The sequence below is a fragment of the Paroedura picta genome, chromosome 2, assembly GCF_049243985.1.
Source record: "Paroedura picta isolate Pp20150507F chromosome 2, Ppicta_v3.0, whole genome shotgun sequence".
NCBI lineage: Eukaryota > Metazoa > Chordata > Lepidosauria > Squamata > Gekkonidae > Paroedura > Paroedura picta.
The window spans coordinates 55,782,284-55,854,372 of NC_135370.1; the positions used below are offsets into that span (position 1 = coordinate 55,782,284).

The window sequence follows — 72,089 nt, forward strand, 5'->3', positions numbered from 1 at the left end:
CCTTTCCTCCACAAGAGTCGATCTCTGCATTCTGGAGAGAAGCTTTACTTCTGGGGGTTCTCCATCTGGAGGCTCACATCCTGGGACATGGACACAGTGTCATAGAGACCCTGCAAAAGCCCTTTCCTCCAGGGAACTGATCTCTGCAGTCAGGAGAGGAGGTATCATTCTGAGTGTTCTCCAAGTTTCACCTGGAGGGTGGCACCTCTGAACAGTGGCAGGTATGCCAGCCTTTAGCTGGGACCTGGAGATCCCACTTCTGGGGTTTCTTGAAACCTCCAATTCAGTGGTTCTCAACCTTCCTAATGCTGCGACTCTATAATACAGTTCCTCATGTTGTTGTGACCCCCAACCATAAAATTATGCAAGGGTTCTTTCACAGAAATTAAATTGAAACTGACCAGTGGCGTGAAGATCCATTGTTCATGATTGTATATAAATTGTTTCCCACTGGGGTTTATCAGTTCAGTTCTGTCTCTTGTCCCACCATGCCAATCTCGTTCTTTTCTGCTGCTCCAGACGACGCTGCTCTATCTATCCTGCAAGGCTGTTGTGTGACGTACCCCTGGCCAAGCTGCTTGCCCTTCTGCGACCCCTGTGAAAGGGTCATTCAGCCCCCAAAGGGGTCCTGACTAGGGTTGTTTCTGGCAGCGTCCGAATTGGCCATTCCAGGACGACGCAGCTCCACGCCTGTGTGTGGGCACTGAGTTACGCACCGGCACCTGTGCCTACCTCCCCCCCTCGTGGCACGGCACTGGCTGCGTCAGTGGAATGGCCGATTCGGACGCCGCTGCGCACAACCCTAGTTCTGACCCCCAGGTTGAGAACCACTCCTCTAGTATAACATCAGGGGTGGGGGAGATTTATTGGTGGTAACACAGAGTTGAGGCCCACTTACCATAGTGAAACCGTTGCTGTTGGTTGGTAAACATGGGATGATTGGGAGGGGAAAACAGCCCTGGAAAAGGGCCCATTCCCCAAAAGAGGGAGGAAAAGGAAGACTTCTCACCCGTCTGACCAGGCATTGTCTCCTTCACCTAAAAAAGGCTTGGGTAGGCTGGGCACGACTTCCCTTGCTCTGTACAGTCCAGATGTCATCTCTCCCATACCACACAAAGCCCTTCTATCACTGGTCTGTCCTATATGTATGTGTGTGGAGGGGGAGAGGACTATCAAAGCCAGTAGAGGACACCACAGTGCCCATAATAGCTAATCTACCCATTGGAAGAAAGCTATCTTATTAATTCGTATTTGACAGATGTATTTTATATTCCTTGTGGCTTCCGTTTGAACTCCTTTAGTATAGAAACAATTGACTCAATGGTTGTGAAAATAATTTACATGTTACCTTACCCCCATCTAAATTCTCTCCTCATTCTCACTTCTTTTCTCTACTTTATTTCTTCTTTCTTTTTTCCTGGACATTGGCAGTAATTCTCCAATTCATTGGCACTAGTCTGAGGACAAACTAAAATAAAGTAACTCTCCAAACAGTATATAAGCAAAGTGTCATTTGCTGCTATAGAGAGAGGAGATAGCCATTGGCCACTAGCATATATGGTTTTCATAAAAGATTAAGACAGGTCTAATAGTAAATAGTCACAATAATGTAATGGCATCTTCTTGTTTAGAACAGTACATTTGTAATTCATAAAATGGTAGAAACAAATGTAAGCGTTCTGTATACTTAGGACAGACTCATCTTATTCTTTGACAATAATTTGTCAAAAGGGGCCCCTGCTCCCCGCCCCCCTCAGAACACCACCTATACACTCTGGACTTCTGTGTATGTTGCAACGTTGTATTGTTTATTGGTTACACAATTATAATGTTACTAGTAAAAAAGCCCACTGCAGTCAAAATGCAGTGGGCGCTAGGAGGGCAGGCCATGAGGGCGGCGGGGCTCAGTGGGCTGGGTTGGCAAGGTCAGGTTTGTGCTGTGGGGCTGGGGGCTCGTGGCCTACCTGGAGTGTGGTAGGCTGGCAGGCCGTGGTGGAGGGCAGCGGCACCGGCGCTGGGGGCTCCTGAAGTATGTCGGTGGTGGCGGAGCTCTCAAGGTGTTCTCCGGAGGGCGGCAGTGACTGGGTGGGGCGAGGGGGCGATGTCCCGTTGCGGCGGCGCATCCGGCGGCGACTGAAGAGGCGATGGGGCTCTGACGCTCCCGACACAGGCAGGCCGAGTTCCAAAATGGCGGCCGCCGCAGCACCGGCGACGGCAGCGCGGAGCAGCGACGGGTGAGCGCGGACACACGGGCCCCACACGGCGACCGCGTCCCCGGCCCCGCCGCGGCTTGGCGGCGGCTCGGCCGGTCTCCTTTTGGCCGGGAAGAGGTCGACGCCGCTAGTCTTGCAGATGGAGCCAAGCCATCCTCCGTTGGGCGGTGGTGGCTGGCCGGGCTCGACTCAGACGCCTCCGGCCTCGACTCAGGCGGCGGGTAGGGAGTCCCCGGCAGCCGCGCTCCGCGCGACTGCCGGGGGTTCCCTCGGGCAGCGGCCTGACGCGGCGAGAGGCGCAAAGCGCCTCTCACTGCATCCGGCCGCCGCCCGAGGGAACCCCCGGCAATCGCGTGGAGCGCGGCTGCCGGGGACTCCCAAACCGCCGCCTGAGTCGAGGCCGGAGGCGCCTGAGTCGAGAGTCGGCGAGAGGCGCTTCGCTGCGTCAGGCCGCCGGGCAGGGAGCTCCCGGCAGCCGCGCGGAGCGCAGCTGCCGGGGGCTCCCCCAGGCGGTGGCCTGACGCGGCGAGAGGCACTTCGCACCTCTCGCCACGTCAGGCCGCCGGGCAGAGAGCCCCTGGCAGCCGCGCTCCGCGCGACTGCCGGGGGCTGCGTCAGGCCAGGACCAACTGCGAGCCGCGCTGTGCGCAGCTCGCAGTTCCTGGGGCTGGGAATCGGAGGGACCAATCGGCAGGCGCCGATTGTCTGTCATGAGGAAGGGTCCAATCTGGACCCTTCCTCATCCCGGACTCATCCCGCCCCAGGACCTCTTACTGTTTTATTTAACACTGCGTCAGGCCGCCTAACACCACGGGCGGTGTTAAGATATGTTTACAATTATGTTATTATTGCACCGTTACCCAAATGTTTTATAAGACTTTTCCATGTATTGTTCTTGTGTTATTATGTAAACCGCCCTGAGCCCCCGGGGAGGGCAGTATATAAATATAATAAATAAATAAATTTAATGTATCTGATGTCTGTACTACACAATGCAATGTTTACAGATTATTTTTCCTTCTACAATGTGGTTTTAAATAACATATTTTTATTAAAGGCAATTTCTTAAGATATAACTAAGTCTCTTATTAATTCATATCTAGTAATAATAATGTTACATGAAGAAGCTATCAGTTTCCCCCTTTTCCTTTGATCCATGTTAAATACTTGGAAGCTCTTCTACTGCTTTGTAGCAACACGTATGAACTTTATGGATGAGCACTTCTTAACCCAGTTCTATATGCTTGACTTAAACTTAAAAGAACAGTACAAGCGCATGATGAGATACTGTCCAATTTTCCTGTACAGCTATACTTTGAAAGATTCCTCTGGAGGAACAGATGAGGAAAAGGTTACCTTCTAATTGAAAACCCACACGGATACCAAGGTAAAACAGGAGCTAGCAAGTATCTAGTATGCTCCTCATAAACCTTTCTTTAAATAATAAAAAAACACCCATAAATGGATTCTGACATTAGCCTTCTCTGGGGGGAATAACTTGAAAAGCATTAACTGCAAGGGTTTTCAGAGCTTCCTTATCAAAATCCTGCTGCCCTTTTATTTCAAAAGGCTGTCCCTTATTTCAAACTCCAGCTCTGCAGAAAGGAATGCATTATAATACATGTTTATTCTCAAGTGTTCCCAACATACAGTATACCACAGCCACTGCAGTAACCTTTATCATATCTTTCAAGAAATGGAAAGAGGCAAATTCAGCCTGGGATAAAGAATGGTATAGCATAGGAAGTTAAGCGGACATCTTACTTGGATGGGAAAGCACTGAGGAGAGCAGTGGTAAACCACTTTTAGTTAATCACTTGCCTCGAAAACCCTATGAAGTGGCCATAGATTGGCTGCAACTTGATGGCACTCTGTACACACATACACAGGTAAACCCAAGTCCCCATTCTAGTGTCCAGAGAGAACTTCCCCCACCCTTTCTCCCCTTAACAGCTGCTGTGCTGTCAACCCATCCACTTTAAATCTGCACCTCAGCAGTCTCACAGCCGGTAAAAGTACAGCGTCCTCAATATGTTTATTTCAGAAGTGATCCTCAAGAGTTTCCCAAGCCTTTTGAGTTCAATCTAAAAATTAAACTGGGTGGATACAATGGCACTGTTGATGCAGTGCCTCAATTACGCCAGGCCCTCAGTCGCCATGCTTTCCCACCTTAAGGTGCCACAAAGCTAGAGATTCCCCAGTGTGCTAACTCATGCCCAAGTAGGCAACCCTAGTGTCAACACTGACAGCGGGCACGTGGTTCAATTGTGATGGCAAGTCAAGGGGGAATTAGCCGTTACTGCCTACACTCCCCCCAAACCAGGCAATTAACTCCAACCTAACCCGCGCCTCCCAGAGCTCCCTCAGGGCATTTTCCCGCCAAGAGCGAGCCAAGCGCCCGCCCCCCTCTCTGCCGGCGACGCTGTGAGTGGCTTGACGCTCGCTGCTGGGAGAAGTGATGCGCTTGTGCTCCTCGGTCTCTTCGGGAGGGTGTTTCGGCTGTCTCCTCCCCGGGATCTCCCCGGCCCAAGGAAACGGCGCCGCGGGGGGCGATTCAGCCCGCTCTCGCACGGCTGCGAGCCGCCTTCTTGCCTCCCTTCCAGCCACGAGCGGCGCGGAAGTCGCAGCCAGCCAGGCAGCCGCGGAGGGAGCGCCGGAGGACCGGCTTCGGGGGCAGCGGCTCGCCTGCCTCGTCGCCCCCTCGACCCCCGCCTCCCGCCTCCCCCGTGCGCCCGCGTGGCAGGGGCGCGAGTCGGCGTTCCTGGAGCCCAGCAGCAGACGGCCGAGCGCCGCATGTCCCTCCGCGCCGTCCTGCTGCCGCCGCCGCCGCCGCCCGACGTGGCGATGAGCAAGACCCAAGGCAGGGGCAGCCGCTCTTAGACGCCGCGCCAGGATGGTGCACCTGCAGCAGTCCCTGCCTCTCGTGGCCGTGCACAGCTTCCTCCAGCTTGTAAGTCCGCGGGGACGTCCTTTGTGTGGCTCGCACAAGCTCTTCGTTGGGCACCACACTGGAGCCAGTGTGTGTGTGTGTGGGGGGGGGGGGTTCTTACGTGTGCGTAGTTGTGTGTGTGTCTGTGTGGGGAGGCTTAGAAAGACCTTGTGAGTTCGCAGGGATTGAGCCCGAGTTTGGCGCGCGGCGAGATGCTGCCGCTGCCGCTGCCGCTGCCGCCGCCTTGAGCAGTCCGTCGAGGCAAAGGCATGCGTGCCCTCTTCGCCAGGCAGCCCCTTGGTGTCTTTTTGTGTGGCGCGGGAGGGTGTGCTGCTCGGCTCGGCGGGCTTTTCGCTGCCCGTGGGGGGAAAAACTTTTGCCCAGCGCAGGAGAGCGGCCAGTTCCTTGCCCTCCCGGAGCATCTCGGCTTCACGAAAGCCGCGGCCCGTTTTACTGGGAGACCGTGGGGGCGACGATGGGCTCGCTTGCTTCGAGGGACATCTGTCGGGAGACTCGGATTCCTTCCGAGCAAGCGACGAAGTTTAGCAGCCTAATACGTTAAAATAGGTTCAACCTCTCCCCCCCCCCCCCCCCACAGACACACACAGACACCTGTTTTACAAAGGCCTTTGACCAACATGTTGAATGCTCTGAACAGGGGACTGAATTCTTTGGGAAACTTAAGATCCAAAGATTGTAAGTCTCTCCCTAGGGAAAAGTTAATTGTGCTACTGCTTGCCAAATTCTCAAAACATTCTAACTGTTGAAAAAATAGTATATCTGCCTATGTTTGTGTAGCTTGAAGCATCTAGGGAGGTTCTCTTGCAGAAAATATGGTATGGTGGGGGAGGCTGCTAACAGCAACAATGTTACCTGATTTAACTTCATTTTACCATTAAGCACTTTAGATGTGCTTTTTGGTCATTTTTTTTTAAATGTATGGATTGGATGTATGTCCAGTATTGTGTCCCCCTTGGCCCAGTCCTGCAGCAAACTTACTGATCTAATCCATTGGTGCAGTGCAGTCTTGATTGGTTCATGTTTCTTAAGTAAATTTCACGATCTTCAGTGAGACTTCTTTCAAAGTACTTGTGTGTATAAGTGTACCTATATTTAGTTTTTCTTCCTCAAGTTTTGTCACTCCGTATATGATACATATTTAGTTCTGGATACCTTTATGTCTTTACGAGTACCCAGCTTGCTGGGGGGTAAACGGTCATGACTGGGGAAGGCACTGGCAAACCACCCCGTATTGAGTCTGCCATGAAAACGCCGGAGGGCGTCACCCCAAGGGTCAGATATGACTTGGTGCTTGCACAGGGGATACCTTTACCTTTATGTCTAGCTTTAGGTAGTTCTACAAAACATATTTAAAACGCAAGTGTAGCCATAAATCCTGCTGGATCGGATAAGGCCAGCTCATCTTGCAGGAATACTGCAGCCTCCAGAAAACAACAGACTCTGGTTCAAGGGGAATATGTAGAACTTCAGTTGAGACACTGCCATGACAGGGGTGTACACAATGCATTGTATAATTTTCAGTAAATAAGGAAACATCTTGCCCCTGGGGCTTGTTTGATGAAACATATTGGCATTATGACAAGGAGGAAAGAAAAAAGTAATAATTATTTTCCAATGTTGTAAAATAAAAAAGCAAACTCTTAAAATAATATTGCAGTGGTATTTCAGCATTCTCCTTTTCAAGCAAATGTAGCTAGTTTTGTGTTCATATTGGCCTTCCTTCTAGCTGAAAGTTTTTTTCTTGTATGTGTGTGAGAGAGAGATTGCAGTCATTAAGGGAATGTGTAATAAACCTTTAAGGGATTAGATAACCTCCTTAAGAGCAGGATTCTAATATTACAGCATGAGTTGATTGATTAGTTTTTGAGGAAGCTTATGTCAAATTCTAATCCATTTTTGGATTGTGTTTGTCTTGCAATGTTGGGGGAGGGGGGATAGCGCTAGCACTTTATCATAGCAATGAAGTGCCATGCTGCATCCCTGCGATAAGGCACACATTTTCTTTCACACTGCTTTCATTTTGGACAGTAAAAGACTGTTTACATTTTTAGAGTGGAATTTATAACTGAACACTACACAGGGGTTAAGGAAGTGAATGGAAAGCTGTAAATAGATTGCAGAATTGCTGAGCAGGAAAGAGCTAAATTGAAATACCTCCTTTCCCCCCTTAATTTCAACCAGATATCAAAGGGACTGATTAAACCTTCTGGCAGAGGTTGGTTTTGTTCCACATTTTATTGGTTGATGTTGTGAACCTCTTAGCTGTGGTTTTACAACAATTGTTTAACATGAGTACTCTGGATGAAACTATTTCCTCTGGGGGAAACACAAGGCAGTACCTGTTCCCAGGTGATGCAGTATATAACAATTAATCGGGGAATCTTTGCATTTTTTGTACTTTGATATGTTTAAACTCACACGGTTGCAGTCTGATACATGTCCTTTAATACTTAAAATATAGAAGGGAATGTAGGGTGTTTTATTTTTCTTTAAAAGTCGGTTTCTTAAGTGAATGTCATGCAACATAACAAAATGTGCTTAAAATTGTGCTGCTGCACTTTGTATATTAGCTAAACTATAGTTACTATAAAGAAGGCAGGGGACAATTAATGTGTGAATAAATGTAGATAGTGATCAGAGGCCATTACACTTACTATCAACTTCTGTGCCCAGGTATTCCAATAACTAGTGCAAAGTATACAATTTGTAGATAAATATTGGCCAATACTGGCAGTATTCCAGAGTCTCATGTAAACAATTAAGTATGAACATGAGGAATATTTTTACTTCTACATCATGCAGCATATTGACTAATTGGGGTGGTCTTTAATTGAATAGGAATATTTTTTGCTTAATGAATGTTGCTCAAGTGTCTAAAATTAAATATACACAAACTGAGGCTTTTGGTTTTATAACTGGTATAATAAAGTGATGTTGCATTCAAAATTGTTTGTTTTTGTTTTTAATTCAACGGAACCATATTTGTACTCCCTTTATGAGTGCTGGTTTCAACAGAAGGAAGTTTTTCAAAATTGTCATTCTGTTAGTGATATAAGGAGATTTTTAAAAATTGTAAATAAGTTTTATCTCACTCTTAAAAAAAAAACCCTGTAATGTAACAGAAAGTGCCTTTGCAACTCTGGAGTGCCTTTGCAACTCTTATTCTGGAGATTATGCACTATTCTTTCTTTATTGATCCATTTTTGTCCAATTTACTTCTTAAATAAATGTACAGGTTGTGTCTATATACGTACTTAAATGTGTAGGTGGTGAAAGGTACCCATTGTGTTATAAATAAAACTGCACACCAGGCATTCATGACAGAAGACCAAAGAGAAATAAATCCACTATAATTCACTGCTTGATCAATATTTTTGAGTCAATATATCTAAAAATAATGATGTTATACCTGTCAATAAGCATCTGGGTAGATATTGGCTTAAAAGCAAAAAGAAAAAACGCTTTGTCCAGCATCATGACTGTTATTGCTTTAAATTTAATATTAGTGGTCATTCTGTAGTTGCACATAATTCAGTGCCTTGTTAATGATTAGGGTAGAACAGCAATGGACCCAAAAACATTGGCAATGAGTATGTGCTTCATAAAATGGGTTCTCTGCCCAATGACTTAACATATCATATCAAAACTACATTTAAAGTTTTCTTGTAAACAAATCCTGATATAGTATTTACCAGATATTCTAAAACTTACTTAACAGCTTCTGAAATGTACAAATGAAATTCAAAATGTCAGGAAAGGAAATGTGAATTGCTTGATATCACAGTTAAAATCCAGGTTCAATGCCTTTTATTTTTTATATGACATTTTTTCTCCATATAAGAAAAGACCGCTACTCTTACAGTGCTAGGGAAGCTATCACACTATGATCTTGTTTTATAAATTTTGCTTTTAAGTTTTGTTTCTCAAAGATTTGCATAAATTCTCAAGAGAACTTGATGGTGTCTATGGTTAAGTACAGTATTCTTGATGCGTCTTTAAGGCATACTTTAAATTTAACCAGATGAATTATCTATATTAGAGGGGAAAGGTTTTTTTTCTATAATTAAAATAACATGGTCCATATTAATGAGATCCATTTTACTTCAAATAGTTTTTGAATTGTAAATAGAAAGTTTGCTGCTTTAGCAATGCGGTATATCACAACCTGTATTAATTTACATTCAGTGTGATATTCTCAGGTAAAACCATCACAGCTTCAGTAGTGTATTCTGCTAAGGTACATATCTCAGTTTTTAAAAGAACAGTCTTTTTTCCCGATGGAAGTGAAAGATACATTCCTAATAAGCACTTCACATCCCAATGTGAATGTAATACAAATCAGTTATTTTTAAAGAAACTTCAATGTTTTATGTACATAGGATTATCTATAAATAAGCTATTCTTGTCATAGATTTGATTAAAGAAGATTTTCTTTAAGAGATGTTCTGTTACATATATGTAAATATTATATTAGAATGCTAAGCACTTAAGATATTGAAAGATTTGGGGAATTTTTTGGAGACATGGGCTGTATTTAAAATGAGGTTTAGTCAGATTTATACACAGCATTTCAGAGTGTGGCTGTCTGTCCCCATTGTACTCATATGGGCCCTTCTCCATCTCTTTCCATCTGTGTTCTATCATTACACACAGCTCCTCCTCCATGCTGCTCTCGAATTCCACTATCTCCTCAACCTTGCTTCTCTAGATGATAGGAAGGACAAGAGAAAGCCACCCTCTGAATGTCAATGTACTGTTTACAGGTAGTAGTGGGCATGATTACCTTGTACCCAACCTCCACAATCTTTAAACAGTGTTAAACACACTGCATTCTGGGTACCATGTACAAAAATTTCTTATATCTGGAAGAAGGGAAAAAATGCCGTATATACTATGCAATCTCATGTTGAACAGAATTGTTTTCTGGCACCTACTTGTCTGTGTTTTCATTTCACTGTCTCACGCATAGGAGTCATTACTCGCTATTGAGGGCTAGAAGGACAAGGACTAAAGGATTTGAACTGAAAATATTGTCCAGTAATAGTCTTGACATGTGAATAGTTAATTTATTAGAACTAGAACAAGGGGAAAGTCTCCTGATTTAGAAACAATGAATTTATGAAGTAATTAAATTATTAAAAGTTGTAGTGTATTATTATTATTGATTACAATGAAGTATGCGTGAGGATAGGGGACAACAGGGAGTTTCACAGAAGTGAGTAGCATTCTTCACTTGTTTTTCACATAAGACTCTGTCATGGTGGTTTCTAATATTATTATTTATTAGATTTCTAAACTGCCCTCCCGCGACATAACGTTCAAACATTACATGCTGTTTCCACAACTTGTGAATAACAATGTCATTAATAGATATGTGTTGCATTCAGTCATGGAGGTTTCCAATACAACAGGGATAAATATCCTCTGTGAACATCAGTAAATCTACTCTCTGAGGACATCTTATACTTTAACAAATTCACAATTTATGACAAGCATTTCACAAGTTAACCATGCATTATGTGTCAACACTACTTCTATGTCTTTATTCTGATTATTCTAATAATCAATTCCACTAATTCCAGGGTTTTAATAAAGACAATTCTAGGTGGGTGGTCCAGTTGATCTGTAATAGAAGAGTAAGATTTGAGTCCACTAACATCTTAAAAGGCCAATAATATTTCCAAGGTAGAAGCCTTCAAGACTCTTGGAAATCCTGTTGCTTGTTAAGGTGTTACTGGATTTGAATTGTGCCCCTGATAGACAGACATGCATTTATTTGTTCACACTCTCATAATTTACAATCACAAGTTGTTTTCTTTCCCCCTTTTAAAAGACCCTTCTCTTTAGCATTTCTTTGTAAACAGGAGAAGCACTAACTCCCTGCTGTAACTTCTTATACTCTAGGATACCTTTCTTGAGCTGAAATAGCCCAAAGTGCACACTGTATTCCTAACCAGCAGGGCACTACAGTAACTTTGAGACTGGACTACTTAAGACACTGTATGTGGAGCTGCCCTTAATGATAACAGGGAAGCTAAAATTGGTGGAGAATGCAGCAGCCAGATGGAAAGGAGTTAAGTATTTTGTACTCATCACCCCAGTATTAAGATCAGTACACTAGTTATCAGTACACTAGTTATCAGTATGCTGCCATTTTCAGCTCAAGCTGCTACTATTAACACTGTTAGTCCTTCAGCACTTGGGACCCCCTTATCTCTGAGACTACCTCTAACTATAGGTGTCCACAAGGCAACTCCTCTCATAAAACCAGGGAGTATTGATAGTTCCACATCCCTTAAGCCTGTGAGAACTGCTGCTGCACAGGCTTGTGCCTGGTTTGTGGTTGTACCTATACCTGGTCCTGTGCAGATTGTTGAAGTTCTGTAAGGCAGATTTCTTTCACTGTGCCCTGGATAAAGCCCCTTTGAGTCCTGCCAGTAGTGGGAAAAGCAGGATATAAATATTGTAAAAAATATCAACAATCATTAGATTTATATGGTGGTTCCTTAATATTTGCCATTTTACCTACAGTCCTTTTTAAATCTTAAAATTGAACCACCTCTTTGATTACTACAACACTAATGATGTCAGTTGGGTTTTCACTGTATCTCCCAGTTCTCTTTCATCAGCATGCATACAAAATTAGAATTTTTGTTGCAATGTGCTTAACTTATTCATCTTGTATCAGTTCCCAAATGGTCTAGTTTGGCAACTGCAATGATTTTAAAATATCTTTGCATAGGCCTATATGCAGACTAGTTTACCATGTACATATATTTACCCATGGAACAATAAATACCAGTCATTGTGTTAAAATCATACAGCATTTGAGGAATGTGGCTATTATAAAAGACAAGCTTGTGTGATTGCCCTATTGCTGTTGCGACCATCAAGTACAGTGCAGCAACAACAGGGCTTCCAATTGACAAGTTTCCCTGACTCTGTCTCTGAGCAATGACCAAACCCCTACCTGGAAAGACCAGGGATTTTTCAGGGTGCTGTGTTTTCTTTTTTAGACTCAGCAATTGAATACAGTTACATACCATATGTAAATACAAATATACCAATATACCAGATCAGTACCCAGGCATTTTTTTGATGAAGGGTACTAAAAGAACTTGCAGATGTAATTTCTGAACCTCTGTCCATTACTTTTGACAATTTTGGAGAACAGGTAAAGTGCCAGAAGATTGGAGGCGGGTAAATGTTGTCCCCATCTTCAAGGAAGAGAAAAAGGAAGATCTGAGTACCTACTGCCTTGTCATCTTGTCGTCTATAGCTGACACAGTGACGGGTATATGTTGTCCCCATCTTCAAGGAAGAGAAAAAGGAAGATCTGAGTACCTACTGCCCTGTCATCTTGTCGTCTATAGCTGACACAGTTTTAGAACAAAACATCAAACATTTGGTCCTTGAGCAACTAGAGCAGATTACTATGATTACTAAGAGTCAGCATGGCTTTCTCAAGGATAAGTCATGTCAGACTAACCGTATCTCCTTTTTTGTGAAAGGTACTACCTCGCTGGATCAGAGGAATGCTGTAGACAGTTTATCTTGATTTCAGTGAAGCTTTTGATAAGGTTCCATATAATATTCTTGCTGACAAGTTGGTTAAATGTGGTGTGGATAGATAACAGGTGGACAGATTGCACCCAAAGGCTTTGTCGTCATCTTGGAGAGGAGTGACGAGTGCCTCAGGGATATGTCCTGGGCCTTGTGTTGTTCAACATATTTATAAATGATTTGGATGAAGGAATAGAGGGTGTGTTTATTAGATTTGTAGATGATTCTAAACAGGGAAGGGTAGCAAACATTGCTGAAGACAGAATCAGTACAGAAGATGAGCTTGACAGGCTGGAAAACCAGGGTAAAATGATTTTCAATAGTGATAAACGTAAAATTCTGCATTTAGGTCGGAAAAATCAGCTGCATCATTATAAGATGGGTGAGATCTGTCTTGGGAGTAGTATGTGTGAAATGCATCTAGGGGTCTTAGTAGACCAAACATTGAACATTAGTCAGCAATGTGACATGGGATTTTGGGCTGAAGCAAAAGAAATATAGTGTCCAGTTCACACAAGGCGATGGTATCATTTTATTCAGCTCTGGTTAAACCTCACTTAGGAGTACTGTGTTCAGTTTTGGGCAATTGAAGAAATTTTTAGTCAACCTAGAGCGTGTCCAGAGGAGAGCAATGAAGATGGAGAAGGGGATTGGATGCCCTTCTTTCATGAGGAAAGGTTGAGGGAGTTTGGTGTGTCTAGCCTGGAGAGAAGATGACTAAGAAGTGATATGATAAACCATGTTCAAGTAATTGAAAGGATGTCATATAGAGTGTGTCATATAGGGCAGGGGTCATCAACCCCCGGTCCGCGGCCGCAAAGGCCACAGTACTGGGCTGCCGGCAGCCGCGCCTGCCTCCCCCCGCCCGCAGCGAGAAGGAAGGGAAGAGGCAGGCGTAGCCACCGGCACACCGATGATGCAAACGCGAATGCGCGCAGTTGCTGCACACCCCTGGTGGCGAAAACTTGCGTGCGTGGCAACTGCGTGCATGTGCGTTAGCGCCACCTGGTGGCAAAAACGTGCATGTGCGGCAACTGCGCATGCACGTTTTCGCAGCACCCGGGCCATCGACTCTCCCTTCACCCCGGAGGCGGTCTCTGACCTGAGAAAGGTTGGGGACAACTAATATAGGGTGTCATATAGAGGATGGAGAAGAATTGTTTTCTGTTGCCTCAGAGGTTTGGTCCAGAACCAGTGAGTTGAAAGTAATTCAAATTTTTTTTGACTAAGCATCCAAAAGAAGTTCCTGACAATGAGAGTGTTTCCTCAATGGATCTGGTTTCCTTGGGAGGTGGTGGGTTCTTCTTCAGAAGTTTTTAAACGGAGGCTAGATAGCTATCTGACAGAAATGCTGATTCTATGAACTTAGATTGTGAGTAAATGAGCAGGAAGGATTTTGTCAGTAGTTGGGTCTTATGGCCCTTTCTTGCATACCCAGGGAAATGCTGATTACCACTTTGGGGATGAGAGTTAAATTTCCTCCAGGCCAGACTGGCCAGAGATTCCTGTTTGGGAGGGCATAATCTGGACATGAAATTTGGGTCACTATGGGTGGGCAGGTAGTTGTGAATTTCCTGCATTGTGGAGGGGGTTGTACTAGATGACCCTGGAGGTCCCTTCCAACTCTATGAGTCTGTGATTCATCCTGATGCTGTGTGCTCAGGGGCTGGCTACTGGCCCTCACTTTGCCCACTGTACCCCTTGCCCCTCCCCTGTGGTATAAGGCCTCTCTCTCACCCTCCCTCAAAAAGAGTGCATAAGCCCTGGCACAATTCACACCCAGTGCCAGCAAAGGAGCTCCTTTGAAGGTGGCAGTTGTGCAAGGTGTGAGCTGGACTGGGGCATGAAGGCTCAGATGATGACCATGGACTTCAGGCAGCAACAGCCACCACCGACCCAGTCGTTACCACATTCTCCTGTGATGGCAGCTCTGTAGCAGTCAGTGATAATATCCATTAGCAGCAGAGCTCACCAGCAGCAACCATGACAGGTGCTTACTATTTGCTGGCTGACAGCATTTGGTGGTGCCTATCTTACATGTGCACCAACATGCCACAATACCCGCCAGACCCTGCCACAAACTCCTACAGCCACTGTTCTCTCACCACCATAACAACTGAGGTTAGTGGGCAGGTGCTAAGAGGGCAGGGTAAATTTGAGAATGGCACCACCCCTGCCAGCTATGGGTCAGTTGTGAGTCACATTATTTGAAGACTGAGTTGTCATTGAAACAAAACAGCCAAGTCTTTAGCATCTTGCATTGTGGGGATAACACTGCAAAGAAAAAGGCTAGAGACTGCCTTTTAAAAATGAAAGCTGGGAATTCAGAAAAACAGATATGCACATTTCTATAGCAGTATCTAAATATATTTAATTGAAAACTTTAAAAAGGCCCTCCCAGTGATGGGGGGAGGAAATGGCTGCTGTGGGGCCAGGGTTAGTGGTGTTAATGATACCTTTTCCAAAACTACACAGCAAAATTGGTTTGAGAAGAACTGGCAAAAAAGTGGTGGAGGGCTTTTCCAGTGCTTTCCCGCTACAGTGCTGTAGGCAAGCAGAAAAAACACCATTTCCCCCAAAGAATCAAATCCTGTACAAATTACCTTTGTGAAAACAGCCTAATAGGAAACCAGAAGAGATGGAGTCAAGGATAGCTATTAAAGGTCCATGCAACCTTAGGACACACCTGAATAATAGCTTTCTACGCTTCAAGTTGCATTAATGTGTACTGGCTGGAACTAGAGGAAGAAGTATCTTCTGGCTATTCCATCATCCAATGTCAGGAAATATATCATAGAGCAAATGAAAGTGCATTGTGAAAATGATATCCATTTACTGTAAGCTCCGTTCATCTTTCTCTTGTTTGGGCTATATCATGAGCAATGGACTTGATAAAACCACAGTCTGGTATCAGCATATAATATTTGTGGTATCTGTTTGCACTTAACTGAAGTGGCATCTATCTGTCCTGCAGAGAGAAGAACTTAATGTTGGTAATTAAGGATGGGCACAAACTGGATTTTTGTGAACTCATAAAAACCAAGAGGCTGGTTCACAAACCAACCCTGTTCATGAGCTATTTGAAGTTTAAATCCCTGCTTGCTTCTCCCACAGATTTTGCCACTTAAGCCAGACAGCTGAGCAACTGCGAGCCATTTAAACCACACAGCTGAGCAGCGAGGAGTTCCTTGCTTCTCAGCTGCTTTCGTGAAGAGCAGAAAGTAGCGGTTTAAATCAATGCTTTTTGTTCTTCACGGCCATCAAAATTCATGCACATTTGTGATGTTTCTTTAGATCTCAAACATTGCTTCATGAACCATGGACTGGCCAAAATTCATTATGAACTTCAGTTTGTCAGCCAGTTTATGCCCATCCCTATTCGTTATACAGTCGCTGATGAGTTGTGGTACAGGTTGCGTTTTTAATGTGTGTTAGCTTCTTGACCTTAAACTTGCAACAAGCTTATGACTGGACATAGGAGATTTGATTGATTATGCAGACTTTTAAAAACGTTGTTTTGGTAGCACTTGCCACCATTAGCAGAAGATTTACTGCATGGCAGTCATCCTGCATCAGCTATTTTGTGGCAACCTTTTTATGGCTATACTCATCATCTTGTACCAAAATTCCAAAAGTGCCATCAGGCTGAAAAATGTTGGGGACCTTTGACTTTAGTTTTGACACAACATTTACTTGTTACATGATTCAGCAAAGTGTATTCTTGTCTCTCATTTAACATGTTCAAGCAGATTGTAGTGTTTGTAATATTTTGACTACTGAATGAGATGATAAGAAGAAGAGTTGGTTTTTATATGCTGCTGTTCTCTACCCGAAAGTCTCAAAGTGGCTTACAATTGCCTTCCCTTTCCTCTCCCCACAACAGACACCCTGTGAGGTGGGTGAGGCTGAGAGAGCCCTGATGTTACTTCTCAGTCAGAACAGTTTTATCAGTGCTGTGGCGAACCCAAGGTCACTTGGCTGGTTGTATGTGGGGGAGCACAGATTCAAACCTGGTTTACCAGATTAGAAGTCTGCACTCCTAACCACTACACCAAGCTGGCTTGGTGGCTTCACTATCAGTCACTTTCTGCACTCAGAAATCATGATGGTGAGCTTTCAAAGTTTAGTCTTCATACTGAAAGCCCCCAAAAACATGTATCTCGGAGGCCAGAAAACTGAGTGAACATGTGTACAGACAGACCCATGAGATGCTATAATCTGTAAGAGTTAATAACTAGTTAGCACGTAGTATGGTTTTCCCAACTAGTGTGTGATTTCTCATTCGTTACAAGTGCCCATTTCTTGACAGATGGAAGCCTTTCCCAGCCTTCACATTACCATGCTTATTCAGGCAGAGGAGTCACAGCTGCCTCCCTCCAAAGCAAAGTGCAATTACTGTATGTGCTGAGATACTCCAAGCTTAGCAAATGTGAACTTGGAATATTCCATGTTCAGCACTGTTAATTGTTTTACTGTTTTGGTAATATTTGCCAAACATGTTTTCTTTTTGTAAAAATGAGTTATTGCATAGTAAATGTAACATTTATATATATGTGTACTAGGGGCCAAGCCCGTTGTATTCAGGAATACTATTGATTAGGGGGGTGGAGTGGAAGAACTCTGTGGACTGCTTCCCCCTCCCCCCAGGACCTGGAAAGGCTGCAGGCAGCTGTTAGGGAACTCACCAGCAGGGACAGCTCTCATGCAGCAGGGATCTGCAGCCTCCAAGTCTCGGAGGGAAGTGGAAGGAGGAGGGGGTGGTCAGGGGTGGGGGGACAGAAGGCGATTGGCTGGCTGCTGGACAGACAGGTGAGCCGGTTGGAGGAGGAGGCACTCGGGCAGGACAACTGCCCTGAGTGGGTGTTAAGCGTTGAGTGGCACTTAAGACATGAGACACTCTCCTCCTCCAAGGCCTTACCAGAAATATATAATGTGGAACAGATGTGTTGGTAGATTATAAAATGAAGGGTTAGGTGGCAAAGGGAAAGTACACAATCATTATTTTGCTTTCTCCACTGATCCAACCTTGACTTTTTTCCTCTAAAGTCAGTTACTTCATATTGCAATAACAATTAGCTTATTTCATTTAAAAAATACATAAGAGTGGGTTGTTTCTTGAAAAATAGTTGAAAAAAATCAAGCATTTGCTGGCTTTAGAACATAGTACATGTAATTACTACTTTTTTATCAGGGGAAAAATCTGCAAGAGTATGGCTGATTTAAATGTGACTGGTTTAGCAATTTAATTTGTCTATAATACATACCAGAGCAACAAAAAAAATTAATTAGATTAATTTGAGAATGACTAGAAGCATTATTGTTTATGTTTCAGCAAAGGTGTGTGATCACCCAATTCTGCTGCAGTAGTCCACACTGAAATCAATAGGTTATTGGTCCCATTTTTGCTTGGCTCTTCCAAAGTCTAGGAACCACATAATTCAATTTAAAAGAAAAATTCATAGAATAGATCTACTCGGTAGGGATAACAGACAAAAGTTCAGTAAGACTGAGGTAGCTGGTCAATGAAGAATCTTCTCAAGGACTGAGGAGTTAGCCTATTTGGGAGGGGGCTGCACTCTCCCTAATGGAGCAGTTTCATCATTTGGGAATGCTGCTAACTCCTGGCCTATGACCAGGTGCTCAGATCTTCTCTATGGAATCTATTATCAGTTGATAGTACAGCAGTCTCAAAAAGCATGATCTAGCCATGGTGTTCCTCATTCTGATAACATCTAAGTTAAATTATTGTAATATGTTCTATGTGAAACTGCATGTGTAAACTTGACTACTGACTTCCATTGATCCCATATGCTTGCTAAATATTCTGCTGCCCCTCTGTTTCCGGACACAATTCCAAGTGCTGATTTTTCCCAATAAGTAGAGAAATGGTTCGTGATCAGGGTACTTGAACCACTTGCAGCCCACCAGTTAAGATCTTCTTTGCAAGGTCTACTGTCTCCTCTTGCCATCAGAAGTGAGGTAGGTAGAGACAAGATAAAAGGCCTTTTCAGCAATGGTACCTCACCTTAGCTTGGTGGGAATTATGCCCTTGTGGAACATTGGCACAGATTTCTCCAATTAACTTGGAGCATATATCAGAGACCCAAACCCAGGAGCCCATGGGTTATTGCTCCTGGTCCTAGATGGAACCCCTGAACAGCATCCTAGACTTGTGGCTCCATGAGGTTGGATGCACACAAGAAAACTAGACATTGTAAAATATATAAAGATTTATAAAACTAAATTAAAATAATTGACTATGTATTAAAGTCATTATGGCTCCACAAAAAGAAAAGATGATAAGTTTTCTCTCTAATAAACTCAGTTCCTTAGTATTAGATGCCCCATTTAAAATATGAACAGTAGCATAAAAGTGATCATTATGTTACACTCCATCATAATGAAGCATAACATATCTAAGCACACTAGCATGGCATTAGCATGATTCTCTATGGCAAATATTCTTATTATAGCTTCTTGTCCTCTGGTGTCAAATCAAAACTCTTCTGTGGAACTTTCTAGAAGATTTGGCAACTGCTCCTAAGTTCCTCCTCCCATCTGGTTATACAACTGAGCACAGGTTCCCATGATTAATAATTATTATAATTATTTTATTTTTATAACCCGCCCTTCCCTGGATGGCTCAGGGCAGGTAACAACAGGCTTTAAAAAACAGTCAAAACAGGTTTATATAAAGCAATCATAATACATTCAATACATTAGTTTTTCAAATCTTTTAACCAATTCCTACATTCCTGAGTTCACCCTTGAAAGAGATAAGGAAGATGGCTGCGGGTACATTGAGATCACAAACACCTTCAAGACGAACTAGGTCTTGAGGGGAAATTAGGATGCTTGGCCTCACGTGCCTGCATTTCTAGAAGATGAAGTCCATGGAGTTACCATGGATGAAGCTCTCTACAACAAAGCCAAGTATGTATTATAGCCAAATTAAATTGCTAAACCAGTCACATCCCATTAAATCATCCACATTCCTATGAAGCAAGGTAGATTAAGGTAGTCTTAGCAGCATGAATACAATGAGCATAGCTGTCAGCTTCCACATTCTGGTTACCTTTAATGAGAGTCATCTCAAAGTTGAAAACTTGAAGACTTAAGAGCCATCTTAACACCTAACATTGTTATCATTCATTTGTGTCCACACCTGTCAAGGCACTCTTTCTGCAGCATTGCATAAAGCTGTTCTTATGGCAATAACTATCTATTCAAATAAACAATAGGATGTTCACCATCTGGTATCTTCTAGAGCAGCCTTTTTCAACCTTTTGACCATGAAGGAGCCCCTGGAAAAAAATTTCAGGTTTTGAGGAGCCCTCAAAGCGATGTCAGCTGGCCATGCCCCTCTGCCATGTCCCCATAAGTTGGATGTCACCGGAAGTGACATCACCACCTAATATTTAAGCAATGTTTTGAACTAACCTTGAATACTGAACCTTTCCGACTTGCCAGTTATGATAAAATACAATCACGGTATTCCATCCCAGATGATTTATTAAGAGCACAAGTTGATGGGTCTAATCTGAGAGACTGGATCTTTAATACTGATGCCATACTGGATAGACAAACAATAATAAAATCTAACTTTTCTCCTTTGTTTAAACTATTCAAAACAGTCCATCTCAGATCAGACTATTTAGTAACCATCTCTGTACAAAAACTTCGAATGGCATTTGCTCATTTACGCTTTCAAGTTATGCCATCAGCCCTACTCTCAGGCCGTTTTTCTGGTGTACCTTTTGCCCTTCGCCTATGTATCTGTGGAGAACCTGCTGTTGAAAACCTTTATCATTATGTTTTGGATTGCCCACTATACTTGGAGCCAAGAACCAAATATATTGAGAGATGTTTGAGTGGCCAGAACTTCCCTATGAATTTGGACAAAATTGTCTTTTTATTATCAGATACCAACCCCCTAATTAGTTATAATGTTTCCCTATTTGCATTAGCCGCAAGGAAAATTTGAGCCAAACTTATGCCACCAGAGAGCTAGAAACCTGAATACTTATTGTCTTTTATTATCTATGGACTACCGCATGTATTGTTCTAATTCTTTTACTGTTTTTATATCAACTGAGATATATATTGATTGCATTGCATTGTAATGGCCTATGGCTGGAAACAATAAAGTCTTATGATGATGATGATGATGATGATGATGATGATGATGATGACATCACCACCTGTGTTAACAGACAGTTTTGAGGAGGACTGAAGGGGGGATATAGGTTGTAGCTGAAGGCAGGAATTAGGTATGCAGGCTTCACCCCCTTCCGGGTACAAAAATCATGAGAGAACTCACTCAGGAGGGGGTAAGGGGAACAAAGTGATCAGTTCCCTAGCTTGTGGCTGAGTCCAATAAGACAGGAGGGGAAATCCTATGGATCCCCTCGGAAACTTTCATGGACCCTTGGGGGTCCCAGGATCCCTAGTTGGGAATCCCTGCTCTGGAGTAAATCAGTATGAACCAGCCTCAGTTTGAATTGCAAAGGTCATAATCTGGCGGAATAAAAATGGGTGCTTCAGACAGTTTTGGTTTTAAAATGTCAAAGTCTTGTTGACACACAGATGTAAAGATGATGTGAATAGGTGCTTTCTTTCTGCTCAAATCAGATACAGGTGAGGTGACTTGACTGAAGTGGGCAATGAACTTTCTGTAAAATCTTACTAGGCATAGGAAAGCCTGTCACAGGTTGATGACATACTTTGATACTTGCAGTTCTGGCTTCATGAGACTTGATCATATTTGAACCAATCGGGTGACACAAGTAAACAACATAGTTACATCCAAATTGGCATTTTGAGGCATTGATAAGTAAAGGTATCCTCTGTGCAAGCACTGGGTCAAGTCTGACCCTTGGGGTGATGCCTAGCGTTTTCATGGCAGACTCAATACGGGGTGGTTTGCCAGTGCCTTCCCCAGTCGTTACCGTTCGCCCCCCCAGCAAGCTCCCAGCCTCATGGGCAGAGCTTTCAGACTGCATGTCTGCTGCCTTACCACTCTGCGCCACAAAAGGCTCTGAGATTTTGATGGTGAAGCCCAAATTATGGATTCTATAAAGCAGTTCAGGCACAAGCTCCTCCTAAGTAGAACTGTAGATGTTACCTTGGTAAGCTACAGCAAAATACAGTCCATTAAGCAGTTGCTTCATTAATGTCTTAGATACACCATTCAGTCCAAATAGTATCTTGATGAATTGATAATGTCCCAAAGATGACACAAGTGCTGTTTTATCAGACGCTTCTGGACTGAAAAGTACTTGTCAATATCCGGGTGCGAAATCAAGAGTACTGATGTACTTTGCACTGGTTAAATCCTCTCAATATGCAGAGCGGGATATAGATCAATAACAGTTTTTTTACTTTCTAAAATCCACACAGAAATGACATTCAACAGATACAGATTCTGACACTCTCTTTTATGGAACAATCACAATAGGTGATCCCCAGTCATACTGATATTCTTTTATCACACTTCAGTTTAACAGTTTTGCTGAATCTTAAAAGCAACCATCTCCATTCAGTGGATATGGACTAAATTTTATTGGAGGATACATGCCAATTTCAATATGATGAATAATTAAATCTGATTTACCAGGCATATTAGTGGCTGAAACATTTCAACACTTGTTTCAATTCAGTTTGTTGTTAAGTTAAACTAGATGTCACCCAAATTGCGCTTACATGTGTTCTGGAGCTATGGGGAAATTAGCCAAATTATACAAGAGGTTGGGTAACTAGCGTTAATGGATCGATTCGCCTGTGTATACGAGGTCGATTCCACCTGTAGGAACTCAAGGCAGACACGTTGGTAAATTGTATAAATAATAAAAATTGTCTTTATTAGAAGGAAAACAATAAAAGCATGTATATATCTAACACACTAACAAGCAGTCATATAGAGAAGAATAGAGTGGGAAAAGAAAGTCCAGTATAATTACCTTTCCTGTAGAGGTGATAGGCAAGAGAAAGCAGGCTGCACAGGGGGCTGGCCTATGTGGGAGGCTAGTTGGAAATTTCCACTGACCCCAGTGTTGGGCAACTGCTGGCCCAAGCTGGAGATGGCTGTTGATAGCCGTAGACAAAGGTATTAATGGGTCTAAGAAAAGGGAACCATCATGTCTCAATGGGTCTAGCAGCTAGTGTTGGGAAAGAGATTTTCCCTTGCAGAGGGCCCAAGAATGAGAAGTTGGCCAAGAGCCCCTGGCCAAACTAGTTCTGGCCAGACCACCCTATCAGCAAAACTATGGGGGGGATCAGAATCCAGAGGCACCTGAAATTCCAACCTGTAGCAAAGGACAAGCCTGGTTTCCAAGATGGATTCTGCCCTAGCAGTGTGTCTGATCAGGGTGTTTCAGTGTGTTCCTTTGTCTGGCTTGCTCCCAAGCCTAGACAATTGTGGTGTACTACTGGTTATAGAGTAGCGATCCCCAACCCGTGGGCTGCGGACCACATGTGGTCCTTTGACTAATTGGAGGTGGGCCTCGAAGGACGCCTTCCCCCCCCCCGGCCCTTTACAATACACTTTGGGTGTCATTGTCTCCCATCACTCCCAGATGGGACTATCTCATTGCAGAGAAACAAGCTCAGGGTTCCCATTGATTTGTCATTGTCATGAGTTAAAATTTCCATGAAAATAAAATGTTCATTGTTGTGGCGTGTCTGTATCTTATTTTGAAGGGATGTTTAAACATTACCATAGCGATCAGAGAGCGTTAGGGCAGTGGTTGAGAGTAGAGGAGTAAACTACCCCCCCCACCGGGCCTCAGTAAAAGGCGTTGAGTGGTTCCCGGTGATAAAAAGGTTGGGGACCACTGTTATAGAGTACAGTGTGCCAGTATGTGAGGCTAGGGGTCCTTCCATAATTAACATAGAAGCCACCTGCACATGCTCTATGCCTTCAGCTTCCCAGCATTCCAGATAAAAACACTTCCTCTTTCTCCACTGCTTTTACTGGAAATGTCTGACCCACTCTCTCTCTAAACAGTTTCAGGTGATTGACATGAACTACTTGAATCTTCTTCTGAGAGTTCACCTTTAACCAGATAGTTGTCATTGTCCATCTTTTGCAGAAGTTCATAAGAATCTTTCCAAACCACAGCTAACTTGGGCACATAACAATAACACTTTATCCTTAGCAACAAAATATCTGGGTTTGCTCTTTTTATCATAATGCATCTCTTTGCTGTTCTTGTGCCTGCTTAAGAAACCCCTTGGCAGTTTCTCTAACCTGCTCCATCGTTTGCTTCTGCCTGACCAGGTACTCAGTCACACTAGGACAATAGCTTGCCTGAGCACCTTCCCAAAAAGCATTTAATAAACTGAAATGTCCAGTTATTTGCCTCCTCAAAATTATTTATTTATATGTATATATCGCCCTCCCGTCACGGATCAAGGCGGTTTATTAAAAACTTGGAAATCATAACACAGGTACAACATGGCTCAATATTAACAGCAGGATGACATCAGTAGTAACAGTAACATTTGGTGAGAATGATTGTCTTAATTAACATTAACAGTTACATTAATAGATAACTGAGTCTCATAGGTTAATCAGTCCAGGGTTGCCCTTTTTTGTGCTCCAAGGGCACATTTGGGGAGTACCACTCCAAGCAGGCTAAAGGGAGAATCTCTGATGGCCAAAATGAAATAAGAAAGGGCTACATCTCAGGTCCCTGGGGTTTCCATAGCATAAGCTTTTAACATTTTGCCCAAAGTCTGAACATACTGTTCAACAAAGCTATTTGCATGCTGGTGATGGGCCACGACGGGTTTCCACTCTAATTTCTGCCAGCTCATAAACCTTTTGTATCACTTTGGAGGTAAAGTTTATTCTTTGATCTGAAATTATCACCTCAGGTCAACGGAAGTTTGCAAGGAGTTCCAGCAAGTATCTAGCCACACTCTGTGCAGTAATTGAACTCAGAGTGAACACAGTAGGAAAATGACTTGAAGTGCAAATTCCAGGTTATGTTTGGTTTTCAACTATTTTAGTGTGACCTTTGTATCCTTCGTACTTCCATCCCCATTGACAAAATACACTGTCTGCTCCCTAGCAGGAATAGAAAACCTTTATACCAACCTGGACGTACCTGGACACTTAGATTAGATTCAGTGAGATTGAAGGGGATAACTCAGTAGTGGTCTTTTCTGTGCATTTAAGAGAGATGCATGCATTTTGGGACCATATACTCTCCAAGAATGGTAACAAATCATGCCAGTTACTCAGTCTTGCCTTCTTTTCATATCCACAAAACTCAAGTAGAAATTACAAACAACTTACCCCATCTTTAGAGTTCCCCATCCAGTATTCACCAGGTAGCCATGAAACATTAAAATCTTTAGTGCTACTCAGGTAGATCAATCATGGGTCCTCCAAGAATCCATAGACATTTCTTCAGAACATTGTCAACCCATCATATGTATCCTAAGGTCATTTTTACTCACAGGAAAAGTAGGGGCTAGTATATTAGCATAGCCTGAGATTACATTTTCCCTATAAAAATAGAGTGCCCAGTACCAATCGTGTGTGTGTTTTGGGATTCTCCACAAACCCCCATTTGGATGTGGGTCTGCCTTCTTCTGTGTGTTCTTGGGTCCGATACATAAACTGCCTGCTTGTATGTAAGTTCTCCTCCTTCCTTCCAGAAAGCTCTGGTCATTTTGCTGAATCTGCAGAATTTCCTCTTCACATTATGATGATAAAGATTGCCTCTCCCCAAAATGTTATCCCCCTTCACCCTTTGTTTTCCTCAGAATTCTTGAGTGTGTGTTGCATGTACTTTAGTGTGCCTATATCTCTTTAAATTCTTTCTAATAAAGAACATTTCCAGTTTAAATCTGACTAGTCTATTTAGAGTTTCTTGGGGAAATATCCTGGTATACCCAGGTGGAGATCCTGTATTTACCTATCTCTCATAAAGTTTCCAATTAAATTGCTAATTTCTCCAATTAAAATCAAGAGAAATTCAGTTTGCATAAAAACACTTTCTGGCAGATTTTACAGGTGCCACAATAATTCTGCAGTTTCAGCCACTTCAGGCCAGTAGAAGGACTTGGCTATCTTGGCCAAATTCTTTTTTTATTCCCAAGTGGCTTGCAAAATTTTTATCATGTACGACCTTAAGAATTTCTTGTCTGTATTCTTTGGGTGCCACAAGCTGATGAACTGTCTCAGATTTTTTAGGCAAATACTCTTGATTTAACAGCCAATCACTCCATACAAATCTAGCATTCACAGTCTCATTCAGTTGTGGCGATAGAACATCAGCTTTCAAATGATATTACTGTAAGGTCTCACAACAAGGTTATGCCTCCATGGTGTTTTCCTGTCAATGAGTTCTTGCCTGAACCCCATGGGTTCCCAGAGCAAATATAAAAATATATATTGTGTATTAAAGAAAATTTAGGAGTGTCAATTTATTGATCATTATAGCACAAGTCTCTAAACCAAGGAACTCAGAAAATGAATACTAGCTTACTGCCTAACACTTTGAAAATGTTGTATGTATATAAAGAAGGAGAGGGACTGGGAAATGAAGAAGGGTTCTGGTGCTGCTATTTCTCATCCAGAAGAATGGATGCCTCCTTCACATGAAAGAGAAGAGATGATGTTTTGTGGTAACTTGACAGGATAGGAAGACGATTACATCAGCACTGGAGGAATGGTGGAGAGTTGTTTTCAATGGCTTGGAGAGTGAACGTTCACTCTTGAATGACCTTCTGCCCACCCCTTGGCTGAAAGGTCCTTAAGCTTCCAATTCTGAATTTTTCAGTGCCACCTTTATGCACATCAGAAAGTAGATCTTGGTTAACTGAAACAAGCTTAAATAAGCTCTCCAGTCCTTTCTAGTGTTAGTTGGTTCCATGATATTCTGTGTGCTTCTGTATTCATGCATATGGTTATTTTCAAATATTATCCATTTAGTTCTTGATGCATGAGATAAACAAGAAATAAGAGTCTCAGGGGCTGCAGAACAATTTGCATGGAAGTTTGACCAAAGAAACTGAAGACGTTCTGCAGCATTTGAAAGTGCTTGTCCAATAGCAAATCCTAGTGTTGCTTATGTAGTAATAAAATCAGCTGGAAGAAGAAAAAAATCACAAAAAGAGATAGTAGCAAACATTCTTCCACATTAATAATAGGTGTAAACCAAAATAATAAGAAAGGCTCTGTAAGGCCTTTTCCACATGCAGGGAAAAGGCCAGGCCAGTGCTCATGTGGCAATGGGGCTAATCCCACCTTTCACATGATTTTGGTGCTGGCTTGGGCTTGTCCCATGGCAAAGGAATGTGCATGTGGGCACTAATGGGCCCTATGTCAACCCAGGTGTGTCTGGCAAGGAAGTCGGGCTTTCCAGGGCCTGCCCCTCCCCCTGCCCTGGGCTGACTACAGTGACCAGAAAAGGACACAAAATGACCAATGTGACTGCCATTTTTCTAACCAAAAAAAAACAGCCCCAGCCCCCCCCCCTCATGGTTGAACCTTTCCACCCACAGCTTTCTCACGTGGAGGCAGAAATCCAGGATAGATGGGGTCTGCTGCTGAAAATGATCCCCCATGGGGACACAGGAAGTGACTAAGCAAACAGCCCTGTTGCAAATTCCTGGAGGCGGCCTGGCATGGCCACCAATGTGTGGAATAGGTCTAAGTGATTTAACCATGTTCTCAACCAAAAGTTTCCGCGTTCCCTTTTTTGCCATGGGCCTCACTGGGGTGTGTGTTGGGCCTGGGCCTTCAATCGGGCCGTCCTGGCCTTATTTTCCACCCCTTGCCCAAATGCGATGTCTTCTGAAAAATTTAAAAAACAACATTCTAGGTAGTTCTGCTGTGCTGTGCAGCACAACAGAGCTGCCTGGGTTTCATTTAAAAAATTGTAAGAATGTTCTTATGCAAGGGCACAAATCCAGGGTAGATGGGGTGCAGCAGGCCAAATACCTGTGCAGGAGTGGGAAGAAGCGGGGCAACCTGCCCCAAGCCAATAACCCGGCGGTAGCATGGCATGACCCCTCCCATGTGCTAAAGGTCAGGTTGAATTACAGATATAAGCACATCAGGTCCATTTAACCCTGAAAATAATAAAGAAACAAATGAACAGAACCAAGAATATAAATCATAGATTTACACGGAAGTGTTATTAACAATTAAGAGATACAGGATATAAGGTATAAGAGCAGAAATACAGGACCTACAGGTAAAGAGTTTGAAATCAGTGGGAGAAGAATTACAATGTGATGTACCTAAAATGAGTCAGATAATGCTGTCTCAGATATTGATTCACTTGTATATCACAAAGACAGGTGAAAAAGTAGCAATAGCTTTTGTGTTATAAAATTTATTTAATTGTTTTAAACATTTCTTTGCTACCTTTGTACCCAGTTCATGGTCTCCAAGACAATAAACATTAGATCATTTTAGGCAATAAAATGCAGTGAATATACACACAGACATGAGTGTGTGTATATATTTTAAATAGCTAAAACACATAAATGCACATATAGTGAGGGGGGGAGCTAATGGGAGTAAGTGGAAATCTTTTCATTTGCAAAGAGAAGACCATGAAAGAGGAAGACAGATGCATTTCCCTGAGGAAAAGTATGTGCTGTTGAGTCACAATCAACTCATGGCAACTTTGCAGAGATGGTTTTTCATTCCCTTGTTCTGCTTAGTAACCTCAGTTTTCCTTGGTGGTTTCCCATCCAAGTATTTTCCGTGGCTGACCCTGTTTAGCTCCCAAGCCCTGACAAGTTCCAGGCAAGGAGTTCCATAGTTTCAGTGCGCCAACCAAGAAGGTCATTTCTTAGGTTGCCACCTGAAAAAGGGCCCATGAAGATGACCTAAGTGGTCTGGCAGGTTTATATGGGTTTATTCTAGCTTTTCCTTATTTTAGCTTTTCCTAAACTGGAAAACGTTAGAAAAAATTAAAACCTCTTACGAAATACTTTGTATCCAAATGATCAATGACATTTACATGTCATTATAGGGGTGTATGTATCTGGCATTTATTTTTCCTGTTTCTAAGCCCAAATAATGTTATTTACTCTTTTTATTTATAGGCACATGGTTTCTGTATTTTATATGCCAGCTGTAAAATGATGTTTAATGTTCAGCTGCAAAGTCTCAACTGTTGCTTGGATATGAACTTAAAAATTTATACTTTTTATTTTCTAAATATATACTGAACAATATTATTTCATGTGCTAACAGCAGTTCCATGTTCTAAAAATCAGAAAAGGAGTAGTTTAGTGTATTTCAGTTTCAAGGGTTTGGACGTTTGAAAAAAGAATATCTTTTATCTATTAGTTCCAGAAATGCTTGAGTAGGGTAGCAATGTTAGTCTGCTGCAGTTAAATGTTAGTCTGCTGCAGTAAAAAAATTGTGGTATCTTGCAGTGCCTGGGAGGATTACTCCTTCAGAGTCTTTCCTGCACCATCCATCCCAGGCATGGAATGTGTTGCCTTCTAGTGGGATGCAGCTGAGAGTTTGGCCATCTGGGTGGTGTACCGTGCACCCAATGCACAATCAGATGCCCTGCTAACCCTGCTAGAGGTGGAGGCAGCCTGGGCACTAAAGTACCTCAAACTACTGATCCTGGGGGACTTTAATGTCCATGCCAAACTTCTGTCCTCTGGAAATGGACTGGACCTGGTGTTGGCCATGGCGATAATGGGGCTCTCACAATTTGTCACCATCTCCACCCATCAGGAAGGCCACATCCTGGACCTTATATTTGGTGCAGGAATGGAAGTGGAGTTGATAATGGCTAACCCTGATCCATGATCAGACCACTACACTCTGAAAGCCCAGCTAAGAATACACCCCTTCTTAGTTGGCAAACAAATTTTGGCTTGCCCAAAGAAACTTATGAATCCAAATGGATTCCTGAATGCACTGCAGGACCCAGTGCCTCCCGGTACTTCTCTAAATGAGCTAATCAGCAACTGACATGACAGGATGCTGACTGATACTGATGAGATCGTTCCCCGGCACCCTCTCCACCCCCGCCAAAAACAGGCCCCTTGGTACACAGAAACTGTTCTCACAGGGTGTCTTTTGTGAGGAGAGGAAGAGAAGGCGATTATAAGCCACTCTGAGACTCCTTTGAGCAGTGAAAAGCAGGGTATAAAAACCAACTCTTCTGTTTGGAAGGTGCTACTGGGAAATAGTGTCTCCCCTCTCCACGTGGCCGTATGGTGCTTCTGTGCCCCCTCTACAGTTTTCCCATATTCCATGTCATTGGTCTCAAATATGCTTTGTTGTAATGTTCTTGGAAAGACTGCAGCAAGCTCAAGGTGGTATCCATATGGAAAAGGAAAGTCTACATCTTCCCAGTCCACCCATAAAAACTAGTAGGAAGTTGGAGGTGGTGAAGTGACCCCTTATTAAGCTCTTCCTGGTTGAGGGCTGCCTCCTGATTGGGGCTAAACTTCCTGGGCGGGCCATTCCTAGATGAGGGTCAATCAGGTATTGCGTGAGCAGTAAGTTTTGATCTTATAAAGTTTACTGATAGCTTCATAGCAGCAATGGCCTAGTCTCTTATGCCAAACCTGAATGCACACATTGTGGCTGCAGGTTTGTGACAAATGTAATTTGTGTTGATTATTTGTCTCAGCTCCTGGTTCTCCAGAATTCTCATCACATTTTTCAAATATAGTTCATGTATGGTTCCATCTGGTGACTGACAGGACAAAAATCCATATTTCCTTTTTGTATATTTAAGGCAAAGTCCATTTCATGTGAAAATAGACATTTCTGGAATATCAAACAGTTCATTAAAAATTCTAAAGAATTACAACTGTGATTAATTGATTCAGAATCCAAAATGAATCTTCCACTACTAGTCATTAAACTGGCATTTTGCCTATGAGGGCATTGGTATGCTGTGTTCCCAATTTCTTCACATAAAAAGCATTTGGAGTTTTATTTATTTATTTATATGGTCACAGACCAGCATATAAAATTAGATATAGTAAAACATTAAGATTTTAAAACACGTTGGGGGGTGAAGTAGTTGGAGTCTCTGCTTCCTGCAGATCTTTGATCCGGTAGCACTTTGTAACACCCAACTCATGGGATGGGGAGGTTCTCTGCCTCCCTTTCTGAGCACCTGAGTCGTTACAAATGCCTCTGAACAAATAGTCTAGTTCATTGGTCACAGCCATGTGACTCTGCCAATTGGGTTTGCTTCCTCATGTGATGGAGGGAGTTTTATGATTTCTATAAGCTTACAAACGAGGGGCTCCTTGTCTTGTATTTCCTCTGCCAGTCCATCCCAATTCACGGAGTTCGGTTTCAAAAGTAAAGGATTGACTTAGTTCATCAAATCCATTGCTTTCTTTTAATGCAGTTCTTTGGACAATTTCAGCAGAAAACATTTTACAAGTGTATCAGAAGTGACTTAATCTTTCCTCTCAATTTGACCTCTGTCCATTAAGGTTCCACATGATATTCTTGTTGGCATGTTGATAAAATGCGGTATTGATCCTAATTCTGCCAGGTGGATTGATAACTGGTTGACAGATTGTAACCAAAGGGTTCTTGTTAATGGTTCTGCATCCTATTGGAGAAGAGTGACAAAGAGAAAAAAGAGTGAAGAGAGAAAAAAAGGATGGTACATAAAAGGCAAGCACGAAATTCGAAATCAAACTTAAAGACTTGACTCTGGGTAAATGTGCAGTAAACAATGCAAAAAAGCCCCTACCAACTTTTCATTAGTTGGTATGCAATACATCTCCCAACTAAAATCATTCCTATGAATTCTAAGTGATTTATAGTTTAGTCTAGACAATTATATTTTGGGTGGTAGGCTTTTAAGTTCTTTCAGATATAAACTGTTGAGCACCAGCAAAAGTGCACACTCAAAAGAGACATTAGCACAGGTACCAGACTCTGCAACTTAGTCCCAACACCCAATGAGGAAACAGGATCTAATAATATCAGTCGTACCTTTGGACTCATCATCCCACTTGATACATGCTGTCATCTGTCAACAATTCAGCTCTTTGTTCTACATAGACTGTTTATGCACTGGGAACTTCACTGCCTCAGCTCCTGTGCAGGAGCACAAATCGGGGCAGATGAGGTACACTGGGCCAAATGCTCCCCTGTGTGGGTGCAGGAAGAGGTGGGGCAACCTGCCACGATTAAAACTCCAGCCTGCAGCCCGGCATGAAACCTCCAGTGCATAAACGGTCATAGATGTAACAGATCAGTCACTACATAAAATCATAAATGGATAATAAGTTAAACAGAGGCAGTGCTCAGGACACTGTATTGCTAACCTAGAAGTTGGTATTCTTCTAACAAGGAACTTCAAAGAGAGACTCAAGCAAGAATATGCTAAATTAGAATTCATCAGTAGGTTACCATTATTAGCCAGATCAGACAATTAGTTTCTGTTAAATTGCTTAATATGATTAAGAAGTCTGTGTTGCCACCAGCCATGACTGTTTTGAATAGTCATGCTTTGTCTGTTTTTTCTAAGAAATCCTACTTTTTATTCATTGATCAAAATTATTTTCACAATATCAATTATCTGATAGGTGAAGCCTATGAATGCTTATGCTACAATTAATTTGTTAATCTTTAAATTGCCACAAGAGAAGATCACTGCATGCTTACTAAGTTGTTTGTGTTGGAAGTTGCTTTTTAATGGAAAAGATGATGGCATCATGGACATCCTAACTATTCACCTCAAAAATAAACCTGAATTGTTAGCCGAGTTACATTGCACAGCTTCTCATCATGCTGTTTTATTGTGCAGAGACTGAAAGCAATGACATAAGGAAACCGATGCCAAACAGTAGCAGTGATTTCTCCAGTACTGTAGTATTTATGTTATATTTTTTGTTCCCAAGCCAAGTAAGTCCATGTCTATTTGTGTTTTTAAGTCTGTTTTTTCCCCAGAAACTGCCTCAGCAGGAGCAAATTAGCCTGTTCCAGATAGCAAAAAGACTGCATTATTAATTTTTCTGACGTCACACTAGATGATGGGACACAGCACTCAGATTGTGAAGGGTACCATCATTATGAGGAGATAGATCACAACCACCGTTGTTGACTGCAGAAACATGTAGGCCCAGCTGGCTCTACTGCTTCCTTCTAGGTCTGACCCCCCTCCCCCTCCCCCTCCCCCTCCCCCAATTGACCAAAGCAGCAATTTTCCTCTCATGGAAACTGAAAAGAATGGGCTGGATCCATCCAGGTTTTCTTCAGTAGTCTTTACCATAGCCATTTGGGTGGCTAAAGGGTAAAACCTTCTGCTTCCTTCTTCACCAACACAAACATTGGCAGGATCCCACATTTTTTCAGCAGTTTGTTATAAGATTTGACTTTTAACAATGCAGAGGTGAATCATGTATGCTGTATTCAAACAATATGATTTGTTGCATATTAAAATGCAGCTTAATTCAAAATGGACCTAATTAACACACACAAGTGAAATGTAGTGTATTTGGATCATGTATAGATCCAAATACAGTATAGATTCTTCATGCTGCAATGTGGGCCATGATGCTCATTTCAGTATGACATTCTCGAAGCTAGTATCAAAAAGCTCTGGGCACTTTCAAAATACAGTCAGACTAGATTTGAGCATTCTCATATATGGCTCAGATACGCCCATTAGATTCCTACCCCCTTCCCTAGCCATTTATGTTTTGTAATTCAGTTTCAGCGGTGGTTTGCATTCTAAAAGAATCCAGAAGCCCAGAAGTACTCAGTTACAGCACCTTTGTCTTTTAGAGGTCTTTGGGGGCTTGTTATTTTAATCCTGATGCGGACTGATTTATAACTTCAAACATCTGTCAGCTGTGCTTTGTCTCGAAATTGATAGTGATAGTGTTTCTGATTTTTCAGTAACAGCTGTTGGAGGTTCATTAGTTACACTCTCAAAGGGTGCAGATAACTGTAATATTTTCTTTGTTAATTATCTCTTATGTGTTACAATAATAGAGGAGCTGGAATTCACTCAGCTTCCCATCTACCAAAGTTATTAGGTATACCTTTAGTTTTAATTAAATAACTGTAAGCTCTTATTCCCAACTTTAAAAGTTATGCAAAACTAAAAAGAACATTTGCTTTTGGTCATTGTGGTTGATGTAGGGAATCGATTGTGGTAAATCTGTGGGAGAGATTATATACATACATATGTGTGTATGTACTTGCAATAATGTGGGATAATCAAGTTTTAAAATACCCTAATGTTTTATTTGAATAGCCATTGATTCCTTGGAGCACCTAGTGAATAAGAAATATTTAAATCCCTTTCCAAGAGAAGAATATCAGGGGTATGGGAAATGTAAAAGTAAATGCATGGTTTCCTTTGCTTGCTATACAATTATTTATTTTATTTTAATTCATTTATATTTCACCTCGATCCCAGTGTAGACCTTCAGTTCAAACTTTATTAGTCATTCAGACCAAGTTGTATGAAGTTAAAACATAAAAGGCCAAAAGAATATGGTCATTTGATATAATGCAGTTTAAAACAGATCATAAAATAGAGCTTAAAATTATGCTACTTTAGAGCATCGGATTTTTATGGCGGTGGCACAAAACTTAGCCAGCTGAGTTGTCACCTGGGGGGACTCATCACTTAGCAGTCTCTTTGCTCGATCTACATCATGATGTTCTGGCAACTTTTTAAGGAGTGGTTCAATCAAGTTGCTACGAATGTCTACATAAGCAGGGCAGTGGAACAATATATGCTCTCTTGTATCAATTTCGCCACTCCCCCAGTGTAGACCTAAGGCTGTTTAGATCATTCTCCTCTCATCCATTTAATCATCACAACCGTCCTGTGAGATAGGTTAGGCTGGAAGAGTATGACTGGTCCAGGGTCAGTCAATGTGCTTCCATGGTACATTGATAATGTATTCTACCTACACATAGGAAAACAAAACAAAACAAAAAAACAGGCTACACAAAGTTTGCATTTCAATGTACAAAAGATTCACCTGTATAGAACAGTTTTCTATGGACCTTCCTTATAGAATCCTCTCTTTCAAATGGAGTTAACTTGTAGATGAACTACCTAGAGCAGCCTTTTTCAGCCTTTTGACCATGGAGGAACCCCTGAAATAATTTTTCAGACTTGCAGGAACTCCGGAAGTGATGTCAAGTGGCCATGCCTCCCTGCCACACACCCCAGAAGTGACAAATCACTGGAAATGATGTCACCACCCACATTAACAGTCAAGCCCAAGGAGAACTGTGTGTGTGTGGGGGGGAGAAACAGGAGGCAGTTTAAGGCAGGAGTAGGCGTGCAGGCTCTGTCCCCTCCCAGATACAGAAACCAGGAGAGAATTCACTTGTGATGGGGGGGGGGGCAATGGAAACGGCCATTTCCCAGCTTGCAGCCATGTCCTTTAAGACCCTCTTTGGAGCACCCACAGCCCCTTGGTTGGGAATTCCTGATCTAGAGGGAAAGCTGCATAGTCCGTCTGTTTTTTGGCCTATTATAAAATGGGGTTTTTTACTTGCAGTTTTTATGGTTCTCAACACATACTCTTTTCCGCTAACTTCTGTGAGCTGTAGATTTCTCCAGGAAATGAGAAAAGAACAAACAATATTTTTCTTGTAAGAGTTACAGCTAGACATGTTATGCTTACGGATATAGGTCTGGCAGAGGGGGGAAGCACAGAACCTTGTTAATAACTACAAACATCTTCCCTGCTGTTTCCTTAGGGCTTCAGAAGTTTTAATTTCTGAGAACAGATGCAAACTGAATGGAAGTATATGCACTACCTGATAACTATAAATCTGTTTTGCTGTCCCTATGAACACATTGATAGCCCACATTAAGTTGTGGACAATAATTTGTTTGATTGGTACTGTTGTCTGTTGTTTAACTACAGAGTCACAATTTATGAAGATTTCAGTTACCCAAAGAGGTACTGCAAAGGAGAGCTTGCCCTGATTTAGAGCATTTTTAAGCTTCAAGGTGATAGTACCAGGTGATGAAACTCTCTGATTAGAATAAGGCTGTATTCCTCCCTTCTGCTCCCTCCCCCATTGCACCTACTGTACTTATTTGAAAAATGCTTCTCTCATGAACTGCATTTCCTTAATCTCTTTCAAGAACATCTCTGTTTAAGACTCCTGGGGACTAGAACATCTGTGAACTTTCCTGCAGTTAGGAGGATATCAGCAGTATAGCTTGTTCAACCAGCAGAGCTAACCAACAGATAATTACAGTTTGAAATTAGTATTTTAATGAACTGATTTTAGGAAAGGTAAAATGTAATCTCCCCGGCATTAAAGGAGTACGCAGGAGGGGAGATTCATTAACTGTAAAGTTCATTGGATGGGTGGTCAGCAGGTGCTGGTGGGAAACAAATTCTAACTGTGCCTATTTCAATCAGCAACCAACAAAAACTAATTTGGGTGCTTTCCAGGGAGGTGTTGAAGTGTCTACATGTGCATTGTTATTTCAGAAAGAGATGAGCCTCATTGATGGTTCTTGGGGAAAAAGTGCTTAAACGGTAAATTGAAAATGTTCCCTAAGTAAGGGACAATGTACACTTTACTCCCCTAATGAGGGAACAAGTTTTTAATCAAGCCCTGATCACCTGAATTAGTCTCTAGAAGAAGCCACCAGCCTCACTTTCTGGTAGCAGCTGAAAAGATTGTGTCTGGGATTTTATTTATTTATTTATTTACTTGACACTTTTTAAATCCCTTACTTCTTTCCAGAACAGAATATGTCTTTTTTCTTCAGGCAGTCATTTCAAGGCAATTCACAGCCTTACTATATATCATACATACTGCATACATTGTTGAAGTGAGCCTTTTTAGGGGCAAGGGCTGCTGGGCAGTCCTTAAAGTGATCCATGCGACGGTCACCTCTAGACTGGACTTTTGTAACTCGCTCTACGCAGGCCTGCCCTTAGTCTTGACCCGGAAACTACAGCTGGTTCAAAATGCAGCGGCCAGGATCCTCACTGCAACACCGTGGAGGTCCCACACCCGGCCCATTCTCCATCAACTGCCAGTTGCCAGTTGAATTCCAGATCAGACTAAAAGTTCTGGTAATTACCTTCAAGGCCCTACGCAGTCAGGGCCCAGTGTACCTGAGGGATTGCCTCCCTGCCTACGCCCCCAAAAGAGCCCTGCGCTCCACTGCTACCAACCAGCTAAAGGTCCCTGGCCCTAAAGAAGTCCGCCTGGTCTCAGACAGGGCCAGAGCATTCTCTGTTGTTGGCCCCACCTGGTGGAACGAGCTCCTGGAGAAGATCAGGGCCCTGACGGAGCTTAAACAGTTCCGCAGGGCCTGCAAAGAGGAGCTCTTCCGCCAGGCATTTGGTTGAGACCAGATATAACCAACAGCGACCAAAGGGCCCCTGCTCCCTGCCCCCCCCCCCTCAGAACACCATCAGAACACCACCTATACACTCTGGACCTGTTTGTATGTTGCAACGTTGTATTGTTTATTGGTTATACAATTATAATGTTATATGTTTACAATTATCAGTTATTATTGTACGGTTATTCAAGTGTATTATAGACTATTCCATGTATTGTTCTTATGTTATTATGTAAACCGCCCTGAGCCCCCGAGGAGGGCAGTATATAAATATAAATATAATAAATAAATAAAGGAACCAACTAGAGCCTTCAGCATCCAGTTAGGATTCTGGTCTGTGCCAGACTTCTTTAACTAAGCAATTTACACCACAGCTGCTGACTGTTATCCAGCTTGGCTGGACATTCAGCTCATGACAAAGGGAATGCCAATTTCCAAATACCAAACAGCAGCGGCAAGTGCTGCTTTCTGCACAAATACCCTTTCTCCAGAAGCATTGTTACAGCTAACAAGGTTTGACCAATCGTAGGCTCCAGGGCAACACCTAGACATTTCACTGTGACACCTGGCAGTTTTAGCAATGGATTCATTGCCGTGTCTCTCAATGAGAAGTGCAAAGCCGATTCATTAGTTTACATCAGAATATGTTTTATTATAGAATCATCGGATAGGAAGGGGCCATCTAGTCCAACCCCTGCTAAATGCTGGATCAGCCTAAAGCATCCATGATAAGTATCTGTGCAGCCACTGCTTAAAGACCGCCAGTGAGGGGGAGCTCACCACCTCCTTAAGCAGCCTATTCCACTGCTGAACTACTCTGTGTTTTTTTTTCTCCCCTGATATCTAGCCAGTACAGTTCTACATGTAGTTTAAAGCCATTACTGCAGGTCCTGTCCTCTGCTGCCAATAGGAACTGTTCCCTGCCCTCTTCCAAGTGACAACCTCTCAAATACTTAAAGAGAGGAATGATATCTCTTCTCAACTTCCTCCCTCCCTCAGCCCTTCCTTATACGGCTTGGTCCCCAAACTGTATATGTATTTCTAAGTTATATGGCATAAAAATACACACACATGAAGCGCCTGTCTCTGCTTGTTTATGTTCACTTTATAGCATTCAGTAGTGGTAGAGTACTTCATTTCTTAAACATTTGCTTTCTATGCTAGCTCCACTGTTTAGTAAAATGGCACTTTTAAAATAATAATGGAATCCTCAGAAATGGAGATGCTAGGCTAGGTTTAGGGGTTAGCTTTATGTGGTAGCAATGACAACCAGGGCTATCCCTGTATTTATATATATATATATATATATATATATATATATATATATATATATATATATATATATATATATATATATATATATATATATATATATATATATATATATATATATATATATATATATATATATATATATATATATATATATATATGTTAATTAATATATGAATAGACTGAAAAACGGTCTTGGTTCTTAAATTTGGGGGCTGGCTCCTAGAGCAAAAGAACATTTTCAAGGCCTAGTTTATAGAATTCCAGCATGTGAACACAAACAACCACAGTACTAATTCCTGAAGATATGGAATAAATTAGAACGTATCCCAAGATCATTAGGCAGCTCTGCTTACAAGGGATACCACTGCCATAAATGTAACAGTTATGACAATAGAGTATTTAAATTTCAGAGAGTATTCCCAACGGAGATTTTAATTTGGTTCATCATTTTAAATTTGTTGTAATCATCTGTAATGAAATGTAATTATTAACATTAAAATCGTTTAAATTTGAAGTAAGGCACTAAGATATGTTAAGATATTTAACTGGATACTTGGAAAAACTGAAAACTTGTTAATTTTGAGTCAGTATCCATCATCACCTCTTTGAAAGATATAGAAACATTTATTAATTGCAATATCACCTCACTGGAATACTGAAGAAGTCCTATCGTCCTCTTATATATAATATTTGCTGCCTAGTCTTAATATCAGAAATATTAGCATTAGTTCTGAATGTAAGCTGCTACAGGCTAGCTGGACTAGGAGTGTACAGCAGAAAATTCAAATATATAAATAAATAAATAAGCAGACATACACACAAGAACTATGCTAACGGCAAAAATAGCCATCCTTTTTACCATAAGCTGTGTGCCTTTGGAGATTTGGATAAAATCTCCAAACACTTCTAGTGTTATTTTGGAGTTTTGTTGTTACATGTTTCAAGAAATTCATTTGCATTTCATCTTCCAAGTGTTTATTTCTCCAACTTAGATTCCCTAAGCTTCATCTACAGAGCATTTTCCTTTCAGATCTTTTATGGACAGCGATGAAACATCCTTTTGCTGGGCTTACAGAAGTGGTTTGATCAGCTTCCCAAGTAACTGGCAGATAAAGAAACACGAAAGATGCAAAATCCTTACTACGTTCTTGCAAGGCCTACCAAGCCTTTTGTATGACTTTTGTTTATATTTTCTGCTTTAATTTTTCTATCAATCATTGTGAATGGTGTCTTGAAAGGGGGGGTTATATAAAGTGTTGGGCACACAGAGCAAAGTTTGCAATTATCTTCTTCCTTCTTTGATTTCTTTCCAAGCTTCTATTAGTATTTATCAGCACTACCAGCTTTTTAGACAATGATCTATTACAGCAGAAAATATTAATACCTACAATTAGTATACTGATATATAGTTCACTTCTGTCATTCCTCATCCACTTTCTGTCATTTTCCTATTATGCCGCTCTGACAATTCCTTAAAGATCCAGAAGAGATATGGCTTTTGGGGAAGTCGTACCACGATCATTAATAGCCACGTTTTGCGCAGAAGGATCTGCTTTCAGTCTTGTCATCAGAGATGTTGCTGTAGCGTGACCTCTACACGCAGGCTAGTTCTTTATAAGATTCATTTACAAGCAAGAAATTTAATGGGCTGCAAGATTTGATCATGAGAGGGCATTCTTTCTTTCTTTTTCCTGATGAAGCAGCTTGTCATATTAGTTAACTATAGGAGACAGGACAGAATTGTTAACGCAATCCAATTACATAAGCTATTGAACAAGGGATTTCTGGCCAGTTTTCATTAGTGCAGTAAAACTGTAATAATGGAGGCTGCTTTACAAATTGCCAGGTGAGAAGGAATTGGCACATTCCAGATGCAATACATGGGCTGCCTCCTCCTCAACAAATCCAAGATTTGTTCATAAAGAACGCTTCCTTCTCATCTCTGGGATGGGACATTACAGAAAAGCAAAGTATTGTTTCAGACACAAATGGCTTTCTTTGAAAAGAGTATCTTTGTTGGAACTATAACCCCTATAGCAATGGATGGTTATTAAAATGATATTTGAAAGCCATAAACACAGCACTCATGTAAAAATTTTAGCCTCCAGGGAAAGGGGGGGGGGGAATAGGCATAATTACCGATTGGAGAATAGCTGCTGGAAAAGATCTAAGGAAAATGCTGCATTCCATATTGAATATGGCCCAGCATGTAGATGCAAAAAATTATCTCTTCCAAACAAAGTACTAGACTATATTAGCTAAGTACCATGTCTTTGAAAAAGGAGGTATAGGGTTCTGTGCCCATCTGCAAACACTGAAAAAATATGTCTATCCCCAATTTATGAATGATTAGTCCAGTGTTGCTCACACATTGCTCGAACTTCCATTCCTGACATTCCTCCCCTCCCACAAGTCAAACCTCCGCCTTTTCCCCTAAAAATAATCACTTCATTCTGTGCTTTCCATAACCCCAACTCTTGCACAGCTCCCACCATTAGCCCCACTCTTCCAGAGTCCAACCATGCTCTTCCAATCAGATTTCAGTTGTCCAGCACTTCAATTCTATTCACAAGAACCTGATTTTTTCAAGCCATAGTCAGTTTGGGCAGTAAAACAGGAAGGAGCAGCAGACAGCTGTCAATTCTTCACACTTTGTGTTTCACCAAGTCAGATGCAGAAAGCAGTCACCTATGGTATTAGGAGTGCACAGCAGCTGCTGGTGTCCACTTCTACTGCAGCTCAGTTCAAACCAGACTTCAGGAGAAGTGAGCTCAGCCTGGGTATCCTGTCCCACAAGGAGCACCTTGCTCCCACTGACACAGCAACTCCTGGGGCTCACTTCACCTGCATCCTGATTTAGACTGGGCTGCAGGAAAAGCAAGCCCAGCCAGGATCAACTGTGCCCACAGGGAGTAGATTGTTCCCTGCTGGCTCAACTTTTTACTACAGCCCAGTTTAAATGGGGCTGTAGGAGAAGCCAAGCCAACCCCAAGACTGGGTTGGTTGAGTGGAAAAAGCACTATTATTTTTTAACTGTTATTTTTCATTTCAGGTCTATTGGATGTGAAATATTTGGAATTTCGGAAAAAATCCTGGATCCAAATCCCATACTGGTGTTGAGATCTGGGATTATTAATTCATTTTATTTTTTTGGAAAATCATATTTTTCAGGTCTGATATACTTGATCAAAAATTAATGGTTTAAAAAAAAATGCACACCCTATATGGCAACCTACCGTAAGATGTCCCCCTCTTCCCCACGACCTGCTAGGAGATCCAGCTTGGTGTAGTGGTTAGGAACATGGACTTCTACTCTGGTGAGCTGGGTTTGATTCCCTGCTCCTCCACATGCAGCCAGCTGGGTGACCTTGCACTCACCACAGCACTGATAAAGCTGTTCTGACCGAGCAATAATATCAGGGCTCTCTCAGCCTTACCTACCTCACAGAGTGTCTGTTGTGGGGAGAGGAAAAGGAATACAGTTGTAAGCTGCTTTGAGACTCCCGGTAGAGAAAAGTGGTGTATAAGAACAAACTACTGCAGAGTAAATTTTGTACTTCTGGGTTAGGAACAAGAGCTGTGCCTTGCATCTTCACAGGTATTTATCAGTGCTGCTATGTCAAGAAAAAGCTCAAGATTGTATAGTTGCAAAATACCAGGGATACTTTTATTTATTTCTATATTTGTATCAACCCACAGTGCCTTGTGCGACAGCCTCCAGTCCAGTTTTACCTACCACCAGTGCAAACTCTGATAGCAGGTGGAGGTTATAGAAGTACTCAGAGCACAGTGACACTATGGGACTGTTAGCCTGAGCAGGAAGATCACTTTAAACAATTTTAGAAACCGTGTGGAAATAGGCTGTGATATGGATGTTCAGTAGAGTGCAATTAAAGGGAGATGTTACTTAATTCCTGAACTTCTCACAGCATTCCTGATGGCAATCACATCTGCTACTATGAAACCAATTGCAACCTTTGCCTTTGGGAAAAAACACATTTAATTATCAGTAAAGTTCAAGCTCTGCTTGTTATGATGAGTTATTAGAAGCTGGCATAATTTTCTTACCAGAAAGGATTGTAATAGAAAATAGTGTTGTACGATAATGGGGGCTTTTTTCAATGTAATTGAAATATTTAGTATTCTCGCTGGTCTTAAGGATGAGATGCTGAAAACTCTAATAATGGTATAGTATCACACTAATGTTTGCATGTGTCGCAACAGAATTGATCAGATCTGTCAAGAGCTATTTAAATTTTGATAAATGTGGTAGAATCATTGCATTTCTGAGGAGATAAGAACACAGTATTTTCTCTCCCCACCCCAATTCATTTTACTCCCCCCCCCCTTTGTTCTGGCACTTGGCTGACTTTTTGTTATTATTGTAAAATATGGGGGAAGGAGTCCAGCCCATGGAATGGGTGGCATGTTTCATAGAAATGGTTTTGTGAAGTGATTGCTTTGATAGATCAAGCAGCAATGACATATACTGGCTATTAGAAAATTTATTTTTTTATAAAAACTACCGAACAGTTATTGTTTCCAGTAACAGAAGCATTGCTGCAATCATTTGATCCAGCCCACGTTGGTTTGTCATTGCTATTTAGTTTGTTTTTAGGGCAAGACAGAAATGATATTATTGGTTAAGGGCCAAGCCATTTGGCGGTTATTTTTGTAAAGCATCTTTGCCATAAAGCACCTTGACCATTTGCATTCATAAATTAGGTACAACAAGCAGATGAATATATAAAGCTGAAATAAACCTGAGTCAGACCCAGGAATATTCATGCCAGCTAGCATCCCGTTCTTCATTCTGCTACCTAATACTATTTTATTTTCTTTAGAACTGGGGGTATACAAAGTGTACGGTGTACAATTGCACTTTAGCCATTCAAAGACAAGTCTTTTAGAACCATTCAGTCCCAGGTTATAGTTGGTTAATGATGTCCATAACCTTGGAGAATCTAAGCCAGTCTAGATTTGGGTTCTGCCTGGAGGAATGACCTCTCAAAAATCTTAAATAACCCACCTAGAATTCCATTATAAAATAAATATTTAAAGGGCCATTCACTCCTATGTAAACAGTTGGTTTAGATAATTTCCATGTTCATCTTTTCAATCTTAATGAAAAGCTACTCTGGCTCTTTTGTATTTATTTACCCAGGGGGGAAAAAAGGATCCAAATAGGAATATCTTTAGCTTGCTGCTTTCCCACCAAGCAGCTATTAAACAGCAGTAGAAATTGATGATCTGTAACGAACCCCCAACCTTGATAGAACAGCAAAACAAAGGATCATTGCTTGTGCACAGTTTACTTTTGTTTCAATTCATTTAGGTTCATTTAGTTGTTCATAAATGAATGCAACAGTGTTTTGTTCGCTGAGAAAACATATATTTTAGAAAACTATTAAGGTAACGATTGCTGTCCAGTGGAAAGCATTAAAGAAAAATACCATGAGCTTTCCAGTTTACATAGAATTAATTTGTTTTTGTTTTTTCAGTAGATATCGGCATTCAAAATGTATCTGGGTTTTCGCAAGTAAGGGAGGAAATTCTGGGGGGAAATCCTGTATATATTTGGAAATCATTGTATTGTTCTTTTTTTTTTCTTAAGCGAGAAATATACAAAACCAAAGAGGGGCAAATTAATCTACTTCGATAAAAAATAGCCTTTGACTCAATTCCCTGGGAAAGATGCTGAACAAAATTAGCAAACTTAAAAATTGACCAGTGGCTATTGTATTTACTAAAACAGCTTCATCATAACGACTGTTGTCAAATTGAATATTCTGTGGGTGGGAATTTAAAGTCAAAAATTTAACATCAAAAAATTGGAGTAAAGCATGCCACACTTTTATTTAACCTTTTCCTTAACAATTTACCTGCTCACCTAGAAGAAGTGAACAGTCCCCTATTGGTAGGTAACAGACCTACTCCATTTCTGCTTTATGCAGACAACATGGTAATCTTATCCAAAACACAAGTGGACTTTATCCTCTGTCTTCCAACCAGTTAAAAATAAACTATGAGAAAACTAAGTTATTGTTTTTTGCCAAATCCATTATAAGTTGAATTGGCAGGTAAATGGACATCATATAGAACAAGTATATCTATTTAAATATTTAGGTATAAGCTTTAGTTATCACAAAAAATAGACAAACCACAGAGGAAAAACTATAAAAAAGAAACTTTGAAAGGTCTTCTGACACTTTTAGCCAAGTTTTATAATCAAAATGGCATACAAACCTGCCTGCTGTCCTAAAAGTATACAATACAAAAATATTTCCACAGATTTTATATGGAATTCTGATTTGGATGGAAGTGTTCAACAATGGCTTAGAATACACAATTTTCCTTTTTCAGACGATTATTAGAAGTCCCAAATTGTGGCAAACAACACTAAAGCTGCAGAGCTTGGTCAAACTAAAGCTTGGCTGCAAACATTTAAGTATTGGTTAAAGATCTATTTTCTGGGTCATCTTCACTCTTCTAACTGGTCTAAAAGAATTATACAGAAACTACTGAAAATTGGCCTGGACATTACATCTCTTATTGTTCAAGAAGAAGTGGTAATATTAAAATTGATAACACAGAGACTGGAAGACATAGATCCTTTGCTTACTAGTGTATGTTCTCCTCAATTTTGGGATATTGTATTATTGTATAAAACTGTGCCAATGTATCTCCAAATTTTGGATGCATGTCCCTTATAAAGAGCCTATCTGCTAGCATGTCTGAATATTTTCCTTTCAAACATAATATGAGAGACTTTACTTTCACAGGGATAATGCCCCATTTCATATACTCCTTGAGTGTTTCACATATTTCACATACTCCTGGAATGTTCTGTCCTCCTTTAGCTAATTATTTGAAGAAATAAAATTTCCCTGTGCAAAAGAGAAATATTGGATAAATATTATACTAAATGATAAGGATACTACATTTATTGCAATAGTTGCCAAGGTCTTGTGGGCTATTTTAAGATACAACCAATCTTTTATGGATACGGTATTTACCTACAAATTTAGCACTTTTGTTTGATATCTTTATGCCAAAAATAGAGGTATTCTGATTCTATTTGGGAATTACTGGGTAGATATGAACAAAATTAGCACTTCTCCCACCTCTCAGCTGTTTGTAAGGCTTCTCCTGCCACCCCTTTAAAGGTTCATCTGTACTGGTGGGGAGCAGACTGAGATGCAGAAGAAGCCCGCCTCAGGATCTGCTGTGCCGCTGGGAGCAAACTGCTCCCAGCCGCTGGTCTTTATGTTGGCTTCTCCTGCAGCCTAATTGAAACTGGTCTGCAAATTTTACAGAGTAGGACTCTGGCAGTGCTATATTACATACACTTGTGTAGAATTGCCAGTTGCTCCTGGCCATCTGCAGGTGGTAGGCTGGTATTGTTGCCTGTTCCTGGCTATTTGTGGACTGGAGTCTGGGGAAGACAAGGAATTCAATGAGGGACAGTATCATAGAGTCCACCCTCCAAAGCTTCCATTCTCTCCAGGGGAACTAATCTCTCATCTGAACATTAAGTGTAATTCCAGGAGATCCCTGGAAGCTAATATCCCTCCTCTTGTGTCATGTTGCATGCATCCCTCTTGTGAAATACATTCACGGTATATTTCTACCCCTCTAGGAGAATCAGTTTCAGCTTGAGAAAATGGCTATAATTCCCATATTCATCGGTGTTTACATTTGCAGAGCTTAATAATCTATGCTTCTAGATTGGCAGCTTCAAAGTTGAGACTCATTGGAATCATAGGTAGCATTTCCATCGTTTAGCTAACTGAATCCTTACAAGGGATTGAATAAATATTCTGACCAAGTCAAGTTTCCTTCAAGTTCTGTAGCATACAATTATGAATTCTATCCCATTCCAGTTAAACCGTTTATTTAGAACAGTAGATGCATAAAAATATAAGTGAAGAAATGTAATGTGCTTTGTACATAAAACTGCAGTGTTTTCCAATGGCATGCATTTTTATCATCAATTAATCATTAGCAAGTGTTATCATTTAGTCATTAACTAATTGTGATTTAACAAGAATCTAGCAGAACTTATCCCATTTAATGCAAGATTTATTATGCTATCTAGATTTTCCATTTTTAGTATTTATATCCTTTTCTTTCTCTCTTGGAACAGATATTTTGTGATGCTAAGCAAATCACTCATGCTGCAGACATACTGGACTGGGAAGACAAAGATGTTGCAGACACATTGGTTGATAACGTCATCCACTCAAGGATGATCAATCCTCTACGCCTCTTTGTTAAGCCATCTCCCACACTAAAACATGGGCAGATGTCACATTCAGATGGCATAGACAACTTTTGGGATTGGCTCGCCAACATCACTGAGGTTCAGGAATCTCTTGCACGAACTAAACGAAGACCAATTGTAAAAACTGGAAAATTCAAGAAAATGTTTGGCTGGGGAGACTTCCATTCCAACATCAAAACTGTGAAACTGAATCTTCTTATTACCGGGAAAATTGTTGACCATGGCAATGGAACCTTCAGCGTTTATTTCCGGCATAATTCAACAGGCCTTGGAAACGTTTCTGTGAGCTTGGTGCCACCTTCCAAAGTGGTAGAATTTGAATCTGCACCACAGTCAACGCTAGAGACCAAGGAGTCCAAGTCTTTCAACTGTCGAATTGAATATGAGAAAACAGACAGGGCTAAGAAAACTGCATTGTGCAACTTTGATCCTTCAAAGATCTGCTACCAAGAGCAGACACAAAGCCATGTATCCTGGTTGTGCTCTAAACCATTTAAAGTCATTTGTATTTACATTGCTTTTTACAGCGTTGATTACAAACTGGTGCAGAAAGTTTGCCCTGATTACAACTACCACAGTGAAACGCCATATTTGTCCTCTGGATGATAGACTCTGTGCTCTTTGCAATGACTGATAATCTATCCAAAATTCCAGTTTAAACTTCTTTTGGGGGGACAATGCTTCCCAGCAGGTTCAAAACAAAAGCAAAGTTATTTCCCCATGCATTAACACATGCATTTTCTTTGCTTGTTGACCTCAGTTTCAAGTGCAGTGCATAAAGATCATCACAGATTGAACAACATGGACAAAACTTTCCAAACAACTCAGACTCTTTCAAGAGAGTCAGTTTACACATTCAACTATGAATCAGCATGTGACGAATAAGTAACATGCATGGATGTGTGAACTAGTCCCAAATTTGCATTGTTGTCATAAATATTTTAGAAGTCAGGCACCAACATATCTTTTTCTAAAAATGTATTTAATTTCTGGCTCTTGCAGTTGCCATTAATTTAGGGAAACATCAGACAATAGCAATATGTAGAAGCCATAAAAACAACATACATTAATTTCCTGTCCTCACAATTTGAGTAGATAATTATTTAGGATGTCTTGCAATATGAGCGGTCGTGATGATAGGGATGTTGTAGCAGCTTTGCAGGCAGACTTGTCTAGGAAACAGTTCCATTCATATTGCCAAAATGAACATCTAGGAATTCTGAAAGAAGTTAAAATGTTCCTATAAGATTCAGGAAATTAAATTGCAAGGAGCTAGTTATACCTTTCTACAACCTAATGTAAAGGCAAAATTTTTATTTTTTAAAAGAAGTGAAATTCGCTTACTCTGATATGGGGGGGGGGCAGGACTTGAAGCGGTATGTACATCACTAGAGTAAGATTGAATTCCGAAGAAGCACAAGCAGAAGAGGTCATGGAGAGTAATCTCTTTCTCGTTCCCCAACACTCACATGTTCCAAAACTGTCACACTGAGTTGGGAGACTCTTGTCAACAAACAGACTCTTGTCAACAAACCCGTATAGGCACCCTTCTGGGCCCATTGACTGCAGTTGACTTAGAAGAGTCCAGCTCTGCACAGGATGGCTTTGGAAGTGTATGATGGCATGTGTTCCTTATATTTGCACATGCTCCTTATACTTGCAGAGGCAGATGCAGCTAGCTGCTGGGAAAGGGGGAGATGTGAGAATCACCTGCAGGAGCTCCTGGTTCCATATGTTCCAATCCTTTGTACAGCAGTAATTCAAATATGTGTTTACAGACACTAGGTGACCAGTAATTGGGACCATTTATCCAAGGTAAGACTAGTAAGGGTATATTGCTAGACTGCAGGATGAGGATTTTTCTTTAGTGAAATACTGGAAATGGAAGTGCAGGTCAAAATATGTAGGACCTAAAAAAAGACAAAGATAAAATTGATAGACCATCTTTAAACCCTCATGGGCAGTGCACGTCCAGGTCATGCACACGTTCAGATTGGCCCGGCCCCACTGGCACCTGCCAACAGCGCAACCAGCCCAATCAGGCTGCATCTCCCGCCCCTAACTGTCACATCCAACAACTTCTCTGACTTTGCCTCAGACCACTGACAGAGCTGGCAGGTGGCTGGTGAGTGCTCCCTCCTCCCTCCCTTTAGGCCTGCTTTGAAGGAGCCTCTAACAGCCCCCAACTGAGACAAGGAAGGTGTTTCCTTCAGAGAGCAACGCAGGGGAATCTGTTGGCATGGGTGTGCTTTCCTTTTGGGAGGGGGAGATTTACCCTTCTGACCAACAGTTGGCTGACAGAAAAGCTCCTTCTCACTTAACATATTGCTCTGGCCAGCCTCACTGCTGGAGGGAAGGCATAGCCTGGAAAGTGCAGGAAGATCTAAAAGCAGCTGTAAATAGTGAACAAGTAAATGGCTGGAGAGACATGGACACTGAAGTTACTTTTCCCAAGCTTGGCCTGATAAATAAAAAATCAGTATTTGCCAGGAAGGTCCTACGAAATCAAAGGCATAAATGGTCCAGAATTTCAAGTGAAGTTAGCTTTACAGGAAAGTAGACAGTGAGATTTTGTGGGGGACTAGGTGATCCACTTTTATTAGGCAACAACTTGGCCTTGCAGACAACAACAGGGACTGCAGTTGCCAGCAGTAGGACTCAGGCTTCAGTCATCACCAGCTAAGCAACCAAGGGGTGTTTGGAGCCACATGCATTCCTTTTGAAGGAATGAATGTGAGGGGAGAGAGCTTTCCCTTCAGCCTAACTGCCTGGAGATAAGCTGTACTTTCAGGGGATTCTCAGACCCCACCTGCAGGCTGGCATCCCTAACCTCAGTGGGATACAATGCTACAGAGTCACCCGTTCAAAGCAGCCATTTTTGCCTGCGGAGCTGATATTTATAGTCTGGAGATGAACAGCAATTCCAGAAGATCTCCAGGACCCCCTGGTCTGAACATATTCCTTGAAGTCAGGAAGTGGGGCCTCAAAAGTGTGTAATGCCCCCACATCCACCTAGCACCTCCTGACCTATTTCAGGTTAAGAAAACATTGCAGAGAGGAGGTAAGGTGCCAGACTGGTATAGATTCATGTTCTGGAATTTCACACTACCTAGGTGTGCATAAACCTGACTAGTGTTAAGATTGCTATGCACAGAGAGACCTCCTCATAGGGTTGCCAGATTTAAAGTGAGGCTCTAAACCTACACTAAACCATGAGCTGATGCTCTCTCCACCCCAACTCCCTCATGGGGAGTCTGTTATGGGGAGAAGAAGGTAAGGCGATTGTAAACTGCTTTGAGACACCTGAGGCCTGCTGGGTGACTGTGGACCATTCCCAGTTCTCACAGAGCTCTCTCAGCTCCACCTCGCTCACAGGGTGTCTCTTATTGGGGGGGGGGGAGAAAGGGCAGGCAATTGGAAAGTGCTTTGAAACACCTGAGGCCTGCTGGGTCACTGTGGCCCATTCCCAGTTCTCTCAGACCTCTCACAGCCCCACATCCCTCACAGGTTATCTATTGTTGGGACAGAAAGGAAAAGGTGTTTCTAAACCGCTTTGAGAGTCCTTTAGGTAGTAAACAGCAGGGTACAAAAATCCAGCTCTTGTTCTAAGTAGCAACCATGAAAGAAGCATGTAGGCACATAACATTATATCAACAGTAAAAAAAATGGAGACAGAAGGAGCAGAGCAGACACCTGTGTACTGCGACTACCCCATGTGGATTAGTGCAGGGGGAAATTTCGGTGCCTGTGGCCTAATTCACACAAGAAAGGAAATGAGGTTGAATGCAGAACTGGGGGGAATTGGTTGCCATGAAATCTCCCCCTAAAAGAGACTCCTGTCTGATTTTCCCTTCACATATCTGAAGACATGGCTCTGGAAAGCTCATCTGTAACCACTATGCCACAATTCCCAAAGGTCAGTCCTCTCCCATACTCAACGAACATTCCACACCACAGGTTCTTGACACCCATATCTCCACACCCATGGCCTCATTTGCCACCATGCCACCACAACCTCCCACACAACACACACATTCAACCCCATGCCCTTACAGACTGGACAGCCCCTCCCCCTTCTTCCCACTGCCAAACTCACTCTAAATCACTCTCTTCCTTTCTGCCATCCTCTCTCTTTGCTATTTCCCCCCTCCCCACTAGTATCCATTGTATGAATTACAACAGGCTTTAATTCTAGTCAATTATAAAACTGGAGAAACAGACACCGTGGTTTCTGTAACCCATACATTCTATCACTAGCACAGTGACCCCCATACAGGGTAACCCATACATTCTATCACTAGCACAGTGAGGTGCAAATTCCAATAGAGACCTCTGAGGTTTTATAATACTACAATTAAACACAAAATAGACTGATCCACAGGTTTCAGCATCTCTTCAGGAACCCTTTTATATTAACTGCAATAAATTGTAAAGCTGATTTTAGAGAAGAAGCCAAGCAAAGATTGCTTGGAGGACCAGGCCTCTCTATGCAATCGAAATGGTATTGCAAAACAAATTGAAGGGCTCTCATTTTTAACAGTATAACACTTGCCAGTTCTGTAAAGGTTCTTGCATCACAACCAGTCAGGCTTCTGCAGTCTTCAGCTTAACTGTCTGCATATCAAACGTGGTACATAGTTGTTCCTGATACTTCAGTGTAATGATGGGGCAGGGTGCCTGACTTGGATAAATGCCCTCGGTGATTCTTTATTCATGGGGAAATGTTCCTCACTTCAGGGAAAGTAGTTGTCTTATTTTTGTTCTAGCACATCAAAAATTATTGCCCTAATAATAATTATTTAATTATTTATCAAAACATTTATACCCTCATCTTTCCTTGTGGAAATACATCATCATAGAAAAGTGTAATTTATTGCAGGAAGAATTAGCAACAGGCTGTAGTTTGCCATAGTGGTGATAAGTGATAATGAATGATTTCCCCCTGATTCTGTGTCATTCAACAATTAGTTATGACTGGGAGTCAGAGGGTTACACAGCTAAGAGCTTTTCACCATTTCCTTCTGAAAAGCCACATTTCTTTCTCTATCCTCATTATTCCCATGTACCAATCACACTTGCATAATGTATACATGGACAAGGCTAGTCTAGTAATAAGATCCTTAGTGGCATTTTACCACTAGTTTAATAAAGAACAGAGACTCCCACATGTACAAAGATCAATGGACAAGAATTGCATTAGCAGAACTAGACCACTGTATCTGTTCTTTTAAGGTGTGGGGAGGAAAAAGGAATTCCTAAAACTGAAGATTCAAAAAATCAAGGACTGGAAGAACAAAGCTACAATTTCATTACTATGAATTGTCAAGATGGATATCAAATCAATAAACATGGGCTTTCTTGCCATAGCCAGATCCCCAAAGGCAGGGCTTGAAATGCCAACTTTGATATGCAGAAAGATGTGATCTTCCCTATTATCCAGCACAGGTGGCAGTGGTAGATATTTCTCCCTTTGCACCAACTCTTTTTTGGAGCACAATTTGAGCTGGAGAGGCTGCTGGACAGAGAAGACCCCTGCTTTGCATTGTCTCAGGGGCGGAGTTCCAGATCTGCTTAAATTTTGGGCTGTGATCTTAAACCCCCAGGCATGTGTATGTTCAAGGATCACCCAGTCTTCTCTGCCTAGTTTAACCCTGACTCTAAAACATGCACATTGTAGTCTTTCCCCTTTCAGTAAAATTTCAAACCAAAACCCCTGTCTTGAAATTGCCAGTTTAGAAATGTGTTTTTTTTAAAGATTAGTTATACCCCTGATTATAATTTCTTTACATTACTTTCAGTTATTTTCTTTCTTTTACGGTGATCTCCACCCACAACTTCTAGTACAAGTTTGTGTCGTGCAATTTAGCTGTATAGAAGGTAGTATTTATTGCTGAAATCTATGAGTTCAATATCTGGTGCTTTTGTAATTTAGTTGTAAGCTATTATTTTTAGACATAGATTTTTACCCAAACTATAAGCAATTTAAAAGCAAAATGAAAAGTTATTTATTGTAGAGTATGTGGAAATTATTCATGTATATATACTTAGAAATGTATACAAATACAGAATATATGTATACACATATTTCTATGTAAATAAAGAACATTTGTTAAATCTGTCATTTCTTAGATCAGATTTTATTTTGCGGTTATTTTCCCCCTATGTGCTAGTTTGAATAACTTTATCTGGAGTTGGTTCAGGTGGGTATCTGAAACAGTGTGCATGCACATGAAAGTGTACACTCAGAATAAAACTTTGTTGGTCTTAAAGGCACCACTTGAGTGCAACTTTTATCTGAAGTACTGTGTAATAACGGGTTCAGTGTCATAGAGGATGGGGCTGTCAATCTATTGCAGTGTTTGTTTTTGGTTTTTAGATTGCTACCTTTCTCCTCTTTAAGCAGTGAGCTCATTCATTCCCTAACAGATTCCCCCCTCCCACCAGATTGGATCAGCTCCAAAAACAATTGACTTTAAAGTAATGGCAAAGTGGAAGTGGAAAAGCATCATAATTCTTGAGTTGGATAGAGAGTCAAATAGATACAGGAAGGGAAAGATAGCAATATTCTCCAAATCCCTAAATAGAACACACTTGAGTGTAGAATTGTATGGAACTCACCAGTACATCACACATGGCAGACCTATATGCAGTTTCTCATTAAATGTACATCCAGAATGTGGGCAATAACACTGGAATTGCATTGATTTTTCACACTTGTTCTCAGGTTGTTTCCATGCAGGATCCCTCCCCCCTCACCCCACCCCACCCCCCGCCCCCCATGGTGTACAGCATGCTCCACTGTATTTGGGAGTTTCCACACTTTTTCAGCCACAACTTGTGGGGTTCCTGGTGTTTTCCTTTTAAGAAAAAGGGCATCTGACTTGGTCTGAATTGAAGCAGAATTAGTGCACTGGCCACAGGCAGAGCCTCTGTGTTGAAGGTTTTGTCTGCAGCTAATATGGAGAGAAGGGCAACAGAGCTTAGTCCCACCTTCAAAGTGGCAGCACTCAGCTCTGACATCCACCCTCTTCACCCAGCCGTGTAAAGAATGGGGGGGGGGGCTCTGCATTGACATAACAGTCAGGAGAGCAGTGATGCCAGCAGTGAACGATGCAGTGATTAGACTTGCAAACCTCCAGGTGATGGCCAGAGATCTCCTGCTATTACAGCAAATCAGTTCATCTGGCTAAAATGGCCACTTTGGAAGGTGTGACATTTATACGCAATTGACATCCTTCCTCTTCCCACAATCCACTCTGTTAAGTTTCCATCCCCCAAATTTCCAGGTATTTCCCAATCTAGAGCTGGCAAGCTTAGTGATAGGGCACGTGAATGACCTCCCCGTGCACCTCGATGCTGGCTGCTGCTGCTTTTCCAGCCAGGGTAGCTTTTCATATGAAAGCAACAATTCACATATGAGTTGGCTGCACAGTCTGGTGGCTTCTGAAGCCTTTTCCTGCTATGTTTTAAGCTGTTCAAGCAAATAAATACCTTGGTTATTGTACGATAGAATTATATAATGTAAATTATTTTAAAGCAAAATTCTCCAAGTAATTCCATGAAAGGTCATCTTTTCAAGTGGCAATGTGACTCCTCAATGTATATAACTTACAGTGCAATCCTAAAGAGGTACTCTTCAGTGGGTTTAGAAGAGCACTTCTGTTCAGGCTTGCATTGTTCTGGTTTCCAAATTATACGTTGATACAGTTCTCTCTAGACATTTGAGGCAGCTGTTATAATTTTGTTCATCTCAGTCTCCTGAAAAGCTGATAACAATGTCCATAATTATGTCCCATGTCTATGTTATCCTAACAAGACATCTACGAGAAAGATAGGTCGAGAGATAATGACTCACCCAGTGAGCTTCATAGCTAAGTGAGGATTTGAATCTAAGTCTCTTAGGTTCTAATCTGATACTGTAACCACTGCATAGCACAGGAATCCCACAACTCCCAGATTTTTTCACCATAACAAATGCACATTATTAGAGGAAAGCTGATTGCGCTTATGCTTTTAGAGGTATGTATGCTGCCTGAGTCTGACAGCTCTTTGGCTGCTGAGAGTGCTATGGACCTTTCCACAGGCCACAGAAGGATTTCCTTCACCCTTTTCCTCCATATCTAACCTGATCCTGTTTTTTTCAACCTAAAAAGCAAGAGACACTGTGTCTCCCGCTGACCTACTTCCCTTTGCCTTTACCAAGAACCTGGCTGATCCTGGTGCCGGCCCCTTTGGAGGCTCCCCCCTTCTGGAATTCCCATGCTATCTGAGCAATTATCTCACAGGAAGCTTTCACTATCCTGCATCTCCCACCCCTGGCTCAAGGCTGTTGCCTCCCAGCTGATCATCAGGCCCTTGGGCTGTTAAGGGGCTGGTCACTGCCAACCAGATGACCAGCAGGCATTACCTTGAAGGCACCATATGTGTTGCTAATTTGGTGGGTGGATGTAGAGGGTAACACATCAGTTCCCCACAGAGTTGGGGAGCCTGGGATCCTTTGGCTCCTGGAGAAATTCCTTATACCACTTGGACTTAAGCGGATAGTAGTTTTCCCTGTTCACAGTTCAACATTATTGCATGCAATGACACTATGGAGGATGATCTACAGAAAAGCAAGTACTATTTCTCCAGTACATCCCTACATGGACTATAGAGGATAGAGATTTGATAGCCCAGGGGATTCATGTAGAGAAAGGAATGGCCTATCAGGCCATTATGGGGTTCAGTATTTTAGGCAAAGCACTTTACATGAATTTATCGCAAAATTGGTGAGTCTTAGTGGTGCCCACCCATGGTGTCTCACACAGTAACTGCATTCAAATCTTAATAAAGGTTAAAATCCAAAGACAAAATTCTATTGCTTGCCAGCCTCTAGACATTTTAGAGTTTGGAAAACAATGTTTTTCACAGACCATCAATTACCCATTAACTCCTTTTTTTGGAACTTGGCTATACTGGCAGTCAGCACTCTGATTTGAGGTCTATTCTAATAATAGAATGATTTTTATCACAAATCTTCCGGCAGCATATTGACATGTCCATGCTGGAAACAGAATGCTGATGAATCTTTTTTGGTCTGATATGGCAAAGCAATTATATTTGTACCCAGTTCTTCCAGGGCTTTTATGTCTGTAAAGCTTACTCATGAATGCCTTTCCTTTTATGCCTCTACTTTTTATAAAGTGAACTACTTACCAGATTCTCAGGCTGGATAGTTAGCAACACGAGTACTTCCAGCTGTTTTCACTTCTAATCCATTCAGCTGTCTTTGGTAGCTTTAACTTTGGCCATCTCAAATGCAAATCCAGTTTATATTTCTCTAATATTCCCGTGGTCCTTTTGTAGCAGCAAGACAGCGTACACTCTTTCATCAAAATTAAAGGCAATTAAGCTTAGGTTACCTTATCTTAACAGTTCTTCATAAGCAGGACCTGAAAGGTGATATGTTGTAATTGGTTTCAAATTGGAATGAAAATGTATTTAGAATGTAAGACATGGTAGAATTACTTGTAGTTGCTTCAGAACATTAAAAAAATAATCCAGGAGGAGAGAAATAGTGGTGGACAAACTTCTTCAGACTTGAATCAGAAAGAACATATCCAATTACAAGCAACAGTCCTAAAAACATTTTAAGCTGCTTGTAATTAATTGAAGCTTCATCCTTGGTACCCAAACTTCTGTCCAAATCAGCTGCAACCTTCTGGTAGAATCTGGTGCTCCAGCAACAAAATGTAGAAAGGGAGTCATCTTTCTCTCTTACCTCCCCCAGGATGTGGTATTCAAGGTAGAGAGAAAACAGCGTGTGAAGATCTTTGGTTCTTTTTCTCCAATATCCTGAATACTGTATTCCAGGGGTAGTCAACCTGCGGTCCTCCAGATGTCCATGGACTACAATTTCCATGAGCCCCTGCCAGCAGGGGCTGGCAGGGGCTCATGGGAATTGTAGTCCATGGACATCTGGAGGACCACAGGTTGACTACCCCTGCTGTATTGCATTCTTTGCTAGTACCCTGTGGGGAAGAACTACCCCGGTCTGGCAAGACCTGGCCTCTAATGATCACCATTTTCTTTCTGCAGCAGCCACCACTACAGCCCCAGGGAGAACATAGTGAGGGGAATTCTTCTGTGTTACTGCTGAAGCTGAAGCCACAACCAACCAGAACTACTATGTGCTCATGTGGCTAAACCTACTTTAATTCTCTCATTGCAGATATTTGCACAGAACCAACACATATCCATGATGCCATTGGAGTGCAGTCTGGTCCTAGTTTTATGGATGGCATTGAGGTCTATAATGCACAGGTGCTTCCCCTTGCTTTTACTGCCCATGTCCATCAGGTTTTCTTTTTAAGTCTGCAATGATTTTTCTCCCTTCAGCACTCAGTTTGCTTTCTGGTTGTTGTTTCCCCGTGTTTTCTGAAAGTGGTTTTGCGGGAGAGGAGTTTTTGGTACTGAGGGTATAGACCAAAAGAGGAGGGGGAGAGAGAAAGATTAAAAACTAAGCAAACAACAAAAAGCAAACAACAAATGGAAATCTGAGATAATAGAATAAAAATGAATAAAATGTTCCAATGTTCACAGCCTTGTAGCATCCTGTTGCATCAGAGCCAACTATCCATATTACAGTTTAAAACAAGAAAAGAGCAGAAGTAGCAAACACCTTAGTTATGCCCCAGGATGGGGGGGGGGCAGACCCAGAGGCAATCACAAAGCCTTTCATGCACCACTCACAGGTGCTGCCTTTAGCTACTGGTGGCCGCTTTACTCTGTTAGCTCAGCAAAAAAGATAATAAATGAAAACACTCACCCTAATTGGTACAATGCATGCACATGCTCTCTCTCTCTCTCTCTCTCTCTCTCTCTGCTCTGCTCTGCCTCACCCATTCAAGGAACTGAACAATGAGGATTTGAATGGAAGGTGTTTCCTTGACACTACTGTGCAGCTTTGGACACCCACACACATAACAAGTGACATTTCCACCCCAATTAAGAAAAACTGTTTGTTGTTATTGTAACTGCAGGATAAATATGCTGGAGAAAAAAGAATGGTGCATGCGACAGGCGCAGAAATCCAAAATCGAGCTTAAAGGCTTGACTCGCTAAAGGCGTGACTGCTTAGATTTTCTGCAGTAAGCTCTGTGTGCGAGTTGGTGAAATCAGATAAAGTGCACAAGTTGCTCAGAATGTTTGGCCCATCATGTCTAGACTTAACCTTTGCCCTTTATGGAGATTAGTATAGAGCCAGGCTAAGTTGGTTGATTGGATCAGGGAGGCAAAAAAATGCCTCTCTGCAGGAGGATATAGTTCTAACCACCTTGAACAAAGCGGTTGTGCAATCCCTCCCAAAGAAGACCTGATCACTGACTGCCCGCTGGCCAAATGTCCACTTGGTGGCAAGATGCTTGAGCAGATGGTGGCCACACAGCTTTAGGCAGTCTTGAAGGACCTATTTCAATCTGGATTTATGCTTGGGCTTGGGATGGAAATGACCCTGGTCACCATGATGGATAATCTTCGTCAGGAGAGCGTGTCCCTCTTGATTCCTCTGGTCATTCTGTGAAATTCCACACCATTGACTATGGGATCACTCTGGAAAGGCTGGTTGGGTTCTGAGTTAGGAGGAGGGATACCATGTTTTGGTGGTTCTGCCCTTACTTGGCTGAATGATTCCAGAATGTGGTGCTAAGGTTTCTCCTAAACTGTCTGACCTGATGATATTTATGCTATGGAGTCACACAGGGTGTCAACTTGTCCTCCGTGCTGTTTAACATCTCCATGAAATGGCTGGGAAAGATCATCAGGGATGCCAACAGTATGCAGATGATACCCAGATCTACTTCTTAACAGTTGGGTCAGGTGGGTCTGTGGAATTCCTGAGCAGGTGCTTGGAGATTATAATAGGATAGATGAGGATCAGTAAATTTGAAACTCAATCCAGAAAAAACAGAGATGCTTGCCTTGGAAATATTTGTGATCCCTCTGAAGGAACAGGTTTGCAGCTTGGGGGTACTGTTGAATCCTGGCCCACTGTTGGAGGCCCAGATCTTCTCCGTAGTATGTGTTGCCTTTTATCAGCATTGGACTGATATTCTAGCTACAGCCGTTCCTTGAAAAGTGTGATCTGGCTACAGTGATCCATGCTCTGATTACATACAGGTTAGACTTCTGTAATCATTTTATGTGGGAGCTCCCTTCAAAAATGGTCTGACATTTCAGGTTGTCCAAAAAGTAGCAACCAGGTCCTTGTAAAAGATGGGATATAGAGATCATATCCCTCTGGTAGTGATATTTCTGTATTGGCTGCCTGTTTGTTTCCAGATGCAATTGAAAGTGCTGGTTCTTACCTTTAAAGCCCTGTGTGGCTCGGGGAGGGGTAATTTTAAGACCCCTACTACCCAGCCTGCCAGCTAAGATTTTGAACACAAGCTCTGCTGTCTGTACCTCTGTCTTGAGGCAGGTGGCAACCAAAGACAGGGCTTTTATGTAGTGGCATCTTGTTTGCAGAATGCCCTTCTCCCTGAGACATGCCTGACATCAGCATGGCTTTCTTTGAGTCACCATGGCAAGACGTTTCTGTTCATTCAGGAGTTTAATTAATGGGTTGGTATTTATGATTGAATCTGTTGTTTTAAAATGGTATGGTTTTATATTTTTATCCTGGGCTGGGTTTTATTCAATGCTGGATTTTAATCAATTTATTAATTGATTTGAATGCTGTGGTTTTTTTAAATTATTTTTGTTCTATAAGTCACCTCAAACAGAATCCTGGAGAGGCAACACAAAAATGTTCTAAATAAATAAAAATAGGCCACTAGAATTTTAATGTTCTCAGTCTGCTCAGTACGCATCAAACGTCTTCAGGTACATCAATGTCGTCTACCAGGTAACTATAACAGGTATGTAACATGCACTTCCCTTCCAAGCAAGCTTCTGTTTTCTGCCTCTGCTTCTCACCATGCATTTGGCACAGACTCTTTTATTTGTTAATTTGCAAGTCATAAACTAGAGAGCACTCTTGAAGGCAGCTTACGCCCTGCTGCTTGTGAGACTTCAATGGCACACCATCCCTGGCCAACAATTTCCACAGCACAGAGCTTTCAGCCCCACGGAACCCTACCTGCTGTGGAGCATTCAATTTTAGTTTCATTTTGTTGTCCAACGAATGCAAACAAACATTCCTAGACACAGGTGTCACATATCAATGGGGAGCACTCATCTTACCCCTTGGCAGAATATTCAAAAGGATCAAAAGGCAGTTGGTGGAAGAACAATTAAGGGGCTAGCAGGCTGCAGGTCTCCCAGACTTCACAATTATGTTTCAACTCATTCCTAACAGGACGATCTGGTGCTTGTATCCTGGTTAATCATTGAAAATGTTGCTCATCCCGGGTGAGTTGCCATGACGGCTTTGTCCTTTGGTTTTCTTTTCTCTCTGTGTTATGCGATGTGGCTTTCCTTCCAGCTGCAAGATGCTATGCCTGCCTTCGGCTGACAGCTCACCCTAAGGTAGTTTGGTAATTTATTTAGGTTTCTACGCCTCCCCAATGGAGCTTTGCAAATGGGTTGCTGAAACACTTCAGCTAATCTTGTGATATGAATCATGGTCAAATATAGTTACCCTAGTTATTAATTGCTGGGAATGTGAAGAAATTGTGATCCCAAGAAACATCAGCCCAATCTTAAAAGGGCATAAAAGCCAGGAGCCGCAGGACTGTCCTGACTTAATGGAAGGAAGCAAGAGATCATTTCTTTAAATGAGATAATACTTGAAGGCACCTTTAACATAATGCTCTCACCAACAGACATTACATTTCTAAATTCCGCTTCATGCTTCTCATTTAAGAAATAATCCAGACCTCATTTCATTTGGCTTTACGCTCCCCCTTGCATTAAGTGCCATATATTAACAGCAACTGCATTTGAATTTGCATAGTTATCATTTACCAATGTGTTATCTTTAATTGTATAACACATACGCTCTTCCACTGCATTATTAATAAAAATGGTTTAATTAAATGGCTCTCTGAATATTTTTCAGTCATTAAATTCCATGTGCTCTGCCTGTTCAGCATCTTTTTATAGAGTTTGGGGAAGCATTTTATTTTAGGTGTGGTGTAATTCCAAAGATGGAGTGTAAAAAGTGAAGAAGGAAAAGCCATTATGAATATTGAAATTCTCCTCAGGACAGCGGGTGGTGATGTCTCTTTTTCTCTCTTTTATTTCCCCTTTGTTGATTCACTTAAGCTCTTAGGATCATTTGGATTGGAGGAAGGGAAGGTCTCGGAAGTAAGCCATCCATTCCCCTCCCATGAGGCAATCTGAATCGCAATTGATTCAGAACTTCCAGTGGCCAGGACCTAACAGTTTTTGTGCCATCTTCTAACCAAATGACCTTTCTGAAACTTGCCTTAATGCTATTTTGTGTGTTGCCATTTTAAGGTGTGCCCATAAAAACTATTACATTTACATATAAGAATGCAATGTATGGGACAAACTGTATTTCAAACAAGTGTATGATACAGAATAATTTACCAAGAAACTGGGACAGGTCCTGTCTCCATGATATGATTGCAAAAGAACAGATGGGGTTACCAGCTTTCAGGTGGGGCTTGGAGTTGTCTTGGAATTTCAACTGATGTCCACAGGCTACATAGATGAGTTCCCTTACAGGAAATAGCTGTTTAGGAGAAACCCAAGTCACAGAATGGCATCAAATCCGAAGCTCCCTTCCAACTTCAAACTCTACCCTCCCCAGCACCATCCCTAAATCTACAGGAATTTCCAAATTTATGGTTGGAAACACGAATTGTGCCTTTGTAATTTATGAAGCCACTAATAATAAAACATGTTTGGTAAAAAATACAATGGGTTCTAGAAAAGGTGGTGGTGGGAGCGCTTTATTTTAATCTGTTTCTTAATTCCTGTGGGTTGCTTTCAGGCTTGCAAAGTTAGGGTGTGTTTTATTTATTTTTATTATATTTATATACTACTCTCCCTTGTGGCTCAGCGTGGTTTACGTGGGAATACGTACAATGCAACTTTACATAGAATATGGGAATAAGTACAAAGCAACACAGCAACGTCAAGTAAATACAACAATAGAAACAGAGATTTGGCAGTAAATAAATAAATGTTCCAATGTTCCAATCCTTGGTATGGCCCCCAAACAGCTTGAACAGCAGGGCTGGGAAAGAGCTCTGCCCAAAACTAATGCCCAAACTAGTCTGTATATAAAACAGATAGAGCATCTTAATATGTCTTTAAGAAAAAAATCCCATTGGGTGTAGTAAACGCCCACATGGTGTAGTCATTAAGAGCTGGTGAACTGGGCTTGATTTTATGCTTTCCCACATGACACCTGCTGGGTGACTTTGGGCCAGTGTCAGTTCTCTCAGAACTCTCTCAGCCCAATGGAGAGAAGAAGGGAATATAGTAGTAACCTGCATTGAGCCTTCTTTGGGTAGGAAAAAGCGGTGTACAGAAAATTGCTCTTTTCTTTTTCTTCTAAAGTTGCCATTCCTGTTATATTGTTGTTGATTAAGGCCATTGAAATTGTGTTGATTTAGAACCACTGTTGGATTATTGTTGATGTTATTTTTGACTGTGTTATATGTTTAGGTCCTTCCATGTATCACCCTGCCATGTTATATGTAAACCGCCCTGAGTCATATGGGAGGGCAGTATAAAAATCTAATAAATACATAAGTACATAAAATCAACTCTTTCAATGACAGGAACAATGTTAGTTTTAACAGTAAGATTTTTCTATACTTTTGGGAAGGGTGCACTAGGGCAACTCTTGCATGTTTCATCAAAAGCACTATACAATGCATAAGGCCCACTCAGCTAGCATGGGTGGTAGTTTTTAGATGTGTATAATTTGAGCTGTGTAAACTCAAATCTAGATAAACGTAACCCTACTGTTCCAGGGAAAATTGTGCTCTAAAACTTGGCCATATAAATTAGGCAAATTTGCAAATGAACACTTCTTACTCAAGCAGATTAAAACTAGGAATTTACATATATGAAAGTTCCATAAAGGAAGCATTTGGCAAATACATTTGAAAGCTAGAATGTCAGACTTATGTTTACTGGAAACATTTTGTTTCTATTCCAGCCAACACAGAAAGCTTTACATTTAGCTTTCGAGCAAATTGATCTCATTTGTTCAAAGCTGCTTAGCTGTGCCTAAAGTGAACCAATTAGCTCCAGATCTGGATTTGCTACCTGAAATGGTAACATTCTCTTCCCTTCTCCTCAAAGAATAGAATTACCTCAATGAGGGCTTCAGTAAGAAATAGGAATTTTTGATGTGGAAACACATATAATGCTGTGCTTCCTATAATGGAAATTATAACAGACATGATGTCCATTGTCCCACCCCAGGGAGTGCACCAGTAGATCTGTGCTGATGGTGCAAGCACAGCTCTTCAAGACAGCCAAGGAATACAGCTGGTGGCGCCAGCTGGCTGCCAGGATAAAGGATCTGCGGCCAGCCTCGGAAGATGGGCAGCAGCAGTGGTGGCAGACAAGGTTTGCTGCTGAACCCCACTTGCTGTGACTCCACCAGGACAAAGGAGCTGGGGCCAGGGATAGGGCAGAGGCAGCAGCACCGGTGGTGGTGGCGGCAGTGGAGGCCATGGTAGTGGCTGTGACCATGCTGGCAAAGGCCTGAAGCAGAAACCAAGGGATGGTGGCTGAGTTAGTGGAGGACCGTAGAACATGGCCAGTGGTGGCAGCAGCAGTGCAAGTGGCACTTAGCATCATGCAGTGCCAACTGCCTTACCCTGTCATAGCCCTCCTGGCACAAGACAGAAGGAGGGAAAGGGGAGGGGAAGTGGGGGAGAGGAGGGTGTCTCTCTCTCTGTGTGAGTGTGTCTGTGTCTTTGAGAGAGAAGGAGGAGGGAGGGACCAAGGAGGAGTTTGGGCAAGCAAGAGGGAAGGAGGAAGGGGAAAGTGGGTGGGAGAAAGGAGTCTGTGTATGAGTGTGTCTATAGGTCTGAAGAGCGGGAGGGGGGAGTGACCAAGGAGCCCTGGGGTAGGTGCGTATTTCCACATACCCTGTGAGAATCACATTGTCACTATTTTTTTTTCAAGTACATAACCTGTTCTTGCAGTCTGCTGTATGCACAAAAGCTACTCCTAGCATCCTAGCAGCTAGGGATCCCTCTGGGACCGTTTTCGCACTGGAGGTTTCATGTCAGACAGCAGGCTGGAGATTTAGTCATGGCAGGTTGCCCCATCTTTTCCTGCACCCATGTGGGGGAGCATTTGGCCTGGTGCACCTCATCCACCCCCAATTTGTGCTCCTGCACAGGAGCTGGGGCAGTGAAGTTCCCAGTACATAAACGGACTGGGTGATGACATCACCATGCTGTGTTGCCAACTGGAGATTCAAAGGGTAGAGCCTTCATGAATTAACACTGCTGTACTTTTGCCTGGTATGGTGAAATGGGGGAGGTAAAGTATGCTTGTTTCCCACTCTTTAAATTCTTTGTTAAAAAAAGCAAAAAAACAAAACCAAAAAAACATCCCCAAAACCACCTCTTGTATTTTGGATCAGCACTAGATGCATCCCAGGAGAGAAATCTCTTGCATTTTTATACAACACAACCAATTACAATAGGTGCTCCTGCTCCAAGCCTTAATGTCTACATAAAACATCAGGCCATAATGAAGATAATTGAAAGTATGACTTTCATCAATATTTAATTAGCATTTGGTGCTAACTCATTATTTCGATACAAGTTGACATCTCACTGTGATGCCTTGCACATATTTTATTCCACACAGTTCTTTTTATCAGAGGGACATAAAGCAAAGCTAGACATGCGTGCACCTTCCCTGAGGCTTCAAGGACACGCCATACACTGTGGCAAATATAACGGACATCTTAATTTGTGACAAAATATGAAAACATAATATAAAGAAATGCTAGAAAAAAATTCATTCAATTTTGTAGCCAAGGAATGTAGTTCATTAAACAAACTTTTTTCCAGAGATCACACTTGTCGCATGGTTAATTATCATGCTTGATTAGCTATTGAAATGACTGATTATTTATACATCTCCTAATAACTAGCAAATTATGAGATGAATACACTGAGCAGACATTGCAAGCAGTGAGCATTGCAAGTTCCTGGCCACCGTCGCTCTTATAACGGTTCTCAGAATAAACTTCAGGTTCTTGACGGCAGAAAAATAAAACGAGATGGTATTAAAATGTTTGAGATCAACGAGATTCACAAAACAGATGAGGGGGAGAGAAAGGGGAAGAGAAGCTCAGTGCATAAATAAACAAAACGAGATTTGAACGTTAAGGAAGAGTTCTGAAATATTCTTGAAGAGAACCTCGACCCACACAGGAACCATTCTGAAAGCTCTGGCCTCAGTGGTTTTGGATGCTGAAGTCTCAGTCGCCAGGATTGAGGAGAAGGTCTGATTAAGAGGGCAACATCTGGGGCTCCTGGTTGCTTTCAGGGCCTAGGGAACTGATCATGTCATGTGATCTACTTACTATGGAGGTATTGTGGATAAATATTCTTCTTTAGGCAGTAACTGAGGGCAGCCTAATTTTATCTTATGTTAGCTGTTCTTGTGTTTGCAAATTCTGCATGGGATTTGCAGGTTAGCCACTTTGGAAATGCTGACAAGTTTGCTGGCAAGGCCAGCTGAAAACAGCTGTGAAGGTGCCCAGCATTGTTGCCGTCTATATCCAACTGCATCCAGCCTATTCTTATAAATTACTTTTCTGTTCTTGCTTGGTGTTTTGCCAACTTGAGTTCTCTCTTTGGACTGCCACTTTGAAATTAATTGGTAAGTGATCACTAAGTGCTAGTCATAGATTTTAAGGCCAAAGAATTATCAGAGTAATGACAGAGTAATCTCAATCAATCCTTCCGTCTGGACTTCCAAGTAAACTGTTTGCACTCTTTCTTCATTAACAGGGTTGCATTTATTTGGTTTCAGGAAGGGGTATTTGTGTTAGAATAATTCTGCCTTCCTGCTTTAAAGCAAAGCTAAATGGAATATTTATTTATTTATTATATTTATATACCGCCCTCTCTGAAGGCTCAGGACGGTTCACTTAAACAGAAATGATACAGACAACTTAGTTTAACAATAATAAAGTGATAACAACAAGCAACATAGAACAATAGAAAAATATAGAGAACATTAAATCAATGCATACTGATAGCCCAGTAGGTTGGGCAGAATTGTAGTGGATGCCATAGGAGGGAGGCTCAGGGGGAGGGCCTGTGAGAAGTGGTGGTTCAGGTCAACCTCAACCAAACGCCTGGTGTAGGAGCTCCCTTCTGCAGACCCTGCAGAACTGTTCAAGTTCCGTCAGGGCCGTGATCTTCACTGGGAGCTCATTCCCCAAGGTGGGGGGCAGGATGGAGAAAGCTCTGGCCCTGGTTGAGGTCAAGCGAGCTTCCCTGGGGCCAGGATCACCAGGAAGTTGGAGGTGGTGGAGCATAAGGCAGAGAGGTGATCCCTCAGGTACACTGGGCCCAGACTGTGTATGGCATTAAGGGTGATAACTGGAACCTTAAGACTGATCTGGAATTAAAGTGGAAGCCAGTGCAGCTGCTGGAGGATGGGCTGAATGTGGGAACTCCAAGGTGTTGTGAGGACCCTGGTAGCTGCATTCTGGACCAATTGTAGTTTCTGGATCAAAGTCAAGGCCAGCATAGAGCGAGTTGCAGAAGCCCGGTCTAGAGGTTACAATTTTGTGAATCACTGTGGCTAGGTGTTCCTGGGCCAAGTAGGGTGCTAGTAGTTTGGCTTGGTGAAGGTGGTAGAATGCCAACTGTGCTACTGTCATGTCATGAGAGTGAGGGATCAAGAATCACACCCAGGTTCCTGGTGGAGTAGGCCACTGGTAGCTGCACTCTACCCAGGGTGGATAGGCATGCATCCTCACTTGGGCCCTTTCTGCCCAGCCACAGGACCTCCGTCTTTGAAGGGTTGAGCTTCAGGCGACCTCATCACTGCTTCCAGGCAGGTGGTTAACCTTTTGGGGGGATAGACAGGGTGGCCATCCATCAGGAGGAAGAGCTCATATTTTTTTGCTCTTGATATTTCCCCCTTGTCTAATACTCCTACCTCCACCTGTTTTGCAGTTTAACCAACCATCTCTGAAGTCTCCCAGAGTGATACTCTGCTAGTAGAGCAATGTGGAGACTAAGACCCCTTATTACAGGAAGATGCAGAAAATGCTGCATTTGTTGGTAGCACAATAAGCAGCCTTTCCTTCATTACTCTAAAACAGTGAGAAGTATTTTTGAACTGCTACTGTAACTGAAAATTACAACAGGAGCTCTTTAAAATATAAGAATACTAATTGGACAACAGCTGGCCAGACACTTCAGGAGGAGGCACCCAAAGATTGTGGGAGCCATTCCTGCGCTTCTCTGCCTGACAGTGGGAGACGTTTCTCACATTTAGCCCTTATAAGGGTCCACCAACATATTGGGTATAATAGCCCTTTTTGGAATACTAAATTCTATGCTGAGCAGCACTTGAGAACTTTGTTTGGCAATGGAATCTGGTCTTCTAAGTTGAATTTAGCTGCTCTTGCCAAGCTTGCGGAATATTAACATTTGACTGCCCAGCTGTCCCTTCATTATTAATCCAAAGGAAAGACTTCCTAAGTTTAAAGAGAATTTTCCCAACACAGGTTTTTATGAAGACAAGACAATCTTCTCCTTTTAACCAGAAAAATCCATGCCTCTTCAGTCTTGCAGCTGAAAATATGCCCTTGAAGGGAGGACCAGCTAGCATTTTACACCATGAGCTAACTGGTTGGCGTGTCCTTCGTGTCTGCCTGTGGACTAATGCTGAAAATAATGGAGAGAGCTCTCCTTTTCATGGTACTCTGGAAGGGGGCTTCAGTTCTTTTGGAGCTCTCAGTTTCAGAACAGACAGCAATCACTCAGGGGTATCAAACTACGGCCCTCCAGATGTCCATGGACTACCATTCCCATGAGATGGCAGAGGCTCATGGGGACTGTAGTCCATGGACATCTGGAGGGCTGCAGTTTGACTACCCCTGACTGGATAAACAAAAATCTGGATTTCAAATAATCTTTAACCGCTCCTGCGGAGTGGATAAAATAAAGGAGTAAGGGCTAAAGGGGAGGACATAGGGCGGGCTCTGTCCGGGATAAAAACTAGGAGGGTCCTCCGAGTGTCACTCAGGGCCAAGCGAAGCGTGGCTCCCTATTGGCTGCTTGGCCCGGCCTCACCTGGACCGGCCGGGGAGTCGCCGCTCAGAGGAAGAAGCCTTCCCCAGCGGTAAGTCCTCCGGCCAGCTTCCCCTCGCCCAGGGAGCCTTCTGCCGGGCCCTGGGGCAGGCTCGCCTGCCGCTGGGCCCGCCAGAAGGCCACAAAGTGCGCTGCCCCCATCCAAAGCCTTCTGCTGGGCCCTGGAGCAGCCGAGCCTGCCACTGGGCCCGGCAGTAGGCCGCAAAGTCCCCTTTCAGGCCACCTACCTGACTCCGTTCCTGCCTTCCTCCCAGCATTCTCTTTATCCTTCCCTTCATCTCAGCATTCCCTTTGTCCTTCCCTTCCTCCCAGCATTCTCTTTGTCCTTCCCTTCCCTTCCTTCCTCCCTCTCTCCTATCTGCCTCTTTCTCACTACCTGTTTCTCTCCCTCTTCTTCTGTCTCTATCTTCCTCCCTTTCTTTCTGTCTTTCTCTCTGTCTCTCCTTCTCCCTTTCCTCCTTCCTTCGCCCCATCCCTCTACCCACCCAACATGCTAGAGCCCGCTGTATTTTGCCCACAGCGGGCTTAATATCTAGTTATAGAATCATAGAGTTGGAAAGGGCGATACAGGCCATCTAGTCTAACCCCCTGCTCAATGCAGGATCAACTTAAAGCACCCATGGTATCTGTCCAGCCACCGATTGAGGATTACCAACGAGGGGGAGCTCACCACCTTCTTAGGCACTCCTGAACTACTCTGACTGTGAATTCTGCCTGCCTGATAACTGTTACTGTTCTACATGAAGTTTAAGCCCATAACTGAAGGTCCTATCTTGTTTTGAACAGTAACTTTACCCTTCCCTCCCCCAAGTGACATTTCAAATACTTAAAAAGCAATCATGTCCCGTCTCAACGTCCTTTTCTCCAGGCTGCACATTCCCAACTCCCACAGATCTTTCCTTACAGGGCTTGATTCCCAGTCTCCTGATCCTCCTCGTTGCTCTCTTCTACACCATCTCAATTTTGTCCACATCCTTTTTGAAGTGAGGCCTCCAGAACTGCACATGGTACTCCAGGTTTGATCTGACCAATGCAGTATACAGTGGGACTATGACATCTTGCAATTTTGATGTGATGCCTCTGTTAATACAGCCCAAGACTGCATTTGCCTTTTTTATCACCACATCTGTTTGCTCATATTTAGCTTACACTCCACGAGTACCCCAAGATCTCTCAGCTGTGATTCATTTGCAGACATTTTTGCACTCTTAGTTGACACCTGTACCCTGCCTGACCAATTTCCACAGGGCATACAAAGCTGGATTGTTTAGGCTGGCCTTTGGAGGGCAACCACATGTTTGGGCTTTTAAACAGTGGTATGATGATTTCCAGTTATGTTAATATTTTAGTGTTAATATTCTATATCTGATATATGTTTTAATGTTGATTTTACCATATTGGTTTTAATATTGAAAGATGCCACAAGATCCTTTTGGTGAGTGGTGACTAAAAATCAAATAAATAACATTAATTTTCATCCAATTGGTTTCCATGAGATGAATTGTATTCAAGAAGAGCCATGATTCTGACCAGGATATCCCAGGGTGTATTATGGATGGCAGGAAACCTCACTAAACATCTGCCCAAAAAGACGTTATTGTTTTTATTTCTGCACATGCCAGCATTTTTGCTCTGTGAAACCAAGCATCATATTTCTGATTTTGCATGGCACCCCCTCCTCATAGTGTCAAGTGCTTTTTTTCAGTGTAGCATTTAAAACTTGCTTTGCAATGACTTTTTTTGTTTGATGGTGCTGAGAACAGCTCTTTATTCATGCATAAACATTAGTGTGTTTTCCCCTGAGCCCCTGTGACAGCCCCTTTTCTGCTTGCATTCTTTTGTCCACCAATGAGAGCTTGGGGCACCTGCTGCTGATTGCCTCCTCAGTGGCAGCGATCACATCTCCCTAGCAACCAAACTAATTGCCATGTAAATGAGGGGGATTACTTCTATTGGCCATTTCCTGCTACAGCTTTCCTCAAATGCTCCTGAGACTACAAAGCTCTACCTCTGATCAGTGACTATGGGGGCAGGAGGGGCATTGTTCGACAGTTTAACAGGCTGGCGAAGCAGGGGGGACGTTCCCATTTTGGGTTTGCCAGTGATTAAAAACACCTTTGTGTGAGAAGAGATGGTATGGTGGGGGCTTTAAGTTTGCATGGGGGAACTGTGGACTGCTCTGGTCTATTTTGCCCACTCTCTACAAGGAGGGTGGAATTGTGTTAATTTTGGCATTCAAAAGCCAGTCTGTCCCCACAATGGAGGAAGTTTCAAATGCATAATTAGTGCCAACTCCCCCACCAAAAAACAACAATAACACAGTATCAGAGCACATGCATAAATGGGAATGTTTTAAAAATGTTTTTAAAAGGACGATTAAAAAGGGTTGGCAAACTGACTACAAAGAAACCCAGTACATGCATAATAGCCCCAGGATAGCCTGAGCTCATCAGATCTCAGAAGCTAAGCAGGGTTGGCCCTAGTCAGTATTTTGATGGGAGACCACCAGGATTGTTATGCAGGGCAAACTGCTTCTCAACATTTCTTGTCTTGAAAACCCTATGTGGGCACCATAAGTCAGCTGTGACTTGACAAAAAATTTACAAATGCCCCCACCCCAGATGCAGCCCCAACTGCAACTCCCTTGAAATCAGGAGTGACAGTAGGCATGTTGTAGGGATTTGCAGAGGGAAAGGGATCAACCCTCTCCTTCACTGGCGACAGTGGCCTTTCTTCCACCAGCAAAAAAACAACAACAAAAAAACAAAATCTGAATACTACCCAATATTTAAGTTGGGTCTGGATGGTGCTATGGTTCTCAACAACAACCACATCTGCTCTTCCATTCACCATTGCTTCCCTTCTGGAAGCATAGCTACAAAATGAATTAATTCTGATCATGCCATTTGTGCAGAATTTGGCCAAATTAGGGTAGAGACAAGGGCCTGGATAGCTACTTTTAAATTTTGTGCCAGACTCTATTTTAGAGTAGAAACTGGCAGCCTTTTAACTTGTGACCCTCTTAAATTTCGATGGTTCCAGGATATTGAACAAAAATTAGTCTCCATTGGCATCGATCTGAACTCCCTACTACCTCTGGAAGAAAAATGTATCTTCTGGATTATTAAACAGAGAATACTAGACCATGAGCAGCAGGAACTCATACCTACCCAGCCTCGAGTCTGCTCACCAGCATTCTTTGGCATCACTATGCAGAGAAATATTATGTCTACATATTTGCATCTTCTTGATGTCCCACCCCTGAGAAGAGCTTTTCTCCTGGCACGAATGAATGCTTTCCCCTCAAAGGGCTTAGAGGGAAGATTCCACCGTATCCTATACCATGCGAGACTCTGTCCGTGTGGTTCTGGCTGCCCGGACTCTGTCTCACACATTTTGTTAGATTGCCCCTTATATGAGCAGTGTCGGGATGACAGCTTTGTTGCTTTGCTGGGAAACAAGCCTTCTGTAAGTAAATCTATGACCTTGCAATTTCTGCTCTCTAACTAAGTCCCAGAGGTAACCATTTTAGTTGCCAGAGTTTTACCTAAGATGCTTTTATAATATGCTGCCTACCTTGTATTTTATCTTTTATAGTTTATTTAATCATTTTAAGATCTGTTTGGTTATGTAATCCCATGGCCTATTTTATTATTTTGTTGAAATTTTAAACCCTATTTTTATATGTCTTATACATATTTTATGCCAATAAAAGGTTACTGACTGACTGAATTAATTCTCATTTACAGCAGTTTAATTGGTTTTATAGATTTTTAAACCAAAAATGAAAAGCATGAATAAAATATTTTTGGATATGGGTGAACTGTAAGCTAAATATGTGTAATCAGTGAGATGCAGTGGCAAAAAGGGCTAATGCAGTCTTGGGGTATATCAAGAGAAGACAGATATCAAAACTACAAGATGTTGTAGTCCCACTGTACATCACATTGGCCAGGCTACACTTGGAGTATTGTTGGAGTTCTGAAGAGACTAGAGTGACTGCAGAAGACAGTGATGAAAAATATCAGGGCTTGGAGATCATGAGGATTTTTTTTAACAGTAAAAGTATTCAGCTACTTTTTTACAATAAGAATAGTTCAATTATTTAGAGAGGTGGTGAGCTCCCCCCTCACTGGCAGTCCTAAGCAGCGGCTGGGCAAACTCTTGTCAGGCTGATCCTGCATTCAGCAGGGGATTGGACTAGATGCCCCA

General features: G+C 42.1%; 1 protein-coding gene across 1 annotated transcript; it reads left to right on the plus strand.

Annotated features, from left to right (window-relative positions):
- The first annotated feature begins 4,543 nt into the window (after positions 1-4,543).
- On the plus strand, positions 4,544-52,727 carry NXPH2 (neurexophilin 2). Its single transcript, XM_077320183.1, has 2 exons — positions 4,544-5,163; positions 46,471-52,727. The coding sequence occupies exons 1-2, from the start codon at positions 5,107-5,109 to the stop codon at positions 47,212-47,214; spliced, it is 801 nt and encodes a 266-aa protein (XP_077176298.1). The 5' UTR covers positions 4,544-5,106; the 3' UTR covers positions 47,215-52,727.
- Positions 52,728-72,089: the final 19,362 nt, after the last annotated feature.

Excerpts from the sequence above, each read along its gene's own strand:
- NXPH2 (XM_077320183.1), top strand. The coding sequence starts at position 5,107 with ATGGTGCACCTGCAGCAGTCCCTGCCTCTCGTGGCCGTGCACAGCTTC. Across the intron at positions 5,164-46,470 it reads TGCACAGCTTCCTCCAGCTT|ATATTTTGTGATGCTAAGCA; the intron begins GTAAGTCCGCGG and ends CTCTTGGAACAG.